Genomic DNA, 72,089 nt, shown 5'->3' on the forward strand with positions numbered 1-72,089 from the left:
ACAGTTGATTCTGAAAGTTAAGAACCAATAAGTGGTTCTAAGTAGACGCTACAAAATCTGGGCCAAGTGATGTGAATCCTTTGAATGATGATGGACATATTTCCTCTCCAGAGATCGCACTGTCATTCAAAGAAGAATGATCCTAAAGCAGGATAAAGTTTTTTTCTCATACTTTATTGTTGCTCCAAATTATGCCATAATTCGTTTTGTCTTTTTTTGGATCATGTTTGCATTTAGATTTTTTTCCTAAAGTTTCTAATTACAGGTGGTCCCTGATTTAACAACGGTTGGACTTAGGATTTTTTGACTTTACGATGGTGTGAAAGTGATACACATTTAGTAGAAATCGTACTTTGAATTCTGCTCTTTTCCCTGGCTGTCAACATGCGGTATGATCCTCTCTCATGATGCTGGCAGCGGCAGCAGGCAGCTCCCATCAGCCCCACGACTATGAGGGTGAGAATGTGATGCACTTGCTACCACTCTGTCCCCAGACAGACACTCTGTTTGTCACTTTCAGTACAGTGTTCAATAAATTACATGAGATGTTCAACACTTTATCATAAAATAGGCTTTGTTTTAGATGATTTTAGCCAATTGTAGGCTAAGGTAAGTGTTCTGAGCACATTTACGGTAGGCTGGGCTAAGCTAGGATGTTTGCTAGGTTAGGGGTATTAAATGAATTTTCAACTTATGATATTTTCAACTTAAGATGGGTTTATTGGGTTGTAACCCCAACGTAAATGAAGGAAGTTCTGAGCTTTTTACTTTATCTTTCCTGTTTTTTGGGGGGCTATTTCTTAATGTTTTTCTAAGTTCTTGATAATATTTTTTATTATATTGAATGTCCATCCTCCCTTTCCTCTTTTATGGCCTGGAGACCTCCCAAAACTTCCTAAGAACGGATGCCTACGGTATAAAACTTCTGAGTCCTTGCACGTCTTAAATTACTTTTATTATCTCTTCACAGTTGGTCACTTATTTCCTGGCTGGTAGAATCTTAGAATTAAAATTACGTCCGTTAGAAATTAACAGGCATTGCTCAATCATCTTCTAGCCAACAGTGATGCTAAAGAGATTAATGCTAGTCTGATGTTTGTTTCTTTGTAGGTAATTTCTTTTTCCTCAGTGGAAGTTCTTAGGATGTTCTCTTTATCACTGATATTCTACAATTTTATGAGAATAGGTATAGATCTTTTTCATTTATTCAGTTGTACCCTAAGAAGGCCCCTTTAAACTGAAGAGTCCCTTTATCTGGAGAAGATTTTTTCTTTTTTTTTTAAGGTATGTTTTTATTTTGGTGAGGAAGATTGGCCCTGAGCTGACATCTGTTGCCAATCTTCCTCTTTTTTTTTTCTCCTCAAAGCCCCAGTACATAGTTGTATATCCTAGTTACAAGTCATTCTAGTTCTTCTATGTGGGACGCTGCCACAGCACGGCTTGATGAGCAGTGTGTATGTCTGCGCCCAGGATCCAAACTGGCAAACCCCACGCCACTGAAGTGGAGCATATGAACTTAACCACTGAGCTACAGGGCCAGCCACTCTATTTCTTATCATTTCTTTGTTCGTTTCCCAATTTCTTGCTCTCTTTCTGGGACATTTATTAGATAAACTTCATTCACATTTTTATTTTTTTCCCTCCACATTTTGAGATTTCAAGAGGTTTCTTCTACTTTGTTCTCTGGCATGTCTGTTGAATTTTCCCAGCCTTCGTCAGCTGTGCTTTATCTAAAGTCTCTTATGCTCTGATGATATATTTTATTAAAAATGTTTCTATTGTTTTGGGCTATCAATATCTTTTTGAGTAGTATATTTTTAAAGCTTCTCTCTTCCCTGAGCTTTTTCTGTTTCTTCTGATTCTTTTTTTAAATGTCTGTTTACATTTGTTCAGAATGAAGATTTCTGGTTCTCTGCGGGTTCCAGGTGATATCTGGCTGTCTGTTCACATTCACTGTGAGTGGGCTGTGTAGCCGGGGTGGCCTCCCGTGCTGTGTGAGGAGCCTGGTTCCCAAGTCCCAGCGTGGGGATTCTTCCCAGGAGCCGTGTGTGAGGCAAAGCAGGGCCCGCAAGCTGGCAGACAGGGAGGAGCAGCCGTCAGCCTGAAGGCCTCCTCAGCCTCCTTGCTGGAGAGAAGGCCGTACCTGGTCACCCGTGTTCACACTAGAAGCCTGACTTTTGCCCCAAATTTATCTGATGTGTTTGGAGAAGATTTGGCTAATGCGGTATTGAGGTAAAGGTAGGGTGATCAGTTCATTTAGAGACCCGACTTGGGACACAGTTGTGCTAGACAAAAAACAAAACCAAAGACCCATAATAGTATAGTATAAAATAAATAATTATGTTTATATGTATTATAATGTAACACAAAAATAGGAAGAACAGATTTTGCTTACAACTGTTATTTGCAACTATGAAGTCTCTTATTCTCCGATTCTGTATTTTGTAATGGCAACCATTGCTGCTCTGTAATATTTATATGTAACAATCTGTATGTTGTTTAATTGCAACTTTATATTATTCTGTAATATTCACTTTTCTATTACATACATACTATTATTTAAACAAAATAACTGTAGAGCTAGTTAACAGAGACAATTAGTAGTAATTAACAGTAAAATTAATAATGATAATTAATTAAAAGTAATTGATAGTAATTAAACAATATATGTAAAAAAATGTAATAATATTTTTATAATGTTTCATTCTATCCTTTGATACAACAATTTATCTTAACCCTCTTTTGGAACGATTTATTGCATATTTTAATTTTTTAGGCTGCTTATTGTGTATTCCTAAGATACATAAATGTAAGACTTTTTAAAAGGAAAACATAATCAGAATAATTAAGTAGTTATTACCTATATTTAATAGAAAATAACAATGCCATCTTTTTTCTGTCCTGTGATACAGTTGGATATTTTTATTCTTGCTGTTTCCTTTTCCAATGATACTTTGCACTGCTTACAGCTTTTAGGACGGCTTTCATTTCTTTCACGTAGTAGTGAAACTGAACACGGCTCTGTCTTACCAAGTCTACATTGTGCTGATTTCTGGTGTCAGGCCGATGTGATGGTGTCAAGCTAAATATCCTCTCAACAAGGCATTTGACCACAGGATAGTTAGGACTTTATTTACTAGCAGTAACAGGATTTTAGACTTGTAGAAATTAGTTTCCAGCTCTCTAAAAATGTTCTCTTGTTTTGTATTTACAGGCTTGTTCTGGAAGACCAGCTCGTTGTTAATCAGGTCCTCTGCTCTATAAATTCCTCATCTAGGCTATCCAGATCTAAAATGTGCATCTTTTTTAAACATTCTGGAGCACATTGAGTGCTTTCATAAATTAAATATCTCTTTCTTCGGGAAAATGGTTTTTAAATACAGAAGTAATTTGAACTTGTGAAATCAAATCAAACTGGATCCCAAGTAAGTTAGAGCTTTAGTAAGTCAATTGAGAAAGTCCTATTTAACTTGCCTGGTCATTTCTGTTAACAATTTTTTGAGTTCTGAAGAACTCTTATTTCCAAAACATGAGTCATTTTTTTTTGCTGTATGACTTTTTGTTGCAACCTACATAGAAATCAAACACCTCAGGTGCATTCAGTTTATCCTTTTCTAGGATCCTATGGCCTCTTTCCAGATCGTCCAAGTGTTTTGGAGAAACACATATAAACCTCTGTTTTACTATAATCCTTTTCTTCATTCTCATTCTCAATGTATTTACAAATAAAGAAAGACATTCATCTTGCCCTACATTTAGAAAATATGACTTTATGGCAGGCCAACCTTTTAACTTATTTTCTACGGCTGGCGACAGGATAACTATGTTGTAGGCAAGAAGAGAACTCCTTCTACTTTTATAATATCAAAAATCTCTTCTGCACATTTTGAAGAACATGAAAAGTAATCAAAAACATTCATTATAAAAGCCTCAATATCATTGGTAAGCAACGCACGTGTTGTTTTGGGCAGCGTTCCGTACAAGGTGTGGAGGACATTTAACGGTAAGATCTTTTCATTTTCTCTGGTAAGTTTACAGACCAAATGGAATTTGCCAAAATTTACGTCTGTGCGCTTTGCCACATATGCAGGTAGATGAGCAATGTCTAGCTTTATTTGGACAAGATTGTTGAATGGGATGATTTGAAGTTCCATTTTTTAAATTAAAGTACCTAAGAGCTAGGCAAAGGATTTTTTTAGTTGCCGCCATTCAAGGCTTCATTTGCCCTACAGTAGAAATCGTCCTCACTGGTGAGATCTTACAGATGAGCACTGCAGTGTAAGGGACCAATGCAAAATTTACCCACATTCTCCCTTTTGTTTGCCCACAGGGCATTTCAACTGCACCTTCTACATCAGAATATGCAATTTCACGACTTCACTCAATTCTATTGGGCCATCAAGGGAAGGACACAATAATGTGTGTTTGCATGGTCCACTCAACATAACCCGCGGCCACTACTTTTGACTGAGCAGTGGTGTCTTTGGGAAACAGAAAACTATTGATTGATTTAGCAGTGCTTGCCTGTCTCATGCCAGACACGTCAGATTCCATCTCCACATGTGCTTCTGCACCCGCTTCTCCATATCAGAATTCTTTTTGGCATTTTGTGCAATATGCTCTGTTTTGGTTATTTCCTTCCCTAATCCAGTTGGAGGTGTTCTTCCTTCTGTCATTAAAGTAACACAGCCGCTTAGCCTCCTTGTTCATTGACGTCTGGGTCATGCGGGTGTGAGTATTGTAGTTGTTCTCATTTTGATTACATGAACTCTTAGAAAACATGATCACGATATTCACAATGTCAAAAATTAAACTAGCACTATCTTAATACAAAGCACAACGGTTACTCCACAGGCAAAGTCAAGATTACATGCACTTAACTTGCACGCCTAAGTCTCGTGACTCAGAATAATGAAACAGTGGATGATCTCTTACTGTGAACCACAAATTGTAGTTACCAACATCAGCAGTCAGGAGAAATGACAATGACAGCATCTGTGGGAGGCAAATGATCTAAGCCATATCCATTTGACACTAAAGATAGTGTTGAGGCTGGCCCCGTGGCCAAGAGGTTAAGTTCGCTCGCTCCGCTACAGGTGGCCCAGTGTTTCATTGGTTCGAATCCTGGGTGCGGACATGGCACTGCTCATCAGGCCATTCTGAGGCGGCGTCCCACATGCCACAACTAGAAGTAGCCTCAACGAAGAATATACAACTATGTACCTGGGGGCTTTGGGGAGAAAAAGGAAAAAATAGAATCTTTAATAAAATAAAAAAATAAAGATAGTGTTGCTTGCAGTCCCTATTTTTTGGGCGCTCTGTGGGTTTTGTATTTTCCCCGCAATCTCCTGCACTCGTGGTGGAAAACTAGGACTTTTCATATCTGGGAGCGATTTCCCAGGATGTGACTCTTTCAGTGGGAAAACCAGGACAGTCCTGGGCCAGGTGAGGCAGTGGGGACCTGAGAAAGGTCTACTGCCTGTGCTCTGGGGGGACAGGGTGGGAGTAGGGGTACAAATGTCCCCTATACAGACCCATCAGCAATCCCTGGCTTGCAGTTCCATTTTTCAGGATTACCTTTCGAGCTGACTCAGCCCTCAAGATCTCCAGGTAGACAGACAGACTAACTGACTCCCTTCCGAGGCATGATCTGGGCCAGAGGCTCTCAAATGTGTTGGTCTCTGGACCCTTTATATTCTTAAAAATTGTTGAGGACCCCAATGAGCTTTTAATTATCTTGGTTATATCTATCAATATTTACCGTATCCGAAATTAAAACTGAGAAATTTAAAAAATAATTATTTATTCATTTATTTTAAAGTAATAAGTTCATTACATGTTAATAGAAAAAGCTTTTTTTAATGAAAAATAACTACATTTTTCTGTATCAAAATTCAGTGAGAAGAGTAGCATTGTTTTTCATTTCTGCAAATCTCTTTAACTTCTGGGTTAATAAAAGGCAGCTGGATTGTCGTATCTACTTCTGCATTCAATCAGCTGTGATGCGCTGTTCTGGTTGAAATAGATAGAAAAAATCTGACTTCGCACAGAGATGTAGCTAGAAAAGGGAGGAGTATTTTGATAGCCTTTCTAGATAATTATGTATATTCTTCTATTCTACACCCAAGCTTAAAGGTCAAAATTACTAAAATTAGTAATTTTGCTATTTCAACATCTAACAATTGTCACAACAGTCTTGGGTGAAATTGATTTCCCTTCTCACAAGTGCATGGGAGTGACTAGTACAATGACTGCTGGAACAGCTTGGTGCCACCACCTAGATCCACGACAAGGCCTCTGCGATTTTACCTCCACTGCTTTTCTGTTATCAGTGCAAATGCCAACAAAGTGAAAAAGGCCAATAATGTCTCAGCATTATTATGAAAATATAGTGATGACCTTGTGGACCCTCCAAAAGGATCTGGTGGACCCCACGGTGCTGCAGCCCACTCTTTGAGAACTGCTCATCTAGGTCGTGTCTTTTTGGCCTAGTTTATCCATCAACTAATTCCCATCCACTTTCTTTCAGAGGTATTTTGAATTCTCACTTTTGTTTTTTTTTTCAGGGAAGGACTCATCCTAAGCTAACATCTGTTGCCGAACTTCCTTTTTTCCCTCCCCGAAGCCCCAGTGTGTGGTTGTATGTCCTAATGGTAAGTCCTTCTGGTTCTTCTATGTGAGCCGCTGCCACAGCATGGCAGCTGACAGATAGGTGGTGGTGTTCCCTGCTCAGAAACGATTCCAGGCCACCAAAGCAGAGTGTGCCAAACTTTAACCTCTAGATCATCAGGGCCAGCTGTGAATTCTCTTTTTGATATAGGTGTATTCCATTTTATATTTTCAACCCTTTATTACAGTGCAGTTCCCACTGCATTTAGAGAAAGCAAATGTGTCTGATATATTTAAACGTAAACCCTCACATCTATTTTTAAAAGTTGCCTGAAGAACCACAAAATTCACAGGTAAAAACTTCAACAAAGGTGAAAGATATTATTTGGCAAACATGCTCCTTTCTTAAATAGGATATTTTAAAAGTTCAATGTCAGGAAGTTATCTGTTCTCATTTAAGTGGACTCCATCCTTGGCCAGAATTGGTTCTCATTGGTTAGGTTGGGTGGGGCCTCCTTAGAACCCCCTGTGATGGGTCAGCACATGAATTTGTGGTGAAGAGTTTGTCTTCCTTTGATCCTATGTGGGAAAAGTTTGACTCAGCAGGTCCAGGTGTTCAAACCCCACACATTGCAGAGAACTTCCGGCCCTTGGCTGCTTCTGGGACATCATCTCGAAACCCTTGGACTATCCCGCCTCGTCTCAGGTATCTCTGTTCACTGGCACCTTGAGCCACGTCTGATAGTTTATGTTAACAATGTGATTTGTGGTGGGGCCTTGGGCCATGTGGTACCAGTGTGACCTCTGGAGTGCCTGGAGACCGAGAAACGATTAACTATGTGGCACGCCACACCTATGTGACTGACCCCTGATAAAAATCCTGGACACCAAGGCTCAGGTGAGCTTCCCAGGGTGGCAATGCTCTGTGGAGTTGTCACACCCTGCTTGCTGGGAGAATTGTGCACCATCTACAACTCCACACGAGGGGACGGCAGGGGGCTCCCACGTGGCTCTGCTTTGCACTCTGCCTTAGGTGCCTTTCCCCTTTCTGGCTGCAGTCTGTATCCTTCTGTGGCCACAAACCCTAACTGTGAGCAGAGTAGCTTTTCTGAGTGCTGTGAATCCTTCTAGAGAATCTGTGAACCTGAGGGTGGTCTTGGGAACTCCTGACAACACATCCCTTCTGCCCACTCTGCTGTACTGCAAGTTATCCTAAAGAGAGAAGTTAGGTGCAAATGCTGCCTATACTCAAGGTGTTCATGGTTTATTGTGAGAGGTGGTCAGCTCCCCCAAAGTACAAAACAAGGGACCCAGCAAGGAACACTGTAAGACAGATCCACAGCATCACGTGGCTTAGGAGAGAAAGGGAGTACCTCTAACTAGGGTATTTGGGCCCAAGGGTAGAGGGACTAGAAATATGTTAAAACTCACAGAACAAAGAATGCAAGTTGCATTTGGGAATGGGATCAATTGTCAGCCAAATCCTGAGTCAGAAAGTCCACTGTCTGTTGTTCTCCCTCCCTGACCTTTTCTTCCTTTTCGTTTTGCTCTTGCTTGAATTCTTTGCCATCTGGCTGGCTTTATCAAAACAGAAAGATATCTGATACTTTTTACACATTGACAGAAACTCATTCACACCAGTAAGCTCTGCCTCCCAGGTATCTGCTCCTAACAGCCTTTATCTGTCACTGGTGTCTGGGAGTGCTCTGCGTCTGGTTAGAGCAACATCACAACAGCAAGATAATATTTTCAGGGAGGTGGAGATAGACTTCTCCTGGCCACTGAACTCATTGTTGCCAAGGCTGCTTGGAAACATAAGTCTGCTTTAGTTCATTTCAGGGCAGGGTTGGGTTAAAAGAAACAGTAGGGTATCTGGCCATCTCCTTTTCTCTTCCTCCTCCGCTCCTCAGTTGTAATCCATCTCATCTTATTTCTCACATCCAAGATCCCCACATGCACAGGGTTCTCACTGTGCCATCTCCCCTCCCCTTCATTTCCTCTCCCTATGTGTGATCATGACCTCTGCTCAGGCTACACATGGCCCGAGACCCAGAGTTTCTGTCATCTGGGCTCTCAAGGTCCTAGGGCATCTAGCTTGGGGGAAGTGAGCTGGAGGCAGCAGCATGAGGACAGTGTGTGCGTGTGTGTGTGTGTGCGCACGTGTGTGTGCATGGGGGTGTTGTGGGGGCTTATTGTGAAAAGATTTTCTGTATTAAGTAGAGGCTCAAATAGAATACCTCTAAGTTTCAAGTTCAGCTTCAAGACTCTAAGGACACTAGATTATGTGAAATCTGGGAAATGCAGGAGAAAGAGTCAGCATTGATGTCAAGTATAAATAATGCAGAAGAGCAAGAAAATGAAACTCCAAAAGTTGGTGCTCTGTGTAAGAATATTTTTAATAGGCGTCATTTATGAGCACGGCTGACCAAGCTCACTTACCATGCAGTATGGTAACACATGTATAAGAATCAACACTTCACATCCTTGGATGTGTTTTACGTGATCATAGACTCTACACGTGCGCTCGCTTCTCCTTCGTTTCTCCTTTGGATACAGATGTCGTCTACTCACAACTTAAAGGAAGTGAAAAGGAAAGTCCGTCACCTGCGAAGACACCGTTGATGCGTGTCCCATTTCGGTGCTCTTGTGGTTTTTGCATTCTAGATAGTTTGCAAATTCCACGCAACCTTTATTCCATGAATGCCTGCTACGCGCTGTTCCCTCTGCAGAAAGCCAGGGGCAAGCAGGGACAGATGGCGAGGAGGTGCTTACAGCTCTTGCTTGAGGGAAGTTCTCTCCGAGGGCGAGGAATGGCTGTCTGGACCGCCCTCCCGGGCAGCCTCTCAGTGCACGCATGGCCACTAAGGCCGGCTGCAGACTCCCACGCAGCCAGTGGCAGAACTGCTGGGGACCTGCCTGCCCTCGTGTTGCGGGGCCCAGTCTGGCCCCAGTCCACCCGGGCTCCATCCCCACTGCACCCCACTCTTTGTTTCAGTCTTGGAACAAAAGGGGACATTTCCACGAGCTCACTCTTTATGGGTGCCCGTTCCTCGACACTTGAGGGGAGCCCCTGGATCCAGCTCTACTTCTTTAGGTCCCAAACTTCGTGCTGGTCCCCCTGGCGGTAGCCCTGGAGGCTGGACAATTTACACGATGTCATTGCTCCTCAATTTTTTTCACCTTAACATGGTGTATTAGTTTCTTGGGGCTGCTGTAACAAAGTACCAAAAACTAGTGGCTTAAGGAAACAGAACGTATTCTCTCATGGTTGTGGAGGCTGGAAGTCTGAACTCAAGGTCTGGGCATGGCCAGGTTCACTCTGAACGCCCTAGGGGAGAGTGCTTCCTCACCTCTTCCAGCTTCTGGTGGTTCCTGGCAATCCTTGGGGTTCCTTGTCTTGTAGCTGCATCATTCTGGTCACACAGACTGAGTGTCTTCAAATAATCTTCCCTCTGTTTGTATCAGTCTCTGTGACCAAATTTCTTCTTTTTATAATGTCCAGTCATGTTGCATTAGGGCCCACCCTAACATCCTCATTTTAAGCTGATTACCTCTGTAAAGACCTTGCTTCCAGATATGGTCGTGTTCTGAGGCATTTCAATATATCCTTTAAGGGGACACAATTCAACCCATAATATACGGGAATAATATTTACCTTATAGGTACCCAGCTAGCACAAATGTGAGCCCTGTAAAGGAGAGACTTTATGATGATGATAATCACAGAAATGGTGGCGTAAAGCGGTTGAGTCTGCAGCAGTCATTCATTTATTCATTCATTATTTCCACAGGTAATTCTTGAGAGCCGACCGTGTACTAGGCACCAAGGATTGACCTTTTTTGGTTCCTGCCTGGCTCCTGTTTTGGTCCAGCTTCCTCCAGTTCCTGGCAGTGGCTTCCTCTCTCCTGTTAGTTGCCTTCCTGCCTCAGTGCCTCAGACTCCGGCTACAGACCCCCGGCTCTGCCACAGTACCCATGCTGCCTGGTTTTCCCAGCCTGTTCTTCCTGCTTCTGTCTTGCTAACCTCCTAGGATGGAAGCCCTGACTTCATTCTACCCCCAGGGCCTTGCTCTCGTACCTTATCCCTCCCAAGGAGGTAACTGGGACAGGAACCGGTGAAGCCATTAGCCAGAAAGAGCCATGGGGCCTTTCTGTAAACTGGGCAAGTTTGAATTTTCTCCTTTTCCAGCCTTGTTTTGGTCTTGTCTGCTGCTCTTCTGGCTCCTGGCCTGAGCCTTCTACATCCTTGCAGAGCACCTGGCCGTTCTCAATCCCTGTGCAGCATCTCAGGGGAATTAGGGATTGGTGGGCGGGGCTACACACACACACACACACACACACACACACACACACGCACACACTCCTGCTGTAAGTTCCCAATTTATTTAGTTAGGAATCTTGCACTTAAAGGCACTGAGATGGTTCATGTCCAAGGAGTGGAGGCAACATATCTTGGGGTGGCTTTTCCTTGGAGCTGAGGGTTTAACAGGACACGCAGCTGCTGGTGACATTTTCTCTGCAGGTGTGATCCTCCAGAATTGAGAAAGCAGGTGGATTTTTGTTGAGCTGCTGTCCTTTTGTGTCCAGGGCTTACTTTATTTTCCCGGGGGAACTTATATTAACAATCCACATGCTTTCATCTAAGCAGTCGTCCCTGGCCCGGGCTGCATGTTAGAATCATCCGGAGGGAGGAGGCACAAATGCCCTAATACCTGGGCTTCTGGGTGTATATAGTGGACAGATCTTTGATAAAGCAGCAAATGTAATTCAGTTGAGGAAAGACAGTCTTTTCAATAAATTGTGCTGGAATAACTAGATATACATACACAAAAAAATGAATCTAGACATAGACCTTACACCCTTCACAAAAATTAACTCAAAATGGATCGCGGACCTAAATGTAAAATGCAAAACTATAACACTCCTGGGAGGTAACAAGAGAAAAGTTAGGTGGCCTTGGGTTTGGTGATGACCTTTAGATACAACACCAAGAGCACAATCCATGAAAGAAAAAATTTGATGAGTTGGACTTCATTTAAATTAAAAACTTCTGTTCCGTAAAAGACACTGTTCAGAGAATGAAATGACAAGCCACAGACTGGAGAAAATATTTGCAAAACACATATCTGATAATGAGCTGGTCTTCAAAATATACAAAAACTTTTAAAGTTCAACAATAAGAAAACAAACTATCCAATTAAAAAAGGGGCCAAAGATCTGAACACCTCCCCAAAGCAGATACACACGTGCTTATGGAAGACAAGCACGTGAAATGATGTTCAACGTCATACGTCATTAGCGAGCTGAAGACTAAAACAACAATGAGAGGCACTACACACCTGTTAGAACGGCCGACATCCAAAACACCGACACCACCAATCGCCGGTGAGAAAGGGGAGCAGCAGGAGCTCTCACTCGTTGCTGGTGGGAAGGCAGATGGCACAGCCACTTTGGAAGATAGTGCAGCAGTTTCTTACAAAACTTCACATACTCTTACAGTGTGATCCAGCCATCACACCCCTTAGTATTTATTCAAGGGTATTGAAAAGTTACGTCCACACAAAAACCTGCCTACAGACATTTACAGCAGCTTTATTCATAATTGCCAAAACTTGGAGGCATCCAAGATGTACTTCAGTAGGGGAAGGGATAGACAAACTGCCATACGTTCATACAGTGGGAGATTATTCAACAACACAAAGACATAAGCTATCAAGCTGTGAAAAGACATGGAGGAAACTTAAAGGCATACTGCTAAGTGAAAGAAGCCAGTCTGAAAAGGATACATACTGTATGATTCCAACTATATGACATTCTGGAAAAAGCAAAACTATGGAGACAGTAAAAAGATCAGCAGTTTCCAGGAGTGAGGGAGGAGGGAGAGACGAATAGGTGGAACATAGAGGGTGCTTGGGGCGATGAAACTATTCTGTATACTGTAATGATGGACACACGTCATTTATACATGTGCTAAAATCTTATCGAATGTACAACACCAAGAGTGAATCCTAACGTAAACTATGAACTTTAGTTAATGATAATGTGTCAATAATGGCACATCAATTGTAACACATGTAGCACACTAATGCAAGATATTACTAAAAGAGAAAACTTTTTTAAAACCAAGGAGTGTCGCGACACGTAGATAATATAGCAAAGCAAAGTGTAGAACAGCGCATGTTACACTTTCATTTTATATAAAATATACATGATTTCTCATCTGTTTTAACATGATCTCTGGAAGTTGCCTCTGAGAGGAGAAGTGAGTGGTAGAGGACAGAGGTTGGATGGAAACTTATTGTATTGTCCTGTGTACATTTTTGATTCTATGCCTTATACATGTAATGCCTATTAAAAAATAAAAAGATTTTTTAAAAAAACAACAAAAGAAACAGAAAACTTGAATACCTAGCCTGTACCCCAGATTAGTGAAGTCAGCATCTCCGGGAGTGAGGTCTAGGCATTAACAGTCTCTAAAGTGCCTCCAGTCATTCCCATGGGAACTGCGGCTTCAGAGAATGTTTGCAATTGTTGGGCTTTCCCGGTTCTTGTGCCAAACTCAGCACTGGCAGGGCTGAAGGCTCATGGGTGTGGCCATAAAGCGGGGTCAGCGCCCAGGGGTCTCTGAACCTAAGCTCACTCCCTGATTCCAGCGGTCTGGAAACCCATTTCCCCAGGGATACGAACCAGCACCCCTCCCTGATTTAGTTCAAGTTTACCAGATTAGCTCCAAAAGCAATACAAATCATTTCCTTGCAGCTAGCTATATTAATTACAGAGAATTCTGAGTCTTTCTGGCTGCAACTGCTCAAAGTCGAGCCCTTGAGTCATTGTCAACTGTGTCTTTAATTTCAGCCTTTCTCACTCCCCAGTGGCTGGGATCTGCCATCTTACAGCGTTGGCAATGGGAAGAGTGCAGCGTGGCTGTTAAGAGCATTGCCCAGACTGCCGCTCGCCAGCTTGTCTTTGAGGAGCTGTGCTTTCTGGCTGGGGTTAAGCTGGCAGCACCACATTTCCTGGATAGCATCATTATAATCAGCAAGAGTTCGAGATGGTATGGGTAACAATTCCATTTATCACAATCTTAGATAATGTATGTGAAAGCTCACGAAATATTGTGTTTTTTACTACAAAAATTTAAACCTGAGGGCAGGGCGCCGAGGTATAAAGACAAGAAAATCTCCATCCCTCTAGGCCCGCCATCTCCTCTAGGTCTACTCTCATGTGAAAAGCCAGCCCCAAACCAATGATAATGTTTGGAGAAGTCGAGGAAATAATTAGGCTTGTTTCAAAGAAAAATTTGGAGAATGATGAAAAAGATGTGTGCTGTTGACTTCTTTTCGAGTCTGTTCTAATCCTCTCCTTGTTACCTTCTGCCCTATCCCCTCCCTTCCTTTCCTCCCCTGTTTACACAAGTGCTTTCTTATCAGTCTGCCGTTCCCAGCTAGAAGGTGATGAGAGGAACTGGTTTGAAAATCTCTTCTGCATTTGTGCGCATCCTGTCCAAACTATTGTGTTTGAAAATGCTTGTGCTATTTAATCTAATTTGCCATTCTTCAGGAGGCAAAATAACACGCAAAGCTGTTCACATAGCACACGGCCATTGCCGTGGCACCGGCCCTTCGGAAGGCGGCGGGGAACTCATTTGAAGAAAGGCTTGCTGAGTCTCCACTGTGCGCCAGGCGCCACCTGTGCTGGGTAACGCAGTGAACGGGGAAGGAGGCCGTTGGGTCTTTGCCCTCAAGGAACTGATGGTCTGGCAGAGGTCGCTGGCTTCAAATAACTCTAATGTCGTCTCACCTGGCATCCTCACCTCTACTTGCGTGGAATTGCAGTCCTTCAGCCTGGAACCCTCACCCCATGCTTGGGGAAACAGGCACAGAGAAGCAATTGCTGTTGTCCACGGCACCTTGGTGGCTCCACTGATAGTAATTTCAGTGCTCTGACACTATTGCTCCTCTTGAGAAGTCTACACACTGTACAATCCATCTTCACTTGAAGGCCAGAGGGGCTGGACTATTCTGTATTGATTGAACATCCACGCTAGAAGACATTGAAAGACAGATTCCACATTCTGATTGTCAGATGCCCATGCGTTGAACACAGTTGTCAGAGGAGAGAGTGGAAATGATGAGGCTGCCCTGCCTTTGGGAACCGTAAAATGCTGTAAGGACCAGAAGGCATTCACATCCATTGTTCAGCTGCTCAGCGTTCAATCTCTGCTCTGCTCCCTGTTTAATAACAATAGTCAAAGTTCCCGCCATCCAGGATAAAGAAACTGCTGTGTTTGGTATCAACCAAATTTGCACTCATGAGTTTGGACTTTATGTAGTTTGAAATCTGGGTTCATCCCACTAACGACATCTTCCAAATTTCTTGACTTGAACTGAAGCATTTCCCTTTGAGGGGAAAAGGGAGTCGGCACCTTCAGTGGAGATAGACGGCTAACCTTGGGGATGCCCTAGGTGCTATAAGTGGATTACAAGACACGTGTTATTTCTGTTAGTAAGACTCTACTAAAGCATTGTTTCAGGGCAAATTCTGGGCAAAGAAGATATTTGTGCAGGTTTGGGGACAGTGATGTTTTTCTAAAATTTCAGCAGCCAAAAATCGCTTTGGGTTACACTCAAGGCTCATCCTCTCCCCTCACCTCTCAGACCAGTTCTAATCCTCCAGCATTTCTAAGGGGTGAGCCCTTAGAGATAGAGGTGGCAATGCGGGGCCATGGGGACTGGGGGAACCCCAGGCTTGCAGTAGCCTGTGGACACACAGTGGTTGGGCTCATCCCAACTCACAGATGTTGTCATCCACCTGGTCCCTCTCTGCTGCTATGTGCCACGAGTTTCTCTTCTTGACACCAGGCTGGACTCAAAGACATCACGTTTCCAGATGGAAAGAGAAGACAGAAGCCATTGATCTAGTAAACACTGTGGGACAATGGAGTGGTAATAACACCATCCTGAGTCTAATGGGTGGGCCAGGATGGGGAGTCCTGCTATCGAACCCTTTTTAGGCGACAAGTAGTTCTTTAGCCAGCTATGATGTGTATTATATTGTGCATCAATAGATGGAATAATTGACACATCTCAGTGTTAAGTACTTGTGGTATTGTGTACCAATGACCACAACTTCAATATTTTAAAACAGATTCTGCTCTTTACTGGTAATCAGAGTGCATGAAGAAGTGCTGGGAGAAGGGCCTGGATTCCTGGCTCAACAACCCAGTCTTGTTACCTTCAAGTCACATTTGCTCTCTTCTACACCTTTATGCAGAAATAGCTCAGTTACTTGAGCAAGTGGTCTGTTTTCTTTACGAGGACTGTCTTTATCTGTAGTAAGAGGTCTTTTTTTTTCCCCCAAGAACTATTTTTTTCCTTTTCTGTGGTCAGAAGCATCTTGGAACGTACAGTTGGTTTGTACTGAAGTTGTGTGAGCTGTGTGTGTCAGGGGCTTTGGGCAGAAGTATCTTGTGATGAGGAGTGGGGGCTTTGCATAGGGGTATCCTGTAGCCTGACACTCCTGGTGGGGGAGGGACAGGTGTGTCTCACTATGTCCCCTGTGATGTCAAGTCCTATTTCACCAAGACACGTGTAAAATGCTCCTTCTGCCCCCTGAACTACTGTGTTTCTCAAAGATGAGCTTGCAGAGCTGTAATGATTCATTTAAGACTTTAAAGAACGTTCTAAGCTGACTTTCAGAGTAGTCCAAGAGACCTGTTCCTGCTACTGACCAGGAAGAAGAGAGCATTATAATTGTAATACTGGGAGGCAGCTGTGATGTGGGGCTGGTGCATTATGGCAGGTTGTAGTAGAAAAAAGAATGCTCTATTTTTTGAAACAGCTGGACACCTATATTAAATTTCTGTATTTCTGGCACAGGGAGGATAATGATTGCTGGTCCACCAGGGCTGGGGAGACAATCGATAATTTCCTTTCCTTATAGAAATGGAGCTTGTTGGAGTTGAGAACAGACAGCAGATCAGTCAACACCCTCAATTTCCAGTTGAGACGATGAAAGCTGAGAGGAGTAACATGACTTCCCCAAGGTCACAAGGTAAGGGTCAGAGATCATAACTCAGCCTTTTGGCACCAAGACTAGTGCCGTGAGCCCAACCACTTTACTATCTCATGTCTCCACATCAGCACTCTTCTCTTTAGTTCCAGGAATGAGACTGATCATCCAAGGAGTGGTCGCTCTTGGTTTGGGTTTGCCTGAACCCCAGACCCCTCCCACCCCTGTCCCCCAAAGACGAAGTGGTGCTTGGATGGGAGGAACGTGGTGCTCTGTGGTGCTTTGATGATGCTGTCATGGCTTCTGGGCTCTTTGCTCTCCTGAATCTTCTGGTTGCCCTTGTACCTATTTGATTGTTTCTTTCTGATCTCACTTGTAGGCTCCTGATTTTCTCCACACCTCTCATCTATGCTGGCCTCTTGGGTGGTCTCACGCCTCCCATGTCCTCATCAACCACTTATATGCTGTGATACTCAAATTACTATCTCCAGTCAAAGCTTCTTCCCTTGGCTTCGAAAGCCCATGGGGCATCCAAGTATATTCCATAAGTAGATGGTTGACAGATCTACTTCTCCATCACTTCCCTTCTCATAATCCTTTATCAGCTCTGTAACACCTGCAGGAGCATCTAAACTGGCACACAAGGCCCTCCATGACCAGAGGTCAGCCTCATTTCTAACATTATCTCTTTGCAGTGGCCACCTCTCACTAGATGTCATGATACCACCAAACATCCATCATCCCCTTCCATCCACATGCACACACACCTGTCACAGCTTGTAGTTTCAAGTCTTTCTGCACCGTGTCAAGATATAGAAGGAACTCCTGTCCATACCATTTTTCCACCAAAAGAGTCTTGTAGGAGAAGGAGTATGTATGTTCCTACAGAGTAGCACGTGACAGAATCTTGATAGGGAAGGACGTGGAGTTTGAGAAAGTCCCTGGAGTCACCTTGCTCCTCATAAGGGGATTTTTCTCCCTCACTGAAAAGAGCTGTTTAAGGTAGATAAGACACCCCCACCCTTTTCCCATGTGAAACAGAGGCTCCATTGTCCCCGGTGGATTTCTGCTTCCTTCGACAAAATGATCTCTCTCTCTGTTGCCCCTGAGACAGAGTTCATTTTGGAGCCTGAAGTTTTCCTTGCTTAATTGATGAAGGACTAATAAAGAATGCCCTGTTCCCTGGACTACAGTTCTCTCGATGGCAGGATCCTCATGTCACTTTTACGCACGTATTAAATTGCTGCCCAGAAGCCAAATCTTCTACTCTTGCGAACTTAATGGAAAGCTAGGGAGGCGGGTGGCGGCAGCAGGTAAGTGATGAACAGGAGCCATTGTGTGCCTGCAGTTATTAAATTTTCTTTGGGGTAGTCTTAGAAAAATGCTTCTGGGTCTTATCTTAGAATAATAGATTTTGAATCAGAACGGACCTTAGAGGTTATTAGAATCTCCTGCCCAGGGTAGAAATCCCATCCTCATTGACCCTGATAAATGGTTATATCCAGCTTTTTTTCATACATTCCCAGTGACAGAGAGCTCACTGCGGCTTGAGGCAGCCATTCATTATTAGAAAACAGAAAGCTTATGTTAGCAAGTGCCCACTTCATAGTTGGCGAAAAATATAATCTGTTTCTAGAATAAGCTTCTGGATGAAACCCAAAGTAAATTTTCTCCATATTCATTTCTTGTGGCTCTGCGTAGACAGAGCTAGGTAATTCAATCTGAAAGACTCATGGAAATGGAGGGCTCCAAATCTGGTGCCCAGACACCCTGACTTCATTTGGAAAGCATCAATCACAAACATTTTGTTCCACTGTCAGGCCAAATGTTGCAGTCATGGTCCCTGATCACTTTTCAGCATGACGATATCTGGGGCAATAGTTATTCCAATTGCGGGAACTATTGATTGGAAAAAGGAAGCATAATGACAAAAAGATAATATAAATTCAATAAGCCCTTTAAAAGAATTTGTTTTCTAAACTACAGCATTTATATCCATTAGAAATTCATTTATAGGGCTGGCCCCATGGCCGAGTGGTTAAGTTCGCACGCTCCGCTGCTGGCGGCCCAGTGTTTCGTTGGTTCGAATCCTGGGTGCGGACGTGGCACCGCTCATCAAACCACACTGAGGCAGCATCCCACATGCCACAACTAGAAGGACCCACAACAAAGAATATACAACTATGTACCGGGGGGCTTTGGGGAGAAAAAGGAAAAAAATAAAATCTTTAAATAAAAAAAAAATTCATTTATAAGGATAGAACAGTATTCATTCATCTGCAGCTAATTCCTGATGTGTAAGATGGATTCTTAGAACTCTCATGAAGACTCAGATCTGCCCAGCATCTGAGTTCTGCACGTTGAGAATTAATTACTGTGTTTGATTTTTGTGTTTGCAAATTGGGTCACTTGACGCTGGGAATACTTCTTTGTTGTGGATGACTGATGTTATCGTCAACATTTATTTTCTCCTTACCTTTAGTAATGTTTCCGAGAATCACCTTTCTCTGCTATTGACCACTCCCTGTCTACCCCACCTCCCCACGTACCCTGGTGCTAAGTAAGCAGTCAGGATGAGCAAAATCAATCATGTAACAAGTAGTCTTCAGGCTTCCTGGGACTCAGAAGGTGCCGGGGGAGGCAATCTGACTTAGCGGTAAGGTCATAGGCTCAGGAGGCAGAAAACTGGGCTACACCGGAGTGCAGCCCCTCCCTGTGACCCTGGGCAATTTACTATACTGTACCTCTCTCCAAGCTTTGGTTTTCTTATCTGTTAAATTGGGACAATAACAGTGTCTATCTCATAGGGGTGGTATGGGCATTGACTGGGGTGATGAATAGACCTAGCATTGTGTCCGTAAATCCTAATGCTATCTTGTTATTTTTCTTTTTTATTTCTTTCTTCTCCACCTTCTCCTTCATCATCATCATCTTCATCATCAGCATCATCATCATCATCATCATCATCAATACTCAAGGAGCGACGCTTGGGTCATACCCATGGCTATCCCTGGTCACAGGATAAATTGGAACAAACAGAGCCCCATGATTGGAGAAAAGGTCCCTTGGAGCGACAAGGACTGAAGAAGTGAGTGTTTTGGATAACAGCTGGTAAAAGAGGCCTCAAGCTCCAAAGCGTAGATCTCAGTTGTAAAGCGCTGTGCCACCTTCGCTGAGGCCGGAAGTAAGAAAACTTTCTACCAAAGGATAGATGGTAAATGTTTTCTGTTTTGCAGGTCATATAGTCTCTCTGTCATCACTATACAACTCTATTCTAGAGTGAAAGCAGCCGTAGACAATCTGTAAATGGATGGGCATGGCTGTGTCCTTTACTTATGCACACTGAAATTTGAATTTCATTTGATTTTCACATTATAAAATATTCTGCTTTTTTTAACCATTTAAAAATTTTTAATCATGAAAACTGTAAAAATCATTTTTAGCTCACGGGACACATAAAAATAGGCAACTGACCGTGTTTAGCCCACAGGCCAATTTGCCAACTAAGTCAATTTAGCACAACTGCTCTCTTCCACCCAGACCTCTGGTGATGTCCTTTTCTTGTTCAAGGTACTTTTGATGTTCTCCTGGAGAGGCCTGGTGGGAAGGAAGGGATACTCAGTGGGGTTGGCCCTGGGCTCCACACCCCTTCAGGGTAGGCCCTTGGCTCATTGTCAAAGATAGAGTGGGTCAGGTGACCAAGGGACCGTCAGGAATGTAGCAGGTGCTCTCAGGCCCACACTGGAGCAAATAAGAGGGGATCTAAAATTTGACTGCTTCTCCACGGCAGATCTAAAATATCCTCTTTTGCCTTCCTCCAGGGACACCTCCCAGGAAAGCTTTCCCTAAATTATTTCTTCTAAGTAAAAGGAGAGACCTTTAGGAGGACGGTAGGAGGAGAGCAAAGGGAGTACTGAGCAGATCTTCGTAGCCAGCAGGTAATTGCGCGAGGAGATTCCAGGAGACACCTTGGTTTGTCTTTTGTACTTGTCTCTTTCATATTCCACCAACCAGGTTTTCCTGGCTTGAAAGTTTGAGCAAGTGCATTGGAAGCTTAGATCTCCTAGACACTGGGGCTGCCAAAGGTGCCTGGAAAAGACCTGCGGGCAGCCGGGAGTTCCTGCTGGACTGGAACTGAAGCCAGGCTCTTCCCATGGAACTTGGCTTTTATTTAGGGGAGGAAGTTATCCCGGCTTCATCAGCAAGCTGCTCTTGTTCAGTCCAGCCAATTCCAGGCAGGAGTGGGCTCAAATGAAGTTTCTCTGTCTTTTTTGATAAAAAAAAAAAAGAAACAGAAAATAACATGCACTCACAGCTTATGATGCATCAAAAGTTGGCTTCGGCCTTGCTATTCTGCTGAAATGTGTTATTTGGCTTTGACTGGGGGCTTTGGAAAGTCAAATAGCTCCATGCTGACTTCAGGGTCATTTCTGCCACCGCTGGACTTGAGGAATCGGTGATCCTGTGATTCCATTGATTAGCAGCATACTTAACGTTAATCACATTCACATGGCACTGGATTTGAATTTATTATTAATAAGTGGATATTCACTTTCATAAAAAGGTAAGCATTCTAGATGTAACTTGGAGTGAAAGATCTCCTTATGTGCTTTATTTGTTGAAATTCTATCAGTAAAATACTGTGATAGTTAATATTTATGAAAGCTGTTAATTTGATATAAAAATTATTAAGTACTTTCAAACTTTTAAATAAACAGGGAAATAGACGCTCATACACATTTAGGAAATGGGATGTGAATAGCATAATTTTAGGAGAGATGCTTATGTACTTTTTGAGAGAGCAAATATTTGTAAACATCTAGATAATCATAAAGACAGAATAATAGAGATCATACCATACAATATTCTAATCTTTATACAATCGATTGGTCCTCTAACATTCAAAACATTAAAAAACCTTGGAAAACTGTATTTAATTTTTGTCCTTTCATTCCACTTAGGCTGTGAATTCTTTTATGACAAAGTGCTGTTACCGAGCACGGGCTTGCCACCTGATGCCCACAGAAGCTGACACCGTGGCACCCTGGTTTTTGAGGGAAGAAAGGCTGTGCTGCTAGACGGATCTGCAAGGTGACAGGAGGCATACGCTCTCAGATCTATCTCCCCATTCAGGGCTTGGGGCAAAATTTCTGGGTTGAAAGGCAGTGTGGTCTGAAGTGTGGAGACAGGTGATTGGAGGGGAGGGGAAGGGAGGTAACTCATGATCTGCGCAAGCGTAGTCAGACTCATGGCTCCTCGTAGGACCCATGTTCACAAAATGGTAGTGTGAGTTTTCAGCCCCTTGACCTCAAAAGGGTCACTTCTCAGGCATTTGCACGGGCCCAGATGATGGACTGGTGGTTCCAGCCGGCCTGAACTCGACAAGGGGGAACTCTCAGATCCTGAAAAACCACTCTTACTTACTCTGTGGATAAGATCGGGTCAGTTGAACTGGTCCTGAGGGCCACGGTTACAGTTCAGTCTGGAATTTTTTCATATTTTGTGAAGGAGAATATAAAGCAGATTGTCATCTGTGTAAACACAGAACTTCATGAGGAGAAAAAACTCCAAAATCATATACTATGACTCTTAAGATAGATCCTCTTTGAGCCAAATATATGAAAAAGTATGTAGAAAAAAAGGTGTAAGAGAGAAATGACATAGTCCCAGACACCTTGTTTCTTCCTCCACCTGCCTTGATTGAAATTCTATTTAGCAAACTGTTACTGTTCTTATATTAAACTTTTAAGATTTACTGCTAAAACTTCTAATGAAAAGAACGTGCAATTTATCTTTTAAATGATATTCCAGGCTGACTCTGTATCTCAGGGGTTCATCCTATGGGGCTTCATCTCTGGCCCTGAGGACTCTCTTCTGTGTCACGGGGGCCTAGACACCTGAGAACTGCACGTCTAGGACCTCCTCCCCAGCTGCTCTCCAGGCACGTCCTGCCAGTAGGAGGCAGTGCAGGGCATAGGAATGTGAAGGGGTGAGAGAAGGCTCTGTCAGATCCTGCTTTTAGCCGTCACAGCGACAGCAGGGGCAGCCCGGCAGCCTCAGGTGTGTGGGGCCTATGGACTCCTGACTCTGGCAGCAGCAATGGTGAGGACAGCTGTGGGCTGCTGCAATGGCGGTGACAGTGACGGCAGAGGCGACTGCAGGCTCCAGCAGCATCAGTGGGAAATTGTCTGTCCAGGGACGATTGGCAAGTGGCTGGCTTTAATGCTTCATGTGGGAGAAGTGGGGAAAATAAGGTTGCAAAAGTCGGATGCATCGAGACTTTGGAGAAGCTGACAATGGGGCAGAGAGCTGTGCTGTCCGTCTGAGGGCGACGCGTGGGAGAGCTGGTGAGCTTCTCCAGTTACACCCAGAACTTAGACATTCGGAGATCAAAACGGGATATTCATTTTTTCCCTGTGTGACATATTCTTTCACCTCGAATCTCTTGTTCATGGATAGAGACAAGACCAGACTGTGGAAGAGCAGGGACAGACCCGTCTAGTGTCATTTCCTGTGAGAGAACTTGTAATACCTCTGTTAATAAGAATTCCTTACATTTTTATAGCATTTTGTGAGAACTTCTAGTGTGCGTTATTTAACTTATCCTTGCAACAAAACTGCTGGGTAGGTTTAATTATGGTCCTGATTTCACAAATGAAGAAACGAATATTCGGACTGCTACGTGATTTGCCCAAAGATACACTGCTGGGGCAGAGCTGGGCTTCAGCCTTGGGGCATCTGACTCCGTTTTCTTTTCAGTTTTCTCTAACGTAGTGTTTCTCTACCTTTACAAAGGTCTTATCTCCTATTTTGAGAAACTCAAAAATTTCCGCCTCTTCTTTCATGTTTACTATAGATTACTTTCTGAGCCTGTTGTGCTACGAAGATTTCATACACTCATAAATTTCGATGTTGAATATGTGGATACATAATGCTCAAGAAGGAGGCAGGGCTTCCTCCCTCTGCAGTCTCTGGTTCAGAAACACTGCCTTTTCATCACAGTGCTGCTCTTTGTTATTTTAGTTGGTCTTTATGATGACAAAAGAGTGCCAATCCTATTATATCTGAAGTTCCAGTTTTTAGTTACTAATTTTTATTCATTTATGAGTTAGCCAGAATACATCTTCAAGTTACTTTTCAATAAACATGGAAGGGAATATATACTTATATTCAGATTTTTGCACATCTGAAATGTGTAGAAAATTCAGATTGTTGCATATCTGAAAGCTCTTTCATACATGAGAAAGTGGCTGCTCACAAGTCTTGGAACACAAGCTTCTCCCTCAGAAGTCTCTATATGTAGCTGCACTGGCTTCTGGCATTTATTTTTGCAGACAAGCATGAAGTTGTGGAAATTAATAAAGAGAAACCTCATTAAATTGGAGTCAGGAGGCCAAAAGGGGGAGCTCTCACTCCTTGTATCCGAGCAGAGTCAAGAAGCTCAGCCCGTGAGAGACTGTCACAACTCAGCCAGCACGAAGCCACTAGGGGTGGTGCGAACTTGCAATTCCTCCAGCGGACTCTGTTTACATAGAGCCTCGCTTTCCTCTTCCCCTGTCTTAGAGCTTCTCCTCCTTGCTGCTGGGGGACTTGCCCCTGGCTCGCCATGGTTGCAGACCCCAAACTGCAATTCTTTGCTGATCCCGAATAAACCCATTTGTACTGTAGAAATAACTGGCTGTTTGTTTGTTTAAGGTCAACAAAGTCAACTGGTTTTGTTCCACTTACATAACTATTTTTGATTTATGCTTTGTTTTTTTTCTGGCTCCAAGGCTTTTTAATTGTTGCATAAAAATTGCAACTATCTTCTGGGTATAAATTCTCTTTTCACTAAACTTTGTTGTGGGGTCTTTTTTCTGTGTGGTCTTTGTTTTAGTCTGGGTTTTCTAGAAAATAGAGCCTGAGACGAAGCTTATGTGCTAAGGCTTCCCGGGAAGGTATAGTCCTAGGTGGGCAAGGTTGAGTGTGAGGCAAAGAGGGAGAGAAAGCAAACAGAATTTAGCGAGTCCCTGAGCTGGCCATAGCTTCGTAAAATGACACAGCTGGTTCCTTGGTCTTGAGTGCGTCTTCCAGGCAGGTGCTGTGGCATCATTGCACCCTGGAACTATCACTGGGGGACAGGAAGAGGAGGAGTCTCCCTGTTGCTCCTTACTATTTCTTGTCTTTCATGGCTCAAAGTTCCCCCTCGGGGTGTTAACTTTCCTTATTTGCGGATGCTGATACTTTCCCTCTTCCAGCACCGCTGGGGAGCCTCTGTCCTATACCCTGAAGCGAGGTGCTTCAACCACGCTCAGAAGGGTAGGCAGGAGGATCCAGAGCTTCTGGCGTCTGATGGAGTCTGGCCTGGCTTCTGTGGCTTCAGTCACAGTGGGCATGATGGAGAACTTGCCCTTGGCGGAGGGACGTCCTCCACCATGAGGGACCCTGAGGCAGTGGGGGTGTTAGGAGATAAGGCACTGGAGGTCAAGGCTCTCCACTGAGCCAGTGGCCAAGGGCCCAAGAGGCAGGTGGCGCCAGACAAATGGGGGAGGAGCACAAACTGGGTCCAACACGGTCATAACCACATACGCTTCTTATATCGCTTCATATATCACTTTTCTTTCCTCTATATTCTCGATCTCAGTTTTAATTTAAAAAAATGTTCTTGATCCTCTTTATTTAAATTTTAGGGAAGTTCTTCAAATTATTTTTACAAATAATTTTTTCACTTACTTTCCCAATGGCATTTGAGCTCTCACTGCCCACAAGTAAATTTTAATTCTGATATTACATTTTTAGTTTCCTTGAAGTCCTTATATCATCTAGGTAATCCCGTCATCATTTTATCACAGCCTGTTCTTTCCTCACCATGAATGCTAGATTCTGGAAACAGATTAGCTGTCAGTTCTAGTTTTCAGTGTTGTGTTAAGTTCTCCTCTTTTCCTGTGTGTTTGTGGGCATTTTGGGAGGACACTTTGAGAGGCTGTCACAGGCTGCTGACCCCAGGCACTTTGTGGTGGGCTTCCCCTGGGTCTGCCATTTTGCCTTTGCTGACACCCCACAATTGTGCTCCCCTCCCTAGTTTCGATGTCTCCTCTCTGTTGGTAAACCCACTACTCATGGTCCCCATGGCAGTATACTCCCCTCTCCCCTGGGCCGTCCCCAACTCTGACCATCCTGCAAGTTTCTCTCCCTGCTTGGAGCTCTGCTGGCCACTCCAGCGCCAGTGGCTCTCTCTTGAATTCCTGGGCTCTTTGCCATCTGTGCTACGCAACTTAACAAACAGTTATGAAGGGTCTTCGTCTTGTGCCTGGGTCACCTGTCTCCACCAGACAGTCAGCTTCATCAGGAAAGGGGCCGTGTCTAATTTATTCCTCGTCCATCTTCTCCACAGTACTGGACACAGTGGAGACAGTGTCCTTTTGTGATAATCACCTATGGGCATTGCATTCCAGAACGATATCTAGAAACCTTCTTAACATCTGCTTTTGCTCCAAAACGTTAAACATTCCATAACAATGAATTCTTTTTTGGAAGGAGATAAAACACAAGTATGTAGGACAAGTTCAGCTGCCTATATAAGGTTGACCCACACGAACTCTTCTCTGAAAAATATGGTGTCCTGGTGTGCTGATGAAGGTCATGCTTAAGAGCACAGATTCTGATGTTAGCTGGTCTGGGGTGGAATCCTGTCTCTAACACTAATTGGCTAGCTGTGTGATCGTTCTGCGTCTCAGTTTCCCCAACTGTAAAAAGGGCAAAATAGAGTATCTGCTCCATAGTGTTTTTGTGAGGATTAAGTGATTTAGTACCATTTAATTGCAGGGCTGGCACATGGTACATACCACGTAAGCTTTCTTTCTTTCAAAAACATTTCTGGTCTCACATTTGGATGCTTTCTCCCAAAGCCAAGGGTCTTGAAAAAAGCGTCTTATAGAGGCTGTCCCAGTGGCGCAGTGGTTAAGTTTGCACGTCCTGCTTTGGTGGCCCGGGGTTTGTTGGTCCCGATCCCAGGAGCGGACCTATGCACTATTTGTCAAGCCATGCTGTGGCAGGCGTCCCACAGATAAAGCAGAGGAAGATGGGCAGGGATATTAGCTCAGGGCCAGTCTTCCTCAGCAAAAAGAGGAGGATTGGTGGCAGATGTTAGCTCAGGGCTAATCTTCCCCAAAGAAAAAAATGCATCTTATAGAAGCCTCTCCCTCTCCCACTCCGCCTGCCAACTACCTGGCCATCTTTACCCAGGACTTACTCTTCCAGGGACCGTCCCACCTGTCAATAGGAAACGTGCCACATTTCATTCGCTGAGTCCCTTTTGCCTTCCTTTCAGGTACTTTTTGTCAGGGATCAGGAATAGCGTGTTATGGTGAGGGTTAGAGGACCAACCTCAGGTAACACTTTACCAGGCAACATTTTTTCTTTTTCCCTTTGGCAGGCGTTCCCCAGCCTGCTGTGGGGCTGGCTTTAGGACACACTCCCTCACCCAAATACTCCTGACTCTGCTGTGCGTGTGCGTTTGGGCGGTGGCCCTGGGGAACGGCGCCCTCTCATACCGGAAGCAGCACGGTAAACACCCTCTGAGGTGGCTGCTGGCCCTGCTGTTGTTGGGGACAGCTTCAGGAGGTGGACAGACAGGGCACTAAACTGGAGAACGTAATGAGAAAGCTGTTTGTTTCTTAGCTCTCTGCCTCAGTTTGATGCCTCCAACATCCCTCTAACATGGGCTAAATTTCCTCTGAAAAATGGAAGGGGCGGCCCGAGGCTGGGCCCATGAGGCAGATAACAGGATCCGGCCAGAAAGTAATAGCACTATTTCATTCTCACTATATTTTTCTTCAGAGTTATCTTCTATTTGTGATAATTGGTTTATCATAAACGGTTTTCCATTTATTGAAGAAATATGATGTCTCAAATGTAATATATTTGCATATGTTAAACATAAATACAATTAAATACGTGAATATATGTGTATTAAAGCTTAAGAAAGGGGCCCGCTTGAAGAAACACATGCAGTAAAGGACAGTACACATGTACGCACACGTGGCACCACCGGGGAAGCGCGCTAAGATAGCCAGAGCCGGAGCAACACAGCATCGTCCAGAGTACTTTGGGAAAGACGTGAATGATTGTCTCCTGGCTCTGTGCTTTATTAACTATGTGATCTTAGGCAAGTTATTCAATGGCCTCTTCCAACGGGGACAAATAGTATTTACCTGCAAAGTGACTCTGAGGCTTACCTCGCCACAGCAGTCAGCAAGCTTTTCTTTGCTTCCCTCTCTCCCTGGCTTGTGCCGTGTGCGCCGCTTCCTTCCCTGCCAGTGGAGCTCTGCTCTCAGCTGCTCCTCCAGGCTCCCCTGGAAGCATCTGCAGAAGGCTGATCTCTAGTTAACTTCAAATTGGCAGGAGCCTTTGTGAAGTTTAGTGAAAAGGCATCTGCACTGAAGTGAGGAAAAGGATAAAAGCCGGGCCTCAGGCCTGGGGGTCTGGGTCTGGGTCTTCCCATCCCTGTTGCCGTTATCTCTTGACTATGAGGTCAGCAACGCCTGTCCCTCCCAGTTCTCGCCTGGCACTGGTGCCACGCTGGCCAGCATCCGCCCGGCCCTGCTGGTGCTGCAGCTGGGCGCTCTTCCATGCAGGCCTGCAGGAGCGGCGCCGAGTGGGAGCCAGACGCACAGTTTAGGGACTATTGTAGGGAGATGTCCTTACAGTCAAAGAAAGACAAGGAGGAAGTGGAGGAACTGTGCCTCCTGGGCCAGAGAGCACAGGACTTCTCTCCTCTGTCCTTTGCTTCCTGATGCCGCTATAACCAGCTGGGATGCTCAAGTGGGAGATGGACCCTTGGGTGAGAGAAAGCTTCTGTGGCTGCCCTAGGGTGGAAACCTTTGGCCCTGGGTCTCAGTTTCCCTCCTCTGTCTTTCTCCTCTGGCTAGGGACACCTACTGCCTGAGGGCATCTTTAGTTCTGCGAACTGGAGGAGCCAGAGTAGAACACAGACCAGAGAGAGAGGCTGCCAAGTACCTTCTCTGGGTTCAGTGGCTTCAAGGGGGACAGGCAAAGGGCGTCTTCATGATTCCTCGCTTATCTGACACAGTTCTTCAAGCGGTGAGGATTCAGCACAGAACTTGCGGTGAGAGGTAAAGAGTGGGCATTTTACTTTTTCATGCATTCACTCACAACTGAATTATCCTACAATGCACAAGCACTAGCTCGGATGTGGGGGTCTTCCTTACAGAGAACCCCTGATGGGAAGCAGAGTGTCCCACCGTCACACGTGGGAGGTGACTGCAGCTCCCGAGGGTTTGGGGACTGAAGCAAATGCTGTCTTGGATTCTTCTTGAAAGAATCAGAAAAGCAAACCGAGATGCCTCTCGTGTCTGGTGTTGGCGCTCTGCCTCCCCCGCGAAGCCTCTCCTGGCGGCTCCAGCGCAGGACGGCCTCCTTAGCTTACTGTCTCTAGTGCTTATCTGACCCACTTGGCATTTGTGGTCTTGTGGAGTCTCAGATTTTGCTGTTACCTTTCAATTACATTAGTCTTTCCTCTCCAAAAGTTTCATAAGTTCCTTGAAGAAAGAGAAAGAAAATATATTTATTGGGCAATCCCAGGTACCACGCTAAGTTAGTTGTGCATTCATCAGGTGATTTAATCCATACACCAGCTCTGGATGTATTCTGCATTTCTGCCAGCTGTGGAAATTAAGGCTCAGAGAAATTGTGACTTGCCTAAGGCCACATAGGTACAGGCCATGGTTTGGTACAAAGCTCCTAGCATGGAATCTTGCTTATAGTTAGAGCTCACTAAGAAGTCATTGAAGCACTATCCTTAAAAAGAAAACAAAGCAAAGCCACTTTTCGGACATGGTGTAGTGGGGAATGTTGGGCAACATGACTGGAGACATGTGCATTTTCTCCCTTTGCCTCTGAATTCAAATCTTCCTCTTGCTCCCTGAAACACGTGATCTTTTGTGACAATGCCGAGACCAGCTGTGTCAACATGACTGAGTTGTTTCTTACAGGAAAACTTTCCTGGGAAACATAATACCACAGACCTATAAACGCCTTCACTGTTCTCTTTGTTGGAGACAATTGTCTGCTTACCTGGGCAGACGGCCTCTCATCAAGTAAGACTGACATATTAAGGCTTTGGGATTCTTGCTTCACTGTGTCCATTGCTCCCAAACTCTTTTATCTCAAAATCTTCCCAATCAGTTCCCTGCCTTGAAAGACTCGAATTAACCACTTGAGCCAAGACACTAAAGCTCCATAAATAGCCCACTTCTAATTGTCCTCTCACAAGACACAGCTCAGTCTCAGTCAAGGCGATGTTCTTCCTTAAGGTAGTGACTTAGAATAAACTTACTTTTACTTTACTATCAGGTTTTCCTGTGATACTTAGGGAAATTAGGCCTCAAGTTTTAGCTTCTTTTCATCTTCAATGAGATAACAACCTCGGGTTGGCCGGTTAGAATAATAGGCTCTCGTGGCAAACCGGGAGTAACTATTTGAGAAAAGGCTCACAAAATGGCTGGTGATGAGTCTGTTTGGTTTCTGCTTCATAAGCGAGGCAAGGGCTGCTAGCTCCTGCTAGTGTCTAACCTTCATTTAGGAGCCAGTACACAGGAAAAGCCAAAGACATCTCCTACTTTCTCAGAATTGAAGTATTATATGCCCCAAAGTACACCCTTTACAACAAGGCTTCGTTTGAAAAGTTCCTAAGTGTATAACACAGTTATTTTGGTACAAAACTGCATACCTTGTGATCCAAAGGGCTTGTGGGGGAAAACCTGAGCACATCAAATCACTCCCTTCTACCACATAAGCATTTTCACTCTCAAGGTTTCGTAATGAGATAGACTTCATGAGTATGGATGATTGTGTGGGGAAATTTTAAAATAGAAGTTGTTTATGTTACTCACAATATTGTATTAGATATTTTTAGTTGCAAGAACAGAAAATCCTGACGTAACTTCTTACAAAAGAAAATTTATTATTCTGCGTAACAAGAGGCCTAGCTTCATTCTCAGGCTGGAGCCTGGTGGCTGGGGCAGTTCCAGGCCTTGTGTGCAGACATGACAAAAGGGCTGCTTCTTTCTTCATCTCATTCTTGGGAGGGAGACATTCCTTCTCCGAAGCGCCCCAGCATGCGTTCCACCATGTATTGTTGGCCAGAATTAAACCATGTGTCTACAATTAAGCCAACCACCGGCAGGGGAATGGAATTACCAGAATTGGCTCACACTAAGTGGAGTCTACCCCTGGGAATGAGATTTCCTTCCCTTGAATTATATAGGGTGGCTACTTAAACAAAATGGGATTCTATTAGCAAGAAGGAAGGAGAAATAGAAACTGGGTGGGTAACTAACAGTATCTACCAAATAAATATATTTACTATAGCATACAATATGTACACCATACTATATCATATAGAGAGAGAGAACATATAAATTCTCTTTTGTTAACTTCCTAAGATGATAGCAGAGAAGAAGATGAGTTAAAAGCATGAGGCATAAATTAGGTGCTGAGATATTTTCCAGAGGAAATGTATCAAAGACACTAAATAATAGCTATCTATTAAATCAGGAAGTTCTAGAATGCAGAAAAGATGGTGTTTTCCCTGGTGGCCCCAAAGACCTACAGGGAAGGCAGGACTGGAGGCTTCAGACTGTCACTTTGCAAATCAGATTATAAACAACTAGGTGATAAAATCGTCAAGTGGTCACCCTGAGACAGAGCAACTTTTAGAGCTTATTATTTCTCAGAATCCTACAAAAGACCACTCTTGCCGTTCATTTGTGTCAGATCCCAGAAAAGGGTTAACAAGCCAAGAACCAGAGGAGAGGCTGTAGCCTTTTGAAATTCCTGATTCTATTCTTAGAGTAAATAAAGATGGGAAGGAGAACAATAAAAATCTTTTTAAAGATGCCAAGGGCAGCAGCTTTTGTTCTCACTTTGGTCCCCAAACGGCCTGGTACAAAACCGTCTGTTGCCTGAAGAAACTATTATGAACTTAATTTAGGGTTTTGCAATTCAAACCCAATAAATACATCTCTGTGGTACTTGCAGAATATTCCCAGATGATGTTCAAGTCAATAGTGAAGCTAATTATTTCTTCATTTCCTTGCCCCCTTGTGTTCTATCACCAATGCCTAGAATGACTCTACATCTAGGCTGGTCACTAATTTTAACTGAAATGTGCGATATGATCATAACTATATGTTTGTCTCTGGCTTGCATAAAAATTATCCACATTTTTATGGGATTTTCTATTTTTAAAGCACCTTTATGTTTCATAAGATCTTTATAAGATCTCCTGAGGTAAGATAACTATGAGAATACCAGATTCAGAGAGGTAAAGGACAGGTGACTTGATGGGGGCAGGGGGCAGTGAGAAGTGGAGCTGGAGCCCAGATCTTCTGACCCAGTCTTGGTGCAGGAGACTCTGTATGGACCATTTGCTCATTTGACTCCCACCGTAAGTGGAACCTGTCCTTTCACTTATAACGATGAGGTAGAGGGTTACTTTTGGAGGACTGAGGGGTGGGAGAAGGCAGAAGAGAAGGACAGTATGGAGGTACGGATGTCCTGTGGGATCTTTGGAGCCTCCAAGTATTTGGAACACAGAGAGTGTCTCTCAACTAGGTTAAGAAAGTGTCTCGTTCCCTGGGTTAGGGAATGACTGAGTTCAACCACTCCGTGTAGCTTCCCTTTTTACCACTCAACACAGTTTTATAAGTGAAGCCAAGTTAAGAAAGTTCTGAAGAAGTTTTTAAGTATAAAACAGTCTTTAAAAGTCAGTTTGAGGAACTACTAAATGCTCTTAGAATCTGGCTGGCTGTCCAAATGTGAATCTTTCCCCGTGTTCTGTGAAAACCACATACAGCAAGAAGGAAAGCAAATGATAGCAGTTGTAACCCATGTCTACAACATAACTAAAAGACAGGGAACGTGACAACCTTCAGTGTATGTGTAAGTAAGAATAGACATCTGAAACCAAGAGTCAGTTCTGGAGCCCTCATAGCGGGGAGCTGAGACAGAACAGACGAAAGTGCCTCTGGGTCTCAGCATCAAAAGGACTCAGACAAAATCACTCTTAGAAAGTGAGAGCCCCACCTGAGTGGGTAAACAGGAAAACAAGTCTGAGACCTGGGGTCAGACACCTGGCTATTGGGAATCAAAACAAAAGGACATGAACGTGTGGAGGACCGGAAGCGGCAGTCTCGGGAAGGCACCCATTCTGGTGGCTTAGAAGAAGCAGGCGTTCCTTGGAGGCTTGATGGGAAAGAGAAAGAAGGAAGTAAGAGGTAAAAGTTAAGGCTCCTGTAGAAACAAAAGAGTACCATAGGATCAAGGACACACCAAACTTTTCCCCATAAAAAAACATAATTAATTAAAAACAGACAAACCTGCACCTTACTGTAATGAGAGAAAAGTGAGATCTTGAATTAAGAAACCCAGTATGTCCCCTAAATCCTTTACCCCTGTCTACCTGCACTGTTATAGTTGACTCAGGAGAAGGTAAGACATTTTAGAGGAACATAACACAAATACAATAGCCATATAAAGCCACTAAGAGATGAAAAAGGGAAATTACAATAAATACTACCCTCTCCCCCATCATAGCCAACCATAAAGCAGAGGAAGAGTGTAACTCAACATCCCATCCAATGTATATATTTTTAAAGAAGAATGTTCAGATTTGAAACAAATACCTAGGATCAGAAAATTAAAGATAAAAATGGCTAAACTGACAAAAATTTAATGACAAAAACCTAGAAATACATACAATGAGAGATGACTGCCATCAGAAAAGAGACATAAGAAACATCTCAGAAATAAAAACTAAATTACAAGATCCATTCAGAGAACGGGTTCATTTGAAAATAAAACAAAAGCATTGAAGAAAGGAATGAAAAAAACCAAAGAACAAAAGCAAAATTAAAATAAATTGTAAATGGGGTCAGAAAGAAAGTGATAAATATAGATAAATAGGCAAAGAAAATCCACCCTATATATAACTGGGGTTGAAGAAGGGATGAAGGGATGAAGAAGAAGAAACAGAACTAATATTTAGAGCCCTAGTTCAAGAAATCTTTCTGAAAATAAAAGAAGTCTTGAATCTTCATATTTAGAAGATCTATAATGTGCCTAAGGGAGCTGGGTTGAAATGATCAACTTCAATTCTTCTAATAGAACAATTTGACTTTAAAGATAAAGGAAAAAAACATCCTCTCACAGTACTCCTCAAATCACTTACGAAGGAAAGAAAATTGAGCTGGTGTCAGAGTTTTCAACTTCAAATACAAGACAAGCGTAATATCATGATTTATAATAAGAAATATATATTTGGTCTTTGTTCCTGTTCCTGGCACAAAGCTCCTGAAACCTTTGGAATCTCTGAAGTGCTGGTCCTTTTTGCATGCTAATGAGGTGACCAGTGGTTGGGGCTCCCAGATAGCCTCAGGTTGAGGGCTGGGTTCCGGGGGGAACCAACCATGCGATGAGAAGGTTGGAACTTCCAGCCCCACTCCTCAATCTCTGGGGTGAGGACAGGGGTTGGACGTTGGGTTAATCAGCAATAACCAATGATTTTATCAGTCATGCCTTCTTACTGAAGCCTTCACAAGAAACCCTAATTGAAGGGGTTCATGGAGCTTTCGGGGTAGTGAACACGTGGAGGTACTTGGAGGGTGGCATGCCTGGAGAGGGTTTGGAAGTTCCATGCCCCTTCCCACATACCTTGGACTATACATCTCTTTTACCTGGCTCCTCTTGAATTGTATCCTTTTGTAACAAACTGGCAACCTGATAAATAAACCATTTTCCGGAGTTCTGCGAACCATTCTAGCAAATTGTTAAAACTGAAGAGCTTATTAGAACCCCTGATTTGCAGCCAAGTTGGACGGAAGTTGTGGGTAACCTGAGGACCCACTGCTTGTGATTGGCACCTGAAGTGGGAGGGGGCAGTCTTGTGCCACTGAGCCCTTAAACTGTGGGGTCTGCATTAACTCAAGTCTGTGTCAGAATTGAGTAGCACACCCAGCTGGTGTCTGCAAGGAACTGAAGAATCACTTGATGTGGAAAAACCCACACATCTGGTATCAGAAGTGTTCTTTGAAGTGGTGTAGTAGTAGCAGCATCAGTCATAGGGAAAAACAGAGGAGTTTTCTCTTTCAGCAAGACAATAGAGGAGCGATATTTTAATAAAGCTCAAAGAAAGAATGTGTGAATCAAGAATTTTATACCCAAACTGCCTATCAATTGTCAAGACTATAGAAAACTTTCCAATATGGAGGAACTCTAAATTCATACAAACTCTTCCTAAGGATCTACTAGAGGACAGCCTTCATTTAAATGGTGTTTTTCATCAGTAAAAATATTTTTTTTTTTTTTGAGGAAGACTAGCCCTGAGCTAACTGTTGCCAATCCTCCTCTTTTTGCTGAGGAAGACTGGCCCTGAGCTAACATCTGTGCCCATCTTCCCCTACTTTGTACGTGGGACACCTACCACAGTATGGCTTGCCAAGTGGTGCCATGTCTGTACCCAGGATCTGAATGGGCAAACCCTGGGCCACTGAAGCGGAATGTGCGCACTTAACTGCTGCACCACAGAGCCAGCCCCCATCAGTAAAAATATTGATGATGATCAGTGAATAGATTTAATTGTTAAGTTAGGCCTAAAACAAAAGAATGGATGAGGTCAGAGGAATACCATATAAATACTATGAGTTCTAACAAAATAATACTTTACCTAAAAAATGTGAAGAGAAGGGAGAGAAAAAGGGGGAAGAGAACAAGCTCAGTGATTTTGGGATGGTAACAGGTGGATGCCAAAGGATATCTTTCAAAGCTGACAAACCAAGCAGTAGAAAAATAAGTAAGGAAAAGGGGAGATAGATTTGTTAGAAAAGGTGTTAGTATACGGGAAAATTATAGAACAAAAATGCAAACCTTCAAAAATCTACCCTCCTCCAATTTAAAATGATGAATAAAATAGACTATATAGAGAAAAAAAACCCAAAGACAGGAAATAAAGCAAAACGCACCTGTAAATGCCATATTAAACATATGGCAAAATTGAGATCAAACATTTTAGCGATATCAATAAATGTAATGAGCTTATCTTACCTATTAAAAGAAAAGAACATCAGACTGTCTCACAAAGTAAAAACCAACTCTATGCTATATAAAAGAAATACGCCTGAAACCAAATGATTCAGGGAAGGCTAAAAAGTAAAGAAATGGCTAAATGTCTTTCAAGCAGACAGAAACAGGGGACTGGCCTGGTGGTGTAGTGGTTAAGTTCGTGTGTTCTGCTTTGGCAGGTCCGGAGTTTGCAGGTTCAGATCCTGGGCATGGACCTAGCACCACTCGTCAAGCCACACTGTGGTGGCATCCCACATAAAATAGAGGAAGATTGGCACAGATGTTAGCTCAGTGACAATCTTCCTCAAGCAAAAAGAGGAGGATTGGCAACAGACGTTAGCTCAGGGCCAATCTTCCTCACAAAAAGGAAAGAAAAGAAAAAACAAACAATAAGCAAACAGGATTGAGATTCTGATAGCAAACAAGGTATAATTTAGGCTCAAAAATCTTAAAGAATAGCAAAACCCACCACCAACAACCAAGCAAAAATAGAATACTTTGAAATGATACTTATAAATATCTATGCAACAAATAACATAGAGACCAACTTCACAAGTCAGAGACAACAAGAAGTGAAGGAGAAATAGACAGAAGCACATGTTGATATGAGACTTTAACTTTCAGTCCAAGACAGGTCAAGTGGACAAAATGTTAAGAAAGACGTAAAAGAACTTGTTAAGGTAGACGTATATCAAACCTTACACCACACTAATAGAAACTGTTCACAACTTGTTTTATGAACACAACTCACTTATGAGGCCAGTATTATCCTGATACTAAAACCAGACAAAAACATTTGTTTGCAGTTACAAACAAACAGAATAAAGGACAAAACCCACATGTCTAATATCATTAGACAGAGAAAAATTATTTGACAAAATCCAACATCCTTTCATGGTAAAAATACTCAACAAACTAGGACTAGGAAGCTTTCTCAATCTGATAAAGACCATCTATGAAAAATACAGGGAACATTGTACTTGAAGGTGAAAGGCAGAATGCTTTCTTCCCAAGATCAGGAACAAGACAAGGATGTCTACTCTCACCACCTCTTTTCAACATTGTAATGGGAGTTCTAGCCAGAGCAGCTAGGCAAGGAGAAGAAATAAAACTCATCCAGATTTAAAAAGAAGTAAAACTATATCTAATCACAGACGACATGGTTTTGTATATAGAAAGTTCTAATTAATATACAAAAAATTAATATTTTAATTAATATACAAAAATTAAAATAATTAATATTTTTAAAGTTCCAATTAATGTACAAAAAAATTAGAACGAATGAGTTCAGTAGGGTCACAGGATAGAAGATCAAAGTGGCAGGCAGAATAATGGTTGCTCTCCCAAATATGTCCATGTGGTAATCCCCAGGACCTGTGAAGATGTTTGGTTACACGGCAACGGGGATTTAAGGTTCGTGTGAAGTTAAGGTTGCTAATCACCAAATTTTAACATTGGGAGATTATCCTGGATTATCAGGGTGGACCCAATGTAATCACAAAGGTCCTTCAAAGTGGAAGATCGAGGTGAGGAAGAGATCAGAGTGGTGGGATCTGAAGAGGATGTGACCTGATGCTGCCGGCCTGGATGTCTGAGGAAAGAGGCTGTAAACTAAGGAATCTAGAGGCTCAGAAAGGTAAGAAAAGAGCTTCTCCCCTAGAGCCTCCAGAAAGGAACGCAGCCCTTTCGGCACTTTGATTGTAGCAGAGCAAGCCCTGTGCTGTGCTTCTGACCTACGGAACTGTCAGATAAAAAGTTTATGTTGTTTTAAGCACCAAGCTTATGGTAATTTGTTACAGTAGCAACAGACCACTAATATATAAAATTCCTTTCATATACACTAGCAATGAACAACCTGAAAATGGAATTAAGAAAACTATTTTATTTACAATTGCATCAAAAACGAAAAAATACTTAGAAATAAATCTACTAAAAAAGTTTAAGGCATGAACACTAAAAACTATAAAACATAGCTGAAAGAAATTGAAGAAATCCTAAATAAATGGGAAGACATACCATATTCATGGATTGGAAGACTCAACACTGTTAGAATGGCAATACTTCCTAAACTGATCTACAGATACAATACAATCCCTATCGCAACCCTAGCTGGCTTTTTGGCAGAAATCGACAAGATGATCCTCAAATCAGTACGGATGTAGGAGGGATCCAGAATAGCCAAAACAATTGTGAAAAAGAAACAGTTGGAGGACTCCCATTTCCCAATTTCTAAACTTACTACAAAATACTTAAAACCGTGCGGTACTTGCATAAGTATAGACATATAGATTAGCAGAATATAATTTAGTGTTCAGAAATAAACCCATGTATTTATGGTCAATTGATTTTTAACAAGGATGCCAAGGAAATTCAACGGGGGGAAAGAATAGCATTTTAAACAAATGGAACTGGCACAACTGGATATTTACATGAAAAAGAATGAAGCTGGACCCCTTCTTACATCATACACAAAAATAAGCTCACAATACGTCATTGACCTAAATGTAAGACCTAAAATCACGAAGCTTTTAGAGAAAAACATATGCATAATCTTCCTGAGCTTGAATTAGGCGCTTATTTCTTGGATATGACACCAAAAGCACAAGCAACAAAAGAAAAAATAAATTGGACTTAATTAAAATTAAAAACTTTCGTGCTTCAAAGGACACCGTCAGGAAAATGAAAAGACAACTCACAAAATGGAAGACGACATTTTCAACTTGTATGTCTGATAAGTGACTAGAATCCAGAATATAAAAAGATGTCCTGCATCTCAAAAATAAAAAGACAAGTATTCCAAATTAAAAAATGGGCAAAGGATTTGAATACAAATTTATCCAAAGAAGATTTGCAAGTGGTCAATGAACACACAAAAAGATGCTCAACATTACTAGTCATCAGGGAGATGCAAATCAAAGCCACTAGGATGATTATAATAAAAAAGACAGTCAGTAACAAGTATTGGGTGTGGATGTGGAGAAAGAGGGACCCTCATGTATTGATGGTGAGAATATACAATTACTTAGCTTGTTTGGAAAACAGCTGGGCAGTTCCTCAAAAATTTAATCAGAGTTACCATGTGACTCAGTGATTCCACTCCTAGAATTTGAAATAGAAATTCCACTCAGGAGATTGAAGACATATATCCACAGAAAAACTTGTGCACAAAGGTTCATAGCAGCATTATTCATAATAGCCCCAAAGTGGAAACAACCCAAATGTCCATCAACTGATGAGTAGATAAACAAAATATGCTGTATATTCACACAATGGAATATTATTAGCAATAAAAAGGGATGAAGTATGTACTGATATATGCTACACCATGGACAAATATTTAAAACTTTATGTTCCACGAAAGAAACAAGACACAAAAGGCGATATATATTATATAATTCCATTTATATGAAATGTCCAGAATAGGAAAATCTGTATGTTCTAGAATTAGATAGTGATGATAGTTGTACAACTTTGTGAAAATACGAAATCCACTATATTTGTACGGTCCAAAGTGAATTTTATCGTATGTGAATTGTTTATCAGTAAAGCTGTTATTTTAAAAAGTTATCATACACAGAGAAGAGATTGGACGTTGCCAGAGGCAGAGGGTGGGGGGGGGGTAGGAAAAAATGGGTGAAGGAGATCAAAAGGTACACACTTCCAGTTATAACATAAATAAGTCATGGGATGTAACGTACAGCATGGTGACTTTATTTATTAATACTGTGTTGTATATTTGAAAGTTGCTAAGAGGGTAGATCTTAAAAATTCTCATCACAAGAAAAAATATTTGTAACTACATGTGATGATGGATATTACCTAGATTTGTTGTGGTGATTGTTTCAGAATATATACAAATATTGAATCACTATGTCGTACACCTGAAACTAACATAATGTTATGTGTCAATTATATCTCAATTTAAAAAGTTATTATAGTGAAAGCACTATATATCAGAATTTATGGAATACAATTAAAGCAGTGATCAGAAGCACATTCATCACCTTCCATATTTGTATCAATGCGAACGAAATGTTCAAATTAAATGCATTAAAGTCCTCAGTTCAAAAAGCTAGAAAACAAACAGCAAAGTAAACCAAAATAAGCAGGAAAAAGCAATAATAAAGATAAAAGCAGAAATTAATATGTTAGAAAATGGAAAAATGGTAGAAACAACGAATAAATTAAAATATTATACCTTTGAATATATAAGCCACTAGTTAGCCTAATCAGAAAAAAAGAAAGGACACATCAAGATACAAAATAAGAAATGACAAGAGGGAAATAACTATTGAAACAAAGGAAATTATAAATTATAAGGGTTAGGAGCTGTTTTTTACTCCCAGCACTCTGACCAACTGGGTGCCCAATTCAATTCAATTCTCACAGCAGAGAGCAGATCCCAGAGGTTAAGGGCTCAGTCCCACAAGACTGTCCCCCTTTCAGATACCAATTGTAAGTCCTGGGCCTCCTGTCCAACTGGCAATAAACTGAGAGGTTTCCATGACCCCCTTCTCAGGTTTGATAATTCACTAGAATGAGTTACAGAACTCAGGAAAAAACTTCACTTATGTTTACTGGTTTACTGTAAAGGGTATAACTTAGGAACAGCCAAATGGAAGACATGCATAGGGCAAGGTATCGGTGAGGTGATGTGCAGCTTCCCCACCCTCTCTTGGTACCACCCCCTCCCCACCCCGCACCTCAGTGTGTCCACCAGTCCAGAAGCTCTCTGAACCCTGCCGTTTAGGGTTTTACGGAGCTCCACTACACATGCACAGCCGATTAAATCACTGGCCATTGGTGATTGAACTCAATCTCCAGCCCCTTTCTGGCAACCAGCCCCATCCTGAAGCTACCTAGGGACCCCCCAGCTACCAGTCATCTCATTAGCCTGCAAGAGACACTCATGTCACTCAGGAGATGCCAAGAGTCTTAGAATCTCTTGTGTCAGTAACTGGGGACTAAGAGCAAATACTATAACAAAAGATGCTCCATCACCCACCACTCAGGAAAGTACAAGGGTTTTAGAAGCTCTGTGCCAGGAACGTGGGATGGAGATGAATATACGTTTCTTATTATATCACAATATTACAAAGTCTAATGCATCACTTTATGCCAATAAATTTTAAAACCTAGATGAAATGGATAACCTAGGAAAATACAATTTACCAAAATTGACTTCAATAAACTATTAAACAGACTAATTTCCATTAAAAAAAATACAGAAAATCAACAAAGAATTACACCGTTAAGAAAAATCTCCCCTAAGCCCAGATGATTTGAAAGGTGATTTCTATCAAGCCTTTAAAGACCAATATTATACCAATTTATCAGCATTTAAAAAGAATCATGTTCGAATTATTTTTATGAAGCAATACAATATTAATACTAAATGTGCTAAAGATATCACAAAAAGAGGAAATGGTAGACTATTCTCACTTAGGAATATCTCAGCAAAATCTAAATGGCAGCAAACAGAATTTAGTATCATGATGAGAAAATAACATATTATGACCAAGTGATATTTATTTCAAGAATGACAAAATGATTTAATATTAGGAAATCTATGAATATAGTTTGCCATATTAACTAATATAGGAAAATCATGTTTCTGTCATGCATGGATAGAGACCCTCAACACAATCCAACAGCCATTCCTTATAAAAGCACATAATAAAATCCAGTTGATGGAGCCTCCTTTAACATGATATGTATACACACGCCATTACACTACAAGGTGTCCCATCCATTACACCCTGGGCCCAAAGTGGCGTCTTACTGGTGAGACACTAGAGGCTTTTCCATAAGATCAGGAAAAAGGCAAGATGTTCAACATCCCCACTGCTACCCAACACTGTACTGAAAGTGTTAGCCAGTTCAGATGGAATAAAACAGATTGACAAGTTGGACCACATAAAATTTACAAAGACCTTTTTAATGTCAAAAGAATGCCATAGCAAATGACAAATTGGGAGAAAATATGTATAATTCATTTCACAGATACTGGACTAATGACTCTAAGAACTCTTAGAAATTGAGGGGGGTAAAAGATCAGAAACCTGACAGAAAAATCAGCCAATAATGAACAGATAGTTCACACAAAAACATATATAAATGACTCCTAACGTTATAACAAAAAAGTTCAACTTCACTGTCAAGAGAAGAATTCAAATTAAAACCATATCAAGATATTATTTCTCATATTGATTTGGCAAAAATTCAAAGGCTTAACAGCACGCCTCTGGCAAGGCTGTGGGGAACGGGCGTTCTCACAGGTGCTGGAGAGTGTGCAAAACTAGGTGGTCCCGTGTTTGGGGAACTGGGAACAGCAAACAAAATGACGTGCATTACCCTTTGACCAGCAATCCCACTTCTAGGAATTTCCCCTGAACATATATCCTCACAAATGTAAAACAATATATGCAGAAAGTTCTTTATGACGGGTATTTGTAACGGCAAAATGTTGGACAGAAGCGAGGAGACTGCTTGAATCACCTGGGGTCTATCCACCTAGCAGAGCAAGTTACCACCAGACACAACTGAAGGCGACGTCTAGGAACCGACACTGAGTCATTCAGAATATATTCACAGAAAAAAGCAAAATTCGAAACAGTTGCATTTATTTTGTTAAGTTCTGTCTAAGAAACGTGTGGAAATTATAACACATACGTGTGTGTGTATTTGTTTTGGCAAAGAACAAATAGTGGCAGGATAAGCTAGATCCTAATCAAACAGCAAATTTAAGCGCAAGACATACTGGTTTCTTTGCTTTATTCTTTTAATGTTTTTGTAGGTTTGAAATTAAAAAACAATAATGTTGAAAATTAAAAGAACAATCTCCCTCCCCCCAAGCCTAAGGGGAGTGCATGTGGGGGGAGAAGCGTCTCCAGGTTTCTGTTGCCGTCTGTGAAGGCTTCAGCACTGGTGCACTGGTGCACCTGTTTGAGGACAAGGCCTCTTAACAAAGTCCCCTGACCAATCCTCTGGTCACCATCCACTTGGAAGGCTCTTGTGTCACCTAACTCCAGTTTATGCCCCCCCCCCGCCCCTTCTTCTTCCGTCACACATTGACTGAATACCGCCATTTGTCAGGCCCAGTGCTAGGCCCTGTGTTTTTCACAGATGAGAAGGACATAGTCCCTGCCTCCAAGGGGCTGAGAGTCCAGGGGGACAGACAGTCAACGAGACAAGTAGGCTCTTCTGGGCCGGCTGCGGGAGAAACCACAGCAGAACCAGTCTCCCTTCACCCAGCCCCACGGTGCGTCTCCGGGCCATCACCCTTACTCCTTGTGCTGGAGGGAGGGTGTCATCTAGCCCAGACGCGGGCCACCAAACCAAGGGTGGGGAGGGACGTGCAGAGGGTCTCACGCTCACCTCGCTGCGGTCTCCATCTGGCCTGGAGGTCAAGGTTCCTCGGAGAACAGCTTCCTCTGGGCGTGGGGGCGGGGGTGGGGGGGCATGGTTGCTCAGGACTCCCCGGGCTCTGTCCTGACCGCCACTGCGTGGGCCCCTCAGCTGCTCAGAGGGAGACAGGTAGCCGTCTAAGGCGCCTGCTGATGCAAAAGGGGTTCTGAGGCTGAGGCGCTGCAGCGGCGGCAGGACAGGGCGTCCCTCCGCTCCCAGCCAGCCCAAGGTGTCCCACAGGGGTCTCCGGGGGTCGTCACCTCCTTTGTCTGTTAATCACGGACAGAAAGGATACAGCACCAAAGCGAGAAATCTTGGCCATCCTGTCTCTTTTGCTTTCCCTTCCCCTTGTGGTTCAGAGAGAGAGGGACAGGGAGGGAGGGAGAACGAGCACCGTGAGCTGTAACCGCCCCTCTCCGTCTGGCGGCCCCGTCCAGGGCAGAGGGCCCGGCAGCCAAGGGCTTCATTTTAAACCCAAACCACTTCTCGTTCCAGATAGCCCCTTGGCGGTCTAAGCTGACTGCAGGTGGGACGGCGCGGGCTTCGCGCTGGTCCTCATCAGAGGGGCGCTCAGCTACCTTTCCCCTTTGGGGTCTGGCTCGCGGGTCCGCGGTCGCGGTGACAGGCTCCCGGCGTGGGCGTTCCCGGCCGGCGGTGCGGTTCCGCTCGGGTCCACGCGGTGGCGGGTTTGCCTGGAAAAGGGACTCCGCGGGCCGTTGCCGCCGCCCGCTCAGGGGCGCGGCGTCGCGGAATCACGTCCTTGACCAACGTGATTTATAGTGATTGCTTTTGTTAGTGCGTCACAGAATGTATGCTCGGGATACATTGTTGGTGATGTTTACTGCCTTTTCTGTTTAGAAAAAGAAACGAAAACAAATGTCTTTAACCCTTTCAATGCATCCTTATTATAACGGATCAGGCACAATGTTAGAATCCGGGGAGGATGTGGAAGGGAGAGATGGAAGAAACAACTTACAGAGACACAGGGAGCAGCTTTCCACGCGCTTGTTTCGTTCACTGTGACATAGTCAGTGTTTCAGTATTGCCTTTTTTAAGTAATTCGCAAAGTTGGGAAAGGCTGCTCTGTCCTTCCTTCGTGTTGGCAACATGATGCTCAGTGACGGGCTCTGCGCGGGTTTGCAGTCAGCGTGGCCGCCCCCAACCCACAATCGCAAGCTCCTGTTTTCGTCCAGACGCTCCACCACATCCTGACAGCGTCGTTCTTTTCTAACTGCCGACAGGTGTTCTTAGAAATGACTTCCCAACAAAAAGACAGAGTGTCATATCTGAGAAGAAATAAGGGACCGAGGAGGTGCTGGAATCCCTCCTTGGGATCCTCTACTTTCCTGCTAAAAGATAACAGAAAATGCAAAGAAACAAGAAACGAATCAGAAAACTTTTATTCTCACGGTCGTTAAAAACGTATTTTGGTGGACACGCACTCTCTGCTTTTCTTACATGAGTGTTTTGCCTTTTGAGGTGCAAGTCAATTTATTGTATATTTCAGGATTCTGGTTTGAAATCTCAGTCAAAGGCAATGAGTTCACAGATAGTGGCAACCTGAACAACGAAGATGATGGCGTTCCCTTCCTCCTGCTGCCCCTGCCTCCTGTTTTCTTGGTCCCTAGAAGCTGATGGCCTGATCACAACTCTTGTCGCCAGCGTAGCAGGGGTGGTTCTACTCCCGGGACTTGGAACTGTGTGACTCAGAAGGTCACAGAGACCCTCTCAGACCAGAGGCCTGTTCCCTTAAATGACTCATGGTCAGTTACCCAAAGTGGGGAGGAGGCAGCTGAGAGGGGAAATTTGCCTGGAAGCCCCGGGCAGGGCCAGGGAGACAGTGGCTCTGCACGGACGGGGAGGGACACCGGCCGAGCTGGGGATTGCAGCCCTGGTTGGACCGGTGCCCACTGCTCACAGCTGACTTACCCATCAAGGAGCCTGGCCAAATACTGCTTCCCATAGACTTGCCCTAGAAGCAATTTCTGTGGAATACTAATAGGATGCCACCCTTTCAAGATGCTCTGCCTAAGGATTCAAAAGTAGTTCTTTGGATTTCAAATCTGTTGCTTTTAAAGGCTCAACCTAGGAGAATGAGTGATGGGGATGTTAGAGGTGAGGCGTGTCCACGGTTTCAGCATCAGTCTTGTCTGGCCCCTAAAACTCCTGGCAGTAGGGACTGAAAGTCTGTTGCCTGCAGGCCCAGTGGGCCGAGAGAAATCCAGCCTCGGCTTGCTCCCACCTGACAGCTGAATGTGGCTAGAGAAGAACATACACCATGAGGAGTGGTCCCACCTGACACTCACGACCACAGAACCTTAATGGGCCTTCGCGTCTCCAGGCGTTCATGCTGTATTTGCCCAGTTGAGTCACTTTCCTTCTTTCTTACACATCTAAGAAACTTCTCCTCTCTCCTCAAATCTTCAAATGTCTCTCCCATCTTATTTCACTGAGAAAATTGAAGCAACTGGAAGTGAGCTTCCCGAGACTGTCCCCACACCCACAGGTGAGCTGTCCACAGGTGAGCTGTCCATGCTTCTGTGCGCCCCACTCCGTGTGGGTCCATTCCCTCTCGCCATCCACATTCATGGCTGCAACAGTCCTCCCCTCTCTTTCCCTTATAAATCACTTGGTTTCTACTCTCCTAGATTATTACAATCAGCATACAAACATGCTCTTGTTTCTCCCACTTAAAAAAGTCAACAGAAACAAAATTTCTCTTGAACCCACTCTTTCTACCAGCCTTCTGTTCAGATTTTTGCTTCCCTTTGAAACAAAGCTACTTTCCTCTCCTCTGTCTTGAACTCTCTTCAGTCAGGCTGATTTGCCTCCACGGCTCTATTGGAATTGCTCTTATTAAGGTCCCCGGTGACCTCCTCGTTGTTAAATCTAGTGGTCAGTTTTCAGCTCTCCATTTATGTGACATTTGGCACAGCTGCCCACCCCCTCCTCCGCTGTACTTTTTTCCCCTTCCAGTTACTTCCAGGATAGCACATTCTTGGCTCCTCCTCTTATCTCACTCCTCTCTCCTTCTTAGTGTCCTTCGCTGATTCCTTGCTGGGGTGTAGCTTGTAGACCTCTCTTCTTCTCCAATATACTTGCTCCCATGTTGATCTTATGAGTATAGTGGCTTTAATCACCATCCATATGCTGATGACCCCCAACTTCCCTCTCCAGGCCCCAGGCACCTCTGTTAAACTCCACACTCATATATCCAATTGTCTTTCTGACATTTCCATTTGGTGGCCAATAGCCACCACAACCTCAAGATGTAAAAAGCTGAACTACCGTCTTCCCAGTAGTTCAAACTTATTTTACGTGTGGCCTTTCTCATATCTCTTTAGGGCAGTTCAATCCTTACAGTGCTCAGGCCCCAAATCTGGGCGTTATCACCAACCTCCCCCTTTCTTGAATCTATCTAATCTCTTAGGGACTCCTATTGACTCTACCTTCAAAATACATCCAGAATCTAACCAATTTCTCAGCATCTTTACTGCTACCAGCCTGGCCCAGGCCACCATCATGATTCATCCTTGTTCTCTACAGGGTAATCCTTTTTATATAAAGTCACTTCACTGATCAAAACCTTACGATGGCTCCCCATGGCCCTTAGGTAAAAGCCAAAGTCCACCCCATAGCTTACAGCGTTCTGAGCGAACATCCGGCTCCCTGTTACCTCTTTGACCTCATCTCCCTCTGCCTTTCCCTCCATGACCCATCCACCCCCTCCACACTGGCCCACTTGCTTTTCCTCAGACATGCCAGGCACCCTCCTGGCTGATGGCCTTTGCTCACCTTGTTCCCTCTTCCTGGAATACTCTTCTCCCAAATATCTTCAAGTAACTGCCTCCTCACCTTCTTCAAATTTTTGCTCAATTCTCATCTTTTCATTGGGTCTACCCTGACCGCCCCACCCCATTAATACTGGGCCCTGACCCCCTACCCTATTGGCAATCCTGCTGCCATTATCCTTCTTTATGTTTCCTTTTTTCCCATAGCACCTATCACTATTTATGCATATACATATTTATTTATTATGTTTATTGTTTGCTTTTCTCTTCCCACTAGACGGAACCTCGGCAAGGCAGTGATCTGTGTTTGATTCAGTGATGTATTCCAAGTGCCTAGAACAGTGCCGGCTCATAGAAGCCACCCAATAAATATTCGTTGTTGAATGAGTAGGTGGATGGATGAATCAATGAATGAACACAGCTGGTGAGTATACTAACAACTCAGTTCCTACCAGGGGCTGGGCAGCTACATGCTGTCTCCTGGCTATCTGGGGATCCCATACTCAGAGCCTTCCTTCACTAGCTCCCCTGTGGATGAGGGTGTCCTATTGGGGCACTTCTTACTGGTGAGAGGCCAGCTGGGCTGGTCCAGGCTTCAAGTTGGCCCTCAGCTGCTGATCAGGTCAGGGAGTTGGTGCAGAGCCTCAGGTCTGGGGATCACAAGAGACTGTGAACAGTAATCTGAGTCCAGAGGGTAGCCCAGAGCGCAGGAGGATTCAGGAGATGTGGGTGGAGCGAGTCAAATGAAATCATGATGTGAGGTCTGAGACAAAGTCTGTGGATGACGTCAGTCCTTGCTGGAGGTCTGTTCTGTGAGGGTGTTGCTGGCGTGAAGTACAAGACAGCTTTCAGACTGTTCTCCAAGAATGCACAGAGTGTGACTGATGTGCTCATCACTGTAGAGCCAGTTTCTAGAATAGTGGGGCAATAGATGGGGGATAATTGTGGGTGAGTGAATGCTTGTTGAATGGATATTTGTAGGATGGGACAGTTCTCAGCCTGGTACCCATTACAAGTCCCTGGATTTAAATCCTGATCCGGTAGCCTGCCTCTCTCCTCCCACACCTGTCATCAGAAAGGCCCCTTTGTTCATCAGATGATTATACTGTGGCAGTTTTGTGGTCCGTTCTGTGGGCTCCTGAGGCCAGTCACCTGGGTTTGAGCCTGTCTGTGTGCCCCTGCACATGTTGCTTGGCCTTCTTTAGGGTTCAATTTCTTCCTCCATAAAATAGGGCAGTAATGCTTCCTACATCATAACGTTGCTGGGTTGGCTCATATATTCACAGTATTTATTATTTTTGGATAAAAGTCTGAACCTTTCTCACTGTATTCCTGGTCACTGGCTGGGGCCTGCCTCCACGAAGTAGATTTATACGGAATGATAATGCCACAGACACTTACCTGATGCCAGGTTCCAGACAACACCTCAGTTCTGGGTGACCCTCTGCTCCCCTCTTCTGTACCCCTTGGTTTTTTAGAACAACTGGAAGCTCCCTCTGTCCCATCTCATGGACACTGGGCCTTTCTTGGGAAGAGCTGGTCAGCAGCCCCGGTTTGGGGCTGGACGGTTCTGACAGACTCCCTGGTGGACCGTGGTACCAGGGGCTTTGTGTGTATTCGAAGGCATATGACAACAATAAGTGTTCTTGTCCAAGGGCTATGGGCCTGAGGAATCGTGAAGCAGTGTGAGGCTTTTTTCTTCTTAATTAATTTCCTGTATATATCTGTGAGGTTGTTTACAAGATTTGATGAAAGTGCTGGCAAGGGGTAGGTGGGAGCCAATATTTTTGAGATGGTGGCCTTCAGGCCTCTGACACACAGGACCCTCATTCCAGACTGGTGCTGGCCGTCCATGGGCTCATTCTCCCGCAGCCTGTGGGTCGACTGCGCGGTTGGGAACTCTGGAGGGACTGGCAGTGTTGTGGTTGAACGGCCACATGGTAGAATGTGGCAGCTCCATTTCTCCAAGTCAGCTTCACCTAAACGTGTAAACAGCCGCTGCTGGAGCCTGTGGGCATTTGCTTAGTGACCTCAAAAGGATGAGCTTTGACGGAGGCCTGAAGTGCACATGGGTTTGGGAATGGCTGTTGCTGCCAACAGAGGCTGGTGACAGGAAGGGTGGGCGTGGGGCGTGGAAAAGCCTAACTCCAGTCCATGATCTGCCGTTTACTAATCTTATGACCTTGGACAAGTCACCTTCCTTTTGTAGCCCTCAAGCTTTTCAGTCTTGTTTGACAGGCAGAATCATTTTTTAAAAAGATATTTCATATAGAAGCCAAATTTACAGTCATTAAAGATCAAATCAAAAGTGAAACCACTCTGAATGAAAGGGGAGGGGCGGGGATGGGCCGGCACAGAGCATCCCCCCAAGCCCTGCGCAGGGCTGGCGCCTCCACCTTGCCTCAAGGCTCTGCGTCGCAGGGTGAGGTTCCCAGCCCAGACGGTCCGGTCCGTAAGGCCCCCTCTAGCTCTGACAGTGGGCGACTTTGAGTTCGACCTGCTGTTGGGATTCTTGACTCAGGAGGAGTGTGTGGGCCGGCAGCACATGCAGAGGATAAGGGAGCAATGGCAGGAGAATGCGAGGGGGCAGACCACGGATGCCCAGGGAAGAGCGAGTCCCGGGACGGCAGCCTCTTGTTGATGTCCAGTGTGTCTGACAGGCTCTCCACCTGGACCTTTGCCCTCTGGGGACCTTCTTCAGCCATCCTGCTCTTCGGGAGGCCTCTCCTGTCAGGAACTCCTGACCTGTTACGGAGGATGCACGAGGCATTTGTCAGCTGGTGCTAAAATTTTTTACGTCTTATTGCCTAATATCCCAGTCAGTGATGTGCAGATGAATCTGACGCCGCCCGTCCTCAACCTTGAGGCGCTCAGGGTCTGGTGGGAGAAGTCAGAGCAGGAGGAGCTCATTTGCATGTCTAGGTGCTCTTGGAGATGGAACAAAGGCCCCTCCAGCCCGGAGGGGGCGCCACTCCACAGAAATCCTCTCTGGGGACGAGCCATAACCTGAGGCTGCCCGCACTCACATTTGGTGCAACTTGCCTTTGCAGCTGATTCTGTACCTTCTGAAATGTATATAAAAATATATACTAATAGACGTTTGATTTCTTTCTTAACAGTCCTATTCTACCTTTTGTCGTAAGTAATGGTATACCCTGGGGACAGGGATTTCTGGCCCGCCCACTGGCCGAGGAGCCTGCAGACGATAGACTTTGGGCAGCAGGGCAGCAGGCTTGAGGGCAGCGAACAGCCTCACTTTCTGCTCTGTCCCAGGTGCTGAGCACAGTGCCTGGCACGGGGCAGGTGCTCGGTAGCAATTCAGCCGGTGGGTAGATCAGTGTGATCTCCTGGACGCTTTAAATCCTGGTGCTGACCAAACCAGATGAGGAGCTGACAGCCCTGTCCGGGGGCGCTCAGGATCTGGCTGAGCATGTGGCGTGGTTTCTAAAATGAGGCCCTGGAGGTGGAAGTGCCCTCTGGTGGGGCCTGGGAACAGCTGGCACAGTGGGTGATGGGAACAGGAGAGGGACCTGTTCTTCCAAGAGAGTGGAGCTGCGCCCCATCCACAGGGAGGAAGAGCTCATGGGCAGCCCTTCCCCTCCGGAGTGCTGGTTGCTTTCTCCTTTGCCACCATCTTCTGTCCCCCTGAGAAGCCGCCAGAGAGCCAGGCCATTGTCTCCATTCCCATGGGTGGGCGGGGTGAGCCGGTGCTGCTGCTTTGCATGGGGCTTGCCCTGAGTACACTGCCAGCCTCCTTAAGGAAGCTCTGCTTGGAGGGCAAGGAGGGAGACCTGAGTGTCAACTCTTCATGCAGAAGCAGGGGAGCACCCTAGTCCACCCTCCGAGCCGGGCATTGGCAAGCTTTTTCTGTAAAGCGCCAGCAGAGAGAGAGAGAGAGTCTAGCCCTTGTGGGCCATACGGTCCCTATGCAGTCACTCGGTTCTGCTGTCTTAGTGCAAAAGCAGCCACAGCCCACATGTAGATGCACGGGTGTGGCTGTGTTCCAAAGAATTCTATTTCCAGAATAGAAAACAGACTGATTTGGCCCATGGTCTGTAGTTTGCTGTTGGCTTCTCTAAGCTTATGACTGATTTGACAAGTCAGTTTTGATCTCTGTGTTCCTGACCTTCTTTTCTTTTGGCTGAATCCATCCCCCAGATCATGACTCCTGTGTTTCTGACCCCAGCCTGGTCACCCAACCCCAACTGCGGGCTGTGTCTTCCAGCTCGGGCTGGGCTCTACCTCTCTCTGACCGAGCCGTAACAGCACACATGGAGACCAAGGAGGTTGAGAAGGGAGCCTTCGAGGGCAGCAGAGGAGAGAGGAGCCGCTCCAGAGGAGGAACGCAGGTGTCCTTCTCCGGGGGGACTGATGAGGAAGAGAATTCGGCCAAGCTTGTTTTCCAAGTCAGCTGAGACTACTATTTACAGTCTCCCTGGCACAAAACCAACTCTAGCGTGTTGGGGGGACTCCTGGGGGACATTTAGAGCACTCTGGTGAAATATCTTTTGACTCTTTTGGATGTCACCTGAAGCCAATGGAGACTTTCGGAGGAAACGCATGTCGTTCTGTCCCTGTGTCAGGACTCTCTCCCTGCCTCTAGCCTGACTTCTGGGGTGTCACCTTTTTTTTCACAGGCCTAAAGCCTATTGCAATTGGATGGTGCCCGAGGTGGGGGGAGGTCACTGGATCAAATTTTATTGTGTTTTACTGACAAGTAAACAGAAACTCAGAGATAAAATAACTCACCCAATGTCACACAGCTGGTTACCGACAGACCTGAGCTCCGGACCCGGTCTCCTGCCTCTGGCACCTGTCCTTGGCATTGCCACTACCTTCTCCACGATGCTCCCCTCTTGTGCGTCTCTGTTGAGTCGTTCACATTTTCACTCTGAGGAGAAGAAACCAACACGCGTGATAAAGACCCCCAGGAGCTCTCTCACCACAACAGCTTACTGTCCTTCAGCTTCTTGCTGCCCTTTGCTCTGGCCCCTCCCCTCACCCGGGAAAGCACCTTGATCAGCCCATTCCGCAGCAGAGCTTCTCCACAGGGAGCTCGCGGTGCTTCTAGATTGGGAGAGTTCATTAGGAAAAGTAATTATTCACGTGCCTCAGGCATAAGCAATTCTCCCTTTCCCTCACTCCTCAACCCACTGTGAGTCGTCAGGACACAGAGCCTCATCATCTGTATTCTTCCCATAAAGTACCCACTCCAGTGGTGTGGGATGGTGGGGATTCTGCCTTTTATTTTTTAAAAAGGTAAACACGAAATGAGAACAAGAGGACTGAGGAGATCTAATTAAGACTCCATAAAGCCGGACCTGGGATCTCCCTGATCTGGCTGGAGTAGGATTGCTGTTTTCTTTCTATGCTGTCACTGATATAAATGAGTTCTTAATGCCTCCTTTTGTGAAGAGCAGGTCATCACGTTCCTATTCATTAAGCTACCTCAGGGCCCTGCGGCAGAGCTTAATGGCAGTTTAAATTAGCAGCCTCTGCCTTTGGCATCATCAGTGGGGCAAAAATAGGGAGTCCTGGGAAGAGGAACATATTTCCTGACTTGGAGGCCGAGAGACGCAGAGGCACCTGAGTGACCTTGGAGGTGCCTGAAGGGTGGCCCCAGCGCTCCCTGCTCTCCGCCCACAGGATGAAGTCCAAGCCCCTGCTGTGAACTGAAGGGCCTGTGTGCTGTTTGCCCTGCAGCTTCCCTCTCCTGGACTCTCTGATCTCTTCCTTCTCCCCTCGTCTCCCCAGCCATACTCATGGTGGCTGTAAGGAATCCTCTCTGGGCTGCCCCTGCTGTTTCGTGTTTCGGGAATGCTCCTCTCTCTCCTCCTGCTTCCACCTGACTTTTTTTGAGTGTTTCTCATCCCCTGGAGAGAACCATCACTCTCCTCTCCTAGGATGGTTAGACTGCAAAAGCAACACCGAAGATGAGCCGTTGTGCATCCTTCTGGTCCTGCCTGCGGTAGACCCTGTGGATGGGTTCTTCTTCAGATCTACTGCGCTTGACGGATGTTCGACACACGGAGTTTATGCTTGTCAAGGAGGAAAGGAAGGAACAGGAAGAAGGGCAGGGCAGGCCGTGGAGGAAGGAAAGACCATTCGATGTTTGATGCTCCTGTGGACCTGGCTTTTAGGAAGAACTGAGATTGTACTCTGCTTCCTGGCTGCGTCCCTTTGTTCGCTCAACCAACATTGAATATTGGCTTTGAGCGCTTTCTTCCTCCGCGGTTTCTGTCCTCCATCAACCTGTAGACGTCATCTCCAACGCACCATTTCTTCCCACCGCCAGCCCGCTTTGCTGGATTCCCAAACTCAGGGTGCACAGAGGCTGCTTCTTCAGGACCACTTGGAAAGTGGGAGAGTTTTAAACTGGATGAGTTCCCTCACAAGAACAAGCCCTCATGCACTCGTGGGGATTCAGAGACTCTCATGCTCTGCAATTCTATGTGTCTATTTATTTTGGTGAAACCTCTTTATTTTCAGTAATGTGGTGCCTCAGACACTGACAGCTCTTTTACTACTATTGTTATTATTAATTTTTCTATGCCTATTAGATGTGCATTTTAAGTCAGGTTGCTCAGAAGCAGATCAAGAAACGGCTCCTAGAAGAAGCTGGAAAGAGAGTGGGCGAGTGAGACAGGGAGGGGTGAAGCCAGGGTGGGGCCGGCCTCCGCTGCCCTGCAGTGGAGATCTGGAGCGGGAGCCGCTCCGGGAGTGCGTCCTGACTCAGGCAGGGCAGCTGGGCTTTCAGTCTCCCAAGGCAGCAACTGGCTAAGGGGAGAGGGCGGGGTCGACTCCCCGGCCCTCAGTGCTCTGGGACCGCAGACGCACCGACTCAGGACGTCCAAGGGCAGCCCTGAGAAGCAGTCCAGGCACAAGCCATCAGACACAAAGCCTGCAGATGCAGGCAGGTGGGTGCACTGAGGCAGTGCGGGGATCCCAAGGTCTGAGTGGACCGCAGACAGTGTCCACTAAAGTGTGCACCCAAAAGCTAACACCACTAAAACCACGGACCTTGTAGACCCCATTCGTAGCCCAGCCTTGCTAACTTACTCTGGGAAAACGAGGTCAAGAGCAGGAAAGAGGTTCCTTCAAGGTTGCACAGATGGTGAGTGGCAGAGCTGGGACTTGAATGCAGCCCTTTGACCTCAGTTCAGGGCTTTTGTCTGACATCCAGCCCTCAGTTATCAATATGGTATAAGCAGAATAGGCCCACTGGTAACCCACTTGGGTAAGACAATATATTGGTTTTAAATTGATCAGCCATTATTCTCAAAGTAATCAATAATGATGCAAAAAATTACTTTTCTTTAAAAAGCTTTTACAATTTCCACTAAATTGCAAGGTCCCCTAGTGTCTAAAAGTCAGATATTTCACAAGAAACTGAGTAGATGTTGTAGGTCAGATTTCTTGCCTCTCCGCTCTGCCATCCTCCTCTTGGGCCCGTCCCAACCTTTTGGATCACTGTAACGAGGTTAAATGACTTGCCTACTTTCCCACAGGTGATCAGTAGATGAAATGAGGAGAAAACCCAGACCCCATATTGGATCAAGTTGAAGGCCAGCACTGTCCGTAAGACTAGACTTTTTTAGTTTTTGATTGCAGATTTTAATGGAAATCTTAAGGAAATTGCTGTATAGGGCTTGTGTGTTTGTTGTCATTAAAAGTGGATTGTTCCATTGATTGTCAAGAAGTAGATAGCATATTTGCAAATTTATCTTACATGACATTTGCATAAACTTTCTGCTCCAGCCTGTAAGTTCTGCCAAAATTGGAACATTGGCAAAACTAAAATTCCTCCTCTATCGTACTAAATTCTCCTGCAAAGTTTCTCAAGCAAATCCCGCAACTCTTGCAATCTTCCCCACACCACACGTTGATGTCCTCACCGTGCATCTTTCAGGGGCCAGAGGATGAGTTTGGCACAAAGAGCTGTGCTTGACTCCCCGCTGAAGCTGCATCTTTTCTGCATCAGTCATAAACAGCAAAACTTAAAATGCAAAAGGCGGTTGGAGTGTCATTACCAGCAAGTGTTGACAGTGTTATATTCCTGCTAATAGCATTTTAAAAATTAGAGTTTTTGCCACTGAAATTCTTTTGAGCACTATTAACAAGTCATATGGAAGAGCGATACAGACGTTTGACAAAGAACAATTAGATTTTACGGCTCATGTGAGTGAGGAGGGCTCCAGCAGTTGGCAGCCGGCAGGGTAGAGGGCAGGCAGGCTGGCAGAGCCCAGAGCTAAGCCCTGATCCTCATCATCAGGATTGAGACGGGGCTGGAGGGAGTGTATGTGACAGAGTCCAATTGAAAACTGACAAACGGAACTAGCAACTGTCAGGACAAGTAAACACAGCTTCTTAGACAGGTCTTCCTATCTTTGGAAGGTTTCTTATTCCTCGTTCAAGAGAGGAAGTACTTTTCTGGTTTGGGCGCCTGACAGTGACCCAACCTGGGCTAATATCCATTGGGACTGGGGATTTATTTTAGAGAGGTGCTCCTAATGGATTGTCTGCTTTTGAGACAGGTTTCTTTGAAGTGGAATTGAATGTGTTACTCTGATGTTTGCGCTCAATCCACTCAGCGCTTTGAGAATCCTTGGACATGCGGCCGAAACCCAGGAAATACATGTGGGATTTGGCAATCCTGCTACCGCTGAAGCACGAGACGGGCTCACTAGTGAGATGGCTTGTGGCCAGGAGACAGCGTCCCGTGGGGAAAGCTGTTGATCCGTCCTCTGTCTTACTTTAAATTTAAATTCATTTAGAGTTGTGGAGTTCTTACTAATGCAAAATGTGCACAGATCCCTCACTTGCTGAGCGTAACTGGGGAGAATGCGGTTCAGCGCCAATCTGGAGTCTTGTCATAGGCTAACTTGGGGGGAATTTTCCATGCCTTAATAGTTGTGTCTGTATCAGAAAGAAAGTTTCCTGCAATTAAGATTTAGAATCTACACGGGGCCTTGTGGGAGCTGCCAAGGGAGGTGGTGCCATTGTGTCCTTGAATCCCCCAACTGTTTAGTTTCTGGCTCCAGGTGGGTGAAAGAGCTGACCAGCCTTAAGATGTCATGATGCTGCGAAGTTCAGATTTTATATCATAAGCTGCGGAAAGCCTTCCTCCCAGCGCTTCTGAGCCTATTTTCTCATCTGTCAAATGGGAATAGTAACAGTGCCTTTCTCATCAGGTTGTGTAAATTGTAACAGTGCCTCTCTCATCAGGTTGTGTAAATGCCTCAGCTTACATAAGACAGCGCACACAAAGGCAGAATGCCTGGTAGGTGACAAGTGCTCACAAATGTTAACTATTATATTCTTATTTCTAAAGGTAAGGTCACCAGACTTGCAACGAGGAAACCAACACATGAAATATAAGAAATGTCTATAATATATTATAAGAAGTCCTCGTTTTCTTATTCAGATAGTGGAACGAGAACAGCTGCCCGGCTTCTCTCACAGGGTTGCTTGGAGAATCCGATGAGGTAATTTATGTGAGAGCACAGATGGATGATTAAGTGAAATGCACACCTGTAAAATTGGTATAACGCATCTTTCGGTGTCCCCTCACCTGTGCACAGGGTCGCCCCCTTTCGCTACATGGACCTTTTCCTTCTCGTTTTCGTGTATGTGACTGAAAGCAGTTCTCCGGCCCGTAATATGGGAGCTGTGAGTACCTGCTGCGTTACAGATGGAGCCATTGGTGCTTCTTCCAGGCAGGAGCTGGCGAGGGGCAGGCGGGGGTGGCACTCTCCAGCGAGGCGGGTGGCTGGCAGCCCCCCTGGGTGTGTGGATTTGTCCCTGAATCCATTCAGCCCGGCTGTGTTCTGGGTCCCTCTGGACCTGGGAGGGCTCAGTCGTATTTGGGAAATGGAAGCAGCTTAAGAGCTCATCAAATGATTGTGAAAGTGTCAGCTTTACACCACGGGGGCCTCTGTTTCTGTAGGACTGTGGGCTGACCTGGTCCTCCAGGGGCCATGTTTATGGGTATGTGGGTACTGTCCCACCCTCTAGAACCCATGTGGATTCTTCTGAGGAGATGGCCTCTAAACCTTAGCTACACCTGCCATTTCTGTGGGGTCCGTGTGTAAGCAGTGGGACCTCTGAGTGTGGCCCTGGTTCCTCGAGGTGCCTGCTTCACACAGGACTGGGCCAGTTTGATAAGGCCAGGCAGGCATCTGCCTTTGTGCCTGTGTCTGGGTCCCTGAAAACAGCCCTTCCTTATAGGTCAGACTCTCACCAACCCTGAGAACCAGGCCTTGATCGGATGAGACCTGAGTCTCTGCCCTTTTCTGACCCAGGTGCATCAGGAGTAGTCGCCGCCAGTCTCCCACAGCACGCCGGCCCCCAGGTGTACATTCCATCCATGAACCCTGTGCTCACCAGGAGCAGAGGGCGCTGTCGTGTCCACTGAGTGTCTGTTGATGTAAGCAATAGAAGCAGACTCTGACTAGTGTGGGGCCAGGAGAGGACGGTTATTAGTAACTAACAGCTGGAGAGGGCCACTGTCCGCCAAAGTGGTTCTTTCCTTCTTCCATAGTAATGGGTTGAAGCAGGAGGTGGCTTCCCAGCCAAGGACATTTCCGACCTCAGTCTTACAGCTAGTGGTGGCCATATGTCCAAGTTCTTGCAAATGAGCATGAGCAGGAGTTTCACATGCCACTTCTAGGCCTGGCCCCTAAGACCTTGAAGGTTCACTCCTGCACATCTTTTCCTCCTCCCTCTGGCTGGAATAGCTTCAACCGGAGTGACTTTGGAAGGCACGTGGTGCTGAAAATGGCAGAGCTGCTGGCAGTCAGGGCCAATACATGACTGCATGGAGCCGAGTGTCCCAGTGGACTGTTACTTTTCAAGGAATAAACTTCTACTTGGAGCCATTGTGTGTGGGGCTCTTTGTTAAACAGTTTAACCTTTACCCTCATGAACTCAGGAGAGTGAATGGAAAGACCTGCTGGACAGCCAGCAGAGCCATGAGGCGGTGGGTGGGGCAGCTCCGGAGCCCTCAGGCAGCAGGATTTTAGATTACTCTTTGGGCCCTGCCATTAAGCAGACTCCATATCAGTGCTCTTGCTGGGTCCCTTTACTCATTCAGGTGTCAGATCTCCACGAGGTGATCTATCTGGTCCAGCCCGGATCAGCAGTCTACCCTGAACCGTGGCCAGAGAGGCACGGTTGTCACAGAAATGTGAACATTGAAGTCCCCCACCTTTTTGTATCTCAGGTTTTTCTGAAAAAGGGGACTACTAAGCACTGTTGGTTCTTAGAGCTTGTATGTACCAGAATCAGACGAGGCGATGAACCCCCAGGGAGGGCCAGGAATTTAGGTTTAGGTGGAGAAGATGGGTAACTGAATAGACGCAGTACGCAGAGGTAAAAGCTATACCTGAGATTTCCTGGGCTGCTGGGGGAGAGGCGGCTTAGATGAGTGGAGGAAGGGACGGAGCAAGTCGCGTTGTGTTGAAAGCGGGGTTACCAGTGTGGAAGCAAGCCGACTGACCTGAGATAACACAACAGCACCAGCCAGCAGCCTGGAGCGGCTTACGTAAACTGCCATTCTAAACATGCTTCCTCATTTGTGAAATGAAGGTGATAATACTACCACTGCTGGTCGGGCTCAGCTTCGGCCATGCCAGGAATGAGGAGGGGAGATGGTGGGAAAGAAAGGAGGAGAGGTGGTGTCGTTGTTCTACCTGGATGGTATTTGTGAGTAGATGTCCGCAGGGGCCCAACTGTCCACAGTGAATCTGTTGCCAAAGACTTTCCCATGTGACGTGGACGCCGTCTGTGATGGTTAGTTTATGTGTCAAATTGGCTCGTCTATAGTACCTGGTTCTTCAACCAAACACTAGCCCAGGTGTTGTGGTGAAGGGGTTGTGTCGATGTAGTTAACATCTGCACTCAGTTGACCTTAAGTGAAGGAGATTCTTCTTGACGATGTAGGTGGGCCTCATGCGATCAGCTGGAAGGCCTCAAAAGCAAGACTGAGGTTTCCTTGAGAAAGAAGAAATTCTGCTTCAAGATGGCAGCATCAGCTCCTGCCTGAGAGTTCGCAGCCTGCTGGCCTGCCCTGTGGATTTCAGGCTCACCAGGCCCAACAACAGAATGAGCCAATTCCTTGAATGCATCTCTTCTTCTCTCTACATAGATGAAATCTCTCTCTCTTTATATAAATACGCACACACACACACACACGCCTTACCTGCTGGTTCTGCTTCTCTAGAGAATGCCAGCTAGCATGCCATATCTTTACTCCTTCTCCCATCCAAATGCATGCTGGCCCTGTGAAAGTTTAATCAGCACTTCAGCAGAAAGTAGGACAGTGGAAGAGAATGGGAGGTGGGGCCCCTGGAGGAGCTCCTCTGCCCTCCCCTGACACGGCAGGGGGCAGCCTCTCTGTTGGTCATTCAGGGAGTGCCGCAGGCAGCCACACAGATCGCCAAACTCTCGCTCTTCACTTCAGGTCTTACCATTTGTTCCTGCATGGCCCCCCTATCTTGTTGCTACACTTTATTATTTATTCCTTTTTATTCTTATTCTCTCTCTTAGGAGATATTTCTAAAGTACTTGATAAATATTCTTTCATTTTGGTTTGTGTTGTTGCAGATTATCTATCACTTAGTGTGCAAGTATTTTAAGATACATAAATACAATTGAGTTCTTTCTTTCTTTCTTTCAATTCAGTAATATGTTGTAGCATCCCTTTCTGTTGGCCTGTGTACTTCTGATCTATTGCTTCTAACTGCTGCAAAGCATTACATCATGTGATCCACCATATTTATTCCCTCCTTGACTCAGAAATGGATGCTCAGATTGCCTCAACCCTACCCCCACGATTGGTGCTGCAATAAACAGCCGCTGTGGTACCTTTGAGAATTTCTCTGCGATCTATACCCAGGAGCAGAGTTGCTGGGCAGTTGAGTATCTGAGTGCTTAATCTAAGCACTTTCAGAATGGTCTCCAGAATGGCTGCACTACACTCTCACCAGCACAGCACAAGGGTTCCAACATCCCCAAAGCTTTGGAAACCACTGGCATTATCCAGCTTTCTAATTTTTGCCAAGTAGGAGATGCTAAGTGATGGAGGCTCATTGTTTAAATTGCATTTCTCGAACTACTAATCAATGGGAGCATCTCCTCGTGTGCTTGTTGTGCTGTAGGGTTTCCTTTTTGTGAACTGCCTGTTCATGGTTATTGATCACTTCCTTTTGGGGCTTCTGATTTTTTTCTCGTTCATTTTTTGGTTTGAGGGAGTTCCTTGAAGATTTTCAATATTTGTCCCTGGTCAATTTTAGATGCTGGAAATATCTTTTCCCATTTTTCTATTTGACCGTTAACTTTCATTGTACAAAAATCCTTAGTTGTTATGTGATCAAATCCATTAATTTTTTACCTTATTCTCTTTAGATTTTAAGAAGGTCCTTTCTAGTTCTAGATCATAAACATATTTTCTTCTGTTATTATCTATCTACATCATAGTTTTATCTTTGACATTTAGATATTTAATCCATTTGGAGTTTATCTTGAAATTCTGAATTAGGTAAAGATCCAGTTCAATTTTTCTTAATCCAGGAGTCAATTTCCCCAATACCTTATATTAACAATCCATTCTGGTTTACTTTATGGGGACATAAAATTCTCGTGTATGCACAGGGCTCTCTGTCAGCTCCTTCTTCTCTTCTCTTGGACTGTGTTTGTTCCTGCATGTGCCATACTGTTTTTATCACCATGGTTTGCTAATATATTTAGTAGGGTAAGGCTTTCTACTTACTCTTCATTTTCAGAGTCGACTTAGCTTTTCATGAGTTTTATCTGCCTGTATAATTTTTATCATTTATAATTTTTATCATTTTGATAAAAACTGGATAGAAACAAAATCTTTATAAAATATGTGTACAGTCTGAAGAAGAAGAATACAACAAACATCCAGGAACTTACTCCCAACTGATGGAATGAAACACTATCTTTGAAGCTCCTAATGCGCTATTCCACATTCTAGTCTCGTGGCTCCACCCTCAGCAGTGAGCTTTATCCTGAATTCTGTGTTTATCATTCCGTTTCTTGTCTCGGTGGTTTGCATAACTAAATTTAGATTGTTTAGACTTGAATTTCTTGTTTTCAGCTTTCATTATTCTTTAATTGTGTATAAATCGAGTGATACTCAATGTATTCTCCTTCCACTTACTTTTTTTCTCCTTAACGTTATATTAGCAAAATTAATCTATTGTTTTAGATGATTAATTTTCACTAATGTTCCATTGTACAAACATATTATATTTTATCTATCATTCATTCTAACGTTGGCTATTTCTAGCAGTGCTGCTGTAAATGTTCTTCTGTATTTCTCCCTCTGCTCACGAGCAAGTATTTCTCTACAATAGAACTTCTTAAACTGGCCTCAAGACCCCTTTCATTTCTAAAAATTATTGGGAACTCTAAAGAGCTATTGATTGTATGGCTTATATCTATTTATGTTTATTGGATTAGGAGTTGAAATTAAGACAATTTAAAGATGTTTCTTAATTCATTTAAAAAAACTGTAATATTAGGGCAATGAATATATGGTGTATGATTCCATAATGGTAGATACATATTATTATACATTTGTCCAAACCCATAGAATGAACAACACCAAGAGTGAACTCTAATTATGGACTTTGAGGGATTATGATGTGTTAATGTGGGTTCCTCGATTGTGACCAATGTACCACTCTAGCGGGGGAAGTTGGTCATGGTGGAGGCTGTATGTGTGGAGTTAGGGGGTAAATGGGAAATCTCTGTACCTTGCTCTTAATTCTGCTGTGAATTCAAAACTGCTCTAAAAAATAACGTCTTAATAAAAAAATAATAAATTCATTATACGTTCATATAAATAACATATCTGTATGAAAAATGACTCTATTTTCCAGAATAAGAAAAATTAATGAAGAGCGGCATTGCTTTACGTTTAAAAAAATCTCTCTAGTAAAAGACGGTTGGATCCTCTGATCTTCTTCTACATTCTATTATTGCTTTTTTTCTATTTAAAGGAGCTAATTTTCTTTTCTTTCTTTCTTTTTTTTGAGGAAGATCTGCCCTGAGCTAACACCTGTTGCCAATCTTCCTCTTTTTTTTCCTCCCCAAAGCCCCAGTTCATAGTTGTCTATCCTAGTTGTATATTCTACTTATTCTATGTGGGATGCCACCACTGCAAGGCTTGATGAGTGGTGTGTAGGCCCATGCCCAGGATCCAAACCAATGAACCCTGGGCCACCGAAGTGGGGCCTACGAACTTAACCACTCAGCCATGGGCTGGCCCCTACAATCTATTATTAATTGTTATTTTGGTTGAAGTATGTGAAGAAAATCTGGCCTCACTCATATATGTAGTTGGAAAAGGTCGTAATATTTTAATAGCCTTTTCAGATACCTGTGGGTGTTCTTCTCTGATATTGTACCAAAACTTGACAAGCGGCAATTTCTTAAATGTTAGTTGCAATATGGAATCTGAAACCATATCACTAATATTTTTGTAATCTTTTATATCAAAATTTATTGGTCTATCTTGCATTTTGAGTGGATCTTTTGCTCATGCAAAATTTGGTAGCATCCTGCACTGATCATTGGCATATCAGTTCACTGAGTTATGCAGATGTTATAAATAGTGAAACATTTCATTATAGATAGTAGAAGATCATGTTCACTAATATCGCTGTTGATCTTATCAGAAAAGTCTGTAAGTATTGGGAAGTTGTCTAGCTCATGGTGGTGGATACAAGTTGTGGTTTTTTGTTTTGTTTTGTTTTTAACTTTAAAAAAAATTGAGTTCATAATAGTTTACATCGATGTGAGATTTCAGTTGTACATTATTCCTTGACTGTCACCACATAAGTGCTCCACTCCCCACTCCTATTCCCCTGGTAACCACTGAACTGTTTTTGTCCATGTGTTTGTTCATATTCCACATATGAGTGAAATCATCTCGTGTTTGTCTTTTTCAGTCTGGCTTATTTTGCTTAGTATAATTCCTTCCAGGTCCATCCATGTTATTGCAAATGGGATGAATTTGTCTTTTTTATGGCTGAGTAGTATTCCATTGTGTATATATATACCACATCTTCTTTATCAAATCATCAGTTGATGGGCACTTGGATTATTTCCATGTCTTGGCTATTGTGAATAGTGCTGCAACGAGCATAGGGGTGTATGTGTTAGTTTGGATTGTTGATTTCAAATTGTTTGGGTAGATACCCAGTAGTGGGATAGCTGGGTTGTATGGTAGTTCTATTTTTAGTTTTCTGAGGAATCTCCATACTGTTTTCCATAGTGGCTGCACCAGTTTGCATTCCCACCAGCAGTGTATGAGGGTTCCTTTTTCTCCACACCCTCTCCAACATTTGTTACTTTTAGTCTTAGTGATTATAGCCATTTTAACAGGCATAAGGTGATATCTTAGTGTAGTTTTTTTTTTATTTTTTTATATTTTTTTAAAGATTTTATTTTTTCCTTTTTCTCCCCAAAGCCCCCCGGTACATAGTTGTATATTCTTCGTTGTGGGTTCTTCTAGTTGTGGTATGTGGGACGCTGCCTCAGCGTGGTTTGATGAGCAGTGCCATGTCCACGCCCAGGATTCGAACCAACAAAACACTGGGCCACCTGCAGCGGAGCGCGCGAACTTAACCACTCGGCCACGGGGCCAGCCCTATCTTAGTGTAGTTTTGATTTGCATTTCCCTGCTGATTAGTGACGTTGAACATCTTTTCATGTGTTTATTGGCCATCTGTATATCTTCTTTTGAAAAATGTCTGTTCATATCTTCTGCCCATTTTTCGATGGGGTTGTTTTTTTTTTTTATTGTTCAGTTGTGTGAGGTCCTTATATATTATGGAGATTAACCCCTTGTCAGATATGTGATTTGCAAATATTTTCTCCTAATTGGAGGGTTGTCTCTTTGTTTTAATTCTAGTTTCTTTTGCCTTGTAGAAGCTCTTTAGTCTGATGAACTCCCACTTGTTTATTTTTTCTTTTGTTTCCCTTGTCTGAGAAGACATGGTATTTGAAAAGATCCTTTTTAGTTCGATGTCAAAGAGTGTAGTACTGATATTATCTTATAGGAGTTGTATAGTCTCAGGATGTAACAAAGTCTTTGATCCATTTTGAGTTTATTTTTGTGTATGACGTGAGATATTGGTCTACATTCATTCTTTCGCATGTGGCTGTCCAGTTTTCCCAACACCGTTTATTGAAGACACTATCTTTTCTCCATTGTATGTTCTTGGCACCTTTGTCGAAGATTAGCTGTCCATAGATGTGCAGTTTTATTTCTGGGCTTTCAGTTCTCTTCCATTAATCTGTCTGCCTGTTTTTGTACCAGTACCATGCCATTTTGATCACTATGGCTTTGTAGTACATTTTGAAGTCAGAGATTGTGATGCCTCCAGCTTTGTTCTTTTTTCTCAGGATTGCCTTAGCAATTTAGGGTTTTTGGTGGCCCCATATGAATTTTAGGATTCTTTGCTCTATTTCCATGAAGAATGTCATTGGGATTCTCATTGGGATTGCATTGAATCTGTAGATTGCTTTGGGTAGTATGGAGATTTTAACTATGTTTATTCTTCCAATCTATGAGCAAGGAATCTCTTTCCATCTCTTTATGCCATTACCGATTTCTTTCAGTAACGTCTTATAGTTTTCATTGTATAAGTCCTTTACCTCCTTGGTTAAATTTATTCCTAGGTACTTTATTCGTTTAGTGGTGATTGCAAATGGAATTGTATTCTGGAGTTCTCTTTCTGTAAGTTCGTTATTGGAATATAGAAAAGCAACTGATTTTTGTAAGTTGATTCTGTACCCTGCAACTTTACTGTAGTTGTTAATTATTTCTATTAGTTTTCCGATGGATTTTTTTGGGTTTTCTATATATAAACCATATCCTCTGTGAACAGTGAGAGTTTCACTTCTTCACTCCCTATTGGATTCCTTTTATTCCTTTCTCTTGCCTAATAGCTCTGGCCAAAACCTCCAGTACTATTTTGAATAAGAGTGGTGATAGCGGGCACCCTTGTCTTGCTCCTGTTCTCAGGGGGATGGCGTTCAGTTTTTCCCCTTTGAGCGTGATGTTGGCTGTGGGTTTGTCATGTATGGCCTTTATTATGTTGAGGTAATTTCCCTCTATACCCATTTTGTTAAGAGTTTTTATCATAAATGGCTGTTGGATCTTATTAAATACTTTCTCTGCATCCATTGAGATGATCATGTGGTTTTTATTCCTCAGTTTGTTGATGTGGTGTGTATCATGTTGATTGATTTGTGGATGTTGAACCATCCCTGTGTCCCTGGTATGAATCTCACTTGATCATGATGTATGATCCTTTTAATGTATTGCTGAATTCGGGTTGCCAAATTTTGTTGAGGATTTTTGCATCCATGTTCATCAGCAATATTGGCCTGTAGTTCTTTTTTTGTTGTCCTTGTCAGGCTTTAGTATCAGAGTGATGGTGGCCTCATAGAATGTGTTAGAAGTGTTCCATCTTTCCTAATTTTTTGGAATAGCTTGAGAAGGACAGGTATTAAATTCTCTCTGAAAGTTTGGTAAAATTCCCCAGAAAAGCTGTCTGGTCCTGGGGTTTTATTCTTCAGGATGCTTTTGATTACTGTTTCAATCTCTTTCCTTGTCATTGGTCTATTCAGATTGTCTGTTTCTTCTTGACTCAGCTTTGGGAGGTTGTAAGAGTCTAAGAATTTATCCATTTCCTCTAGGTTATCCATTTTGTTGGCATATAATTTTTCGTAGTATTCTCTTATAATCTGTTGTACTTCTGTGGAGTCTGTTGTTATTTCTCCTCTTTCATTTCTGATTTTGTTTATCTGAGCTTTCTCTCTGTTTTTCTTTGTAAGTCTGGCTAGGGGTTTGTCGATTTTATTTATCTTCTCAAAGAACCAGTTCTTTGTTTCATTGATCCTTTCTACTGCCTTTTTTGTTTCAATAGCATTTATTTCTGCTCTGATTTTTATTATTTCTCTCCTTCTGCTGACTTTGGGCTTTGTTTGTTCTTCTTTTTCTAATTCATTTAGGAGTAATTTGAGATTGTTTATTTGGGATTTTTCTTGTTTGTTAAGATGTGCCTGTATTGCAATGAATTTCCCTCTTAATACGGCTTTTGCTGCATCCCATATGAGTTGGTATGGTATGTTATCATTTTCATTTGTCTCCAGATATTTTTCTATTTCCCCTTTAATTTTTTCAGTCAACCATTGCTTGTTCAATAGCGTGTTGTTTAGTCTCCATATCTTTGTCCCATTCTCAGCTTTTTTCTTGTAATTAATTTCTAGCTTTATAGCATTATGATCAGAAAAGATGCTTGTTATTATTTCAATTTTCTTAAATTTATTGAGGTTTTCCTTGTTTCCCAACATGTGGTCTATCCTTGAGAGTGTTCTGCGTGCACTTGAGAAGAATGTGTATTCTGCTCCTTTTGGATGGAGTGTTCTGTATATGTCTATTAAGTCCAAGTGGTTTAGTTTTATTTTCTTTTTTTTTAAGATTTTATTTTTCCTTTTTCTCTCCAAAGCCCCCTGGTACATAGTTGTATATTTTTAGTTGTGGGTCCTTCTAGTTGTGGCATGTGGGATGCTGCCTCAGCATGGCTTGATGACTGGTGCAGTGTCTGTGCCCAGGATCTGAACCAGCGAAACCTTGGGCCATAGAAGTGGAGCACAGGAACTTAACCACACAGCCATGGGGCTGGTCCCCTAGCTTTTCATTTAATTCCACTGTTTCCTTGTTGATTTTCTGTCTGGATGATCTGTCCACTGATGTGAGTGGGGTGTTGAGGTCCCCTACTATTATTGTGTTATTATTAATATCTTCTTTTAGGCTTGTTAGTAGCTGCTTTATGAACTTTGGTGCCCCTGTGTTGGGTGCATATATATTTATAAGCGTTATTTCTTCTTGATGGAGTGTCCGTTTGATCATTATATACTGCCCCTCTTCATCCCTCTTTACCTGTCTTATCTTGAAGTCTACTTCTTCTGACATAAGTATTGTGACACCTGCTTTCTTTTGTTTGCCATTAGCTTTTAGCATCATCTCCCACCCCTTTGCTCTGAGCCTGTGTTTGTCATTGGAGCTGAGGTGTGTTTCCTGGAGGCAGCAAATTGTTAGGTCTTGTTTCTTAATCCGTCTTGCCACTCTGTGTCTTTTTATTGAAGAATTCAATCCATTTACGTTTATGGTGATTATTGATGTGTGAGGGCTTAATGCTGTCGTTTTATCACTCATTTTCTGGTTTTCCTGCATTTCCTTTGTTTCTCATCCTGTGTATTTTGGTCTACCCATTGAATTATACAGTTCTTTATGATGTGTTTCTTTGTTTTTTTCCTTTTTTATTTTTTGTGTCTCTGTTCTACTTTTTTGTTTAGTGGTTACCCTGAGGTTTGTATTCAGAATCTCGTGTATAAGGTAGTCCATTTTCTGATGGCCTCTTATGTCCTTAGTGTAAACCGATTCAGTCCCTTTCCTCCTCTCCTCCTCAGTTATTATTGTCGTCTTTTATTCCAACTTGTGTTGTGAGTTTGTGGTTAAAGTGACAAGATTGTCTTTGTTTTTGGTGTTTTCCTTCCCTTCAGCCTAATGCTCTAGTTGAATATTTGCTATCCTATTCTGATGCTGTCTACCTATTTATCTCCTTACTCTGTGTTTTTTGACCCCTTTCTCCCCTTTTTGCTTTTTTCAGGTGTGAGGGCCTTCTTGAGGATTTCTTGTAGGGGGGAGTGTCTCATGACTATGAAGTCCCTTAGCTTTTGTTCGGGAAAGATTTAATTTCTCCCTCATATCTGGAGGATATTTTTGCTAAATAGAGTATTCTTGGCTGAAGATTCTTGTCTTTTAAAAATTTGAATATGTCATTCCATTCTCTCCTAACTTGTAAGGTTTCTGCAGAGAAATCTGCTGAAAGCCTGATAGGGGTTCCTTTGTAGGTTATTTTCTTCTGCCTTGTTTCCCTTAGTATTCTCTCTGTCATTAATTTTTGCCAGTTTTACTAGTATATGCCTTGAAGTAGGTCTTTTTACATTGACAAATCTAGGAGATCTGGAAGCTTCTTCCACACATATTTCCCTCTCTTTCCCTAGGTTTGAGAAGTTCTCTGCTCTTATATCTTTGAACATGGTTTCTGCTCCATTCTCCTTCTCTTCTCCTTCTAGAATACCTATAATTCTTATGTTGCACTTCCTCATTGAGTCAGATATTTCTCAGAGACTTTCTTCATTTCTTTTCACTCTTAGTTCTCTCTCCTCCTCTGTCTGGAGCATTTCAATGTCTATCTTCAATTATGATGGTATGCTCCTCTATGGTGTCCACTTGAGCATTCAGAGAATCCATATTTTGTTTTATCTCTTCCATTGTGTCTTTCATCTCTAGTATTTCTGATTGATTCTTCTTTATAGTTTCAGTCTCTTTTGTGAAGTAGCTCCTGAACTCATTGAATTGTTTCTCTACATTCTCTTTTACCTCACGGAGTTTGTTGATGATAGCTATTTTGAATTCATTGTCATTTAGCTTGCATATTTCTGTGTCCTCAGGACTGAGTTCTGGGAGCTCATCGTTTTCTCTCTGGTCTGGAGATTTGATGTAGTGTCTGATGTTGGAAGGTTGGCTCTTTCTCATTCTGATATTATTTGGTTGCAGTTACTGCCTATCACCACTGGATGGGGGTCGAGAGTAGCGTATTCTGAGCCCTCTGCCTTCAGCTGAGATCTCAGGCAGTGGGGTGGTGGTGTGGGGTGGGTGGGGGGAGGGGCGCTTTCGCCAGTGTGCAGTCTGGGCTTTCTCACTCTCACTATCTGGTCTCCTGGGGTGTTGGCTTGATGAGGTCACCCCCTGCGAAAACTTTCACCTCCTTAGAGGTCTTCCCTCTAGGCTGCAAGGGCCCATGGGAGTCCTTGGTGATCCCGTGAAAGAGTGACCCCTCCCCTGCTCCTTCCCTGATGGATCCTCCCACGGTCATGATGGCAGTCTTTCAGGGAGGGAGCAAAGTTCTCTCTTACCCCATTCAGGTCCTCCAAGTGGGGCTCCAGCCTCTCTGCCCTCCATCGTGTGGCTGCGTGTCTCTCCGAGGTTTTAGTGTTATGTTAGGGTGTCCTTAGTTGGAGTATGGATGTCTCTTTTTGTTGTATGTTGGAGGGGAGAGAGTCCCGGGCAAGTTCACTCCACCATCATGCTGACATCATTCTATCTACAAGTTATTTATAGTTCCAGTTTTTGTTTGAAAGGTTGGATTTTACCACTGGCAATAAGTAATCTGAGTTTTCCCTAAAGTGAAAGGCTCACTTGATTCATTTTTGAGAAAATGTCTCTCAAATATGCAAAGTCTGAATAGCCACAGTTTGTCTGTCAATATTCATTTCAAATAAACATGGTTTTCCGTGAAAAAAGTGGTTAGCTCAACTCACAACTTGAACAATTTCACAAGGGTTTTTTCTCCAGACGAGCTTTATACTTCAATGTGCAGCTGAAGTGTTTCAGGTGTATTTCTCATTTCATCACATAGAATATTAAAAAGATGTTATCAAGGGTTGATATTTAATAAAACTAATACCTTTTACTGCTTTAGGGCATTCTTAAGTAATAACAGCATTTTTAGAAAATGTGAATACATGATAGTGGACAAAGAAAAAAGCAAACTATGTCTAAGTATTATAGTGAAAATAGTTTTGACCTTGCAGAACTCCTGAATGGGTTTCAGGGACCCACAGGAACTTGTGAACCATATGCTGAGCACCACTGCTCTGCAGTCCGTACTCGGGAGTGGAGTTGCTGGTTCTACATGTACTCATATTTTCATGTTTCCTAGAAAACATCAAATTGCTTTCCAAAGTGGTTGTAACAGTTTCCACTCCTACCAAGGATGTAAAAGGCTTCTCGTTTCTCTGCGTTCTCACCATACTTGATATGACCAGATTTTTATGTGTTGGTCGATATGGCAGATGTGCGTCCGTACTTCACTGTGGTGTTAATTTGCACTGCCCTGTTGAGTATCTTTCCTTATCTTTATTGGCTATTTGTGTTTCTTCTTCCCTCAAGTATTTCAGTGTTTTGCCCAATTTTTTCTTGACTGTTTTCTCTCTCTCTCTTTTTTGGTCTGTAGGCATTCTTCGTGTAATATGGATTCCTCCATCTTTTTCTCTTTCCAGCACCCTTTCCATTTTATTTTCCCCCCCTTCTTTTCTCTTGGGTCTGCCACCATTCTCTGTGGAAATCATACATTTTTAAGAGGTTTTGCTTATTCAGTCCCTTCTCACCTCTTGCAGGGTCTGTGGCCCCTGGTATTATTAAGCCGTCCACAGTTTTTCTCCTCCGCCCGTCAACTGCTGCACCGCCATGGGCTCTGGTCTCAGTGACTGACAGCTCTCCAGAGGAGGGGGAAGGGTGAACTCGGCGCATAGCACATTGCCCACTAGGCTTTTGTTTTCTCCAAGGCCTGAGCTCCTTGCACAGATTATATTAGTTGTCATGAGAGACATGGAGAGAGAGAGTGAGAGAAAGGAGAGCATTTGATGGGAAGGACAGAGAAGGAAGAGCGGCCGGGGAAAGGGAGCTGATTGGAGGGCTCTGTAAGCAGTGAGAAGCTGCACACTGACTGTGGCAGCTCAGTGGAGACAGGCAGTCATCCCAGAAGACCGGGGCAGGGGGATTCTCAGCCTCAGCAAAGACTCCCATGCCCCAAGGACAGTGGCCAAGAGGCAAATCTCTGATCTGCAAGAGTCCTCTGCAATGGTGGACAGTGTCGAGCCAGCACTGACCATGACTGAGCAGGAACTGGTGGCCCTTGCACAGTTTCTGGGCACCTCGTGAAGCTGAGCTCTCTGAAGTGATGATAGGGATGGGGTGGGGATGAAAGAGGGAGGCACTTTCTCGCCATCCTGGAGGGATGAGCATTTAAAAGCAGATTTAAAGAGAATAAAGAAATGAGTTTTTGTTACACACAAGTTTGGGGACTGATATTTATGATGGCTAAAATTGTAGCTCTGATTTTATTACCTATGAACAAATAATGCTGGCTTTATGTGGCTGAGAACACTCACTTCCTTTCTGGTCCTGAGTTAAATTTCCTAACTTCCCACCTGACAAATAACAAGCAGGCCCTTGACCAAATTAATCACTGAATTTATAGACATGTGTGGGGTCCAGGAATCTGTATTTTAGTATTAGTCCTCAGTGATTTTGATGCGAGGATCTGTGTTTATTTGCTAGATTTTTCCTGAGCGGCTGGTGAGGGATAAAGGTTTATTTGGCCCTGCTTCACTCTCTGTCTGCAAGGTTGTTGCCAATATAATGATAATGCTTGTAAAATGCCCAGCATAAAGTAGAGGACAATCAGTGACCAGTTCTGTCATGATGATTACTACGGCAGGTGATGCTCGGGCTGAGTTTGAAAGGTTGAGTAGAAGTTGGCCAAAGAATGGTGATAAAGTGTTTCAGGCAGAGAAAGATCAGCACATTCCTGAGAGAGCTGACACATTCAGGGCAGGGCAGGTTGTTCCACGTGGCCGGAATGCAGGGTGAGAGGGTGTCCACGAGGGAGGCTGTGGGAGGTGGGCAAGGATCGGGTCTTTGTCCGCTGAGGATTGTAAATGGGAAATGGCGTGTTTGGAAGGGAGAGGGGCTGGAGCGTGGAGACCACGGGGGGCTGTTATAGCAACCCAGCCGCACCAGCCTGCAGTGCGGCTCTGCGGGAGACGGCTTTCAATGCCCGCACAGCTTTGGATCCATTCTTTAGCTGTTTCCTTCCTTCAAGACGTGTCTGGTGTGTCCTTTTCATAATTAGAGTAATCAGTTATGATTGCACTGGCAGTCCCCAGTGAGAAAGAAAGCTGCCGTGTATTATAAAGTCAAAGAATGGTCAAAACTATCCCCATGGGCTGTGGAGCCCAAGGCCATATCAAGGAGATTTGGAGCAAGTAAGTTACTCTCTGCGCCTCTCTTTCTAAATGCGGTGACCACAGTGTGAATGAAACACCTTCTACTTGGGCGCAACCCTCCAGTCACAAGGTAGGGGGTGCCCCACCTCACTCAGGAGTAACCTACCAATTACCTCAAGGGAAGAATGGATAAAGCAAGAGTTAGCTTCCTAAACCTACTGCCCTTCTCCCAGAAACCTGATGAGACTTTACCTTA

General features: G+C 43.9%; 1 long non-coding RNA gene across 2 annotated transcripts; it reads left to right on the forward strand.

The window, feature by feature from the left end:
• Positions 1–13,755: 13,755 nt before the first annotated feature.
• On the forward strand, positions 13,756–24,454 carry LOC138921005 (uncharacterized). Of its 2 annotated transcripts, XR_011433130.1 has the most exons (4): positions 16,529–16,661; positions 19,563–19,833; positions 20,441–20,557; positions 21,581–24,454. It is a non-coding gene; the product is annotated as an uncharacterized lncRNA (long non-coding RNA). The 2 variants fall into 2 exon arrangements; XR_011433129.1 differs by lacking the exon at positions 20,441–20,557 and having other exon boundaries at positions 13,756–16,661.
• The last annotated feature ends 47,635 nt before the right edge of the window (positions 24,455–72,089 follow it).

This window comes from Equus caballus, chromosome 27, assembly GCF_041296265.1.
Source record: "Equus caballus isolate H_3958 breed thoroughbred chromosome 27, TB-T2T, whole genome shotgun sequence".
Taxonomy (NCBI): Eukaryota; Metazoa; Chordata; class Mammalia; order Perissodactyla; family Equidae; genus Equus; species Equus caballus.